The 72,089-nt window shown below is 32.4% G+C and overlaps 2 protein-coding genes across 3 annotated transcripts in view; both read left to right on the plus strand.

Moving 5' to 3' along the window:
• Positions 1–5,971: 5,971 nt before the first annotated feature.
• On the plus strand, positions 5,972–47,230 carry LOC129229645 (heparan-alpha-glucosaminide N-acetyltransferase-like). 2 transcript variants are annotated; one of them, XM_054863998.1, is made up of 16 exons: positions 5,972–6,088; positions 13,350–13,468; positions 14,713–14,813; positions 19,062–19,131; positions 19,377–19,428; positions 20,515–20,603; positions 25,605–25,712; positions 29,608–29,756; positions 32,341–32,459; positions 34,155–34,270; positions 34,890–35,016; positions 36,285–36,371; positions 40,343–40,417; positions 41,320–41,390; positions 45,635–45,747; positions 47,040–47,230. In XM_054863998.1, exons 1-16 carry the CDS (start codon positions 5,987–5,989, stop codon positions 47,213–47,215), a joined length of 1,674 nt encoding a protein of 557 aa, XP_054719973.1. In that variant the 5' UTR covers positions 5,972–5,986; the 3' UTR covers positions 47,216–47,230. The 2 variants fall into 2 exon arrangements, with proteins under 2 accessions (XP_054719973.1, XP_054719974.1); XM_054863999.1 differs by having other exon boundaries at positions 19,377–19,419.
• A 20,710-nt stretch (positions 47,231–67,940) lies between these two features.
• LOC129229917 (ileal sodium/bile acid cotransporter-like) overlaps positions 67,941–72,089 on the plus strand; it is an 8,748-nt gene continuing 4,599 nt past the window's right edge. The window contains exons 1-2 of the mRNA XM_054864297.1: positions 67,941–69,074; positions 70,859–71,030. Of these exons, the coding sequence (XP_054720272.1) occupies positions 68,547–69,074; positions 70,859–71,030 (700 nt within the window). The 5' untranslated portion in view covers positions 67,941–68,546. The remainder of the gene's footprint in view (positions 69,075–70,858; positions 71,031–72,089) is intronic.

Here is a 72,089-nt window from a genome sequence, read left to right on the forward strand (position 1 = left end):
AAATTTCTAAATATTATCTTGCCAAGTATAAAGCCAAATCGCGAGACAGGACAACAAACTAATACCGGTGACAACAAATTACTATTTGCTATGCTTACAAGAAAAGTTTTGCTCATAATTTAGAACAGTTGAGACAAATATTTTAAAAATTACAAAATATTACTGCAATTGATGGTTAGAATAAGTTGTTCATAGGGCAAATGCATTCAAAATTACGTTCTAAATTAGCTTTCACAAAAGGGAAAGTGAGCGATCAGGGAAATGGAAAAAATAAATACGTGGTGCACAAAAGCGCACGCAAAGTATCATTTTGCAGTCTTTCTGCTACTTTAGTTAAGTGATATTCTATTAGTTCGTGCCTTTGAAGTCATATTTTTACATCAATTTGGTTCTGTATCATGGAAAAAGAAACGTACATTTAAAATATAAGTAGATATTTCATGCGTAAAATTGAAAATTCTTTAATTGAAACTATTATTTTCAATTAATAGAGAAAATACCCAAAATATTGGCATTGCAATCACTACTGATGATATTGATGAAATCCAAGAGTGAAATATGATGATTAAAATTCTCATTGAACCAACTTTTGATCTAAGTTGACCATCAAAAATTTGTAATTTATTTAAATGAAGTTAATTTCTTCAAAAGACATAGGTGTGCTAAACATTAAAAAAATATGGTTATTAATTATGGTATTTACTTCTAATTTTTTTAACTATGACCACTTTACCCCACCCCAGGTAATTTACACATATGCAAAAGAAAATGCCATAAGATATTTAAATAATTTTTTTCTTCCAAAAATTAAGTGTAATTTGTTCTTTGTTAATGTGACGTAAAATAACAATGAAAAGATTTAAAGAAATTTTTGTATTTATTATTTACTTAAGAAAAAAAATGTGGATTTTATGCCCACTTGACACTATGTACTGGAAAAAAACAACAACAACAACAACAAAGCATTACACTGTTTCTCATACTGGGTTGGTTTATAGTTATAGAGCAATATTTAGAGAATAATGAACGTCCATCAAAAGATGTTTTAGAGTCCATTCCAAAAAAAAAACTATTAACAGATCGATTTGATGAATCTATGAATAACTCCAAGAACATTTCACTCTTGCTGAATGCATAGCTAACAGATACATTACTTATCAGTAGCATGGGCACCCATATGCAAAATTGTAAGGGGGGGGGGGCTCAGAAATTTTAACCATGGTTTAGCAGGATATTTTCCCCATTGAGGCAGAATTCAGGACGGATTAGAGTCATTAAATTTTGACATTTTTAATTATTTATTCATTAATGGCTGGCGAAGAAATATTTTTATATTTTTGCAAAGAAAAAAGTACTAAAAGCAAGGAAGTTCTAATTTCCAAGGGGGGGGGGGCTCGAGCACCCCCTTGCTTCTCTATATGGACGCCCTTGATCGGTAGGCTTGCTAGACTTTCGGTTTGACCGGCACAGTCCCGGTTTTCAAGCAAAATCCCCAGTGTCCTGGGCGGTTTAATTTGCGTGCCGGAAAAGGATAATTTGGATTATAGATGACCAAAAAAATATAAAAAGAATTAATTGTGAAGGATTATTTAAGATAATTACTTTGTCATTTGAAACATAGACTTGTAAAATTAACATCGGATCAGCTTGCGTAGATTTTTAAGCAAGATTAAAACCAAAAAAGAGTTTCTAAAAAAAGTCCTAGCGAAAGAAAGATGCATGCAAATATTGTTCAAGTTTAAATTTCTCATTCATAGTATTTCTTCTTACTAAAATAACTATTAAATATTAACATGTAAGAAATAAAATTTTTAAATTTATCTGCTTGTGTCATTTATTACTACCCCAGGTTTAGGCTCACATTTAATAGCCATTTGTTCATAGCACGCCCAATCCAAAGTTGCGGGTGTGACATTTACACTAACTAAATTAGTGATCAGCAAAAATATTTTAGAGTATAGGTTTCAATTTTTATATTTTTCAATAAAGATTACTTGCAGGTACATTGATGCCAATTTGCAAGTTGATTGATATTTTATTTATTTTTTAAAAAATTAATTTCTACCCGTTGCGGGTGTGACATAAAAAGGACATGCATTTTCACCTTGCGATCAAAACATTCAAAACTCTGTGAATTATATCAACTGATCGAACTGGTTTTTTTTTTATGTTAGGACAGTAATACTTAACTAATTATTCTATACAAAAATTTAGATACTCACTCAATTAGTTTCACTGTAAAAAATATTCAAAGTTGACGTTGCGGGTGTGACACCCCGTTGCGGGTGTGACTTGTGTGGCCAATAAAATAACAACATACACAAATAGTTATCAATCAGACATTTTATGATTAGCACAGTAATAAATAAGAGAAATTGCAAATAACTAAGGAAATTTTTTTTACATAAATCTCATTTCCAATCTAGAATTGATGATTTCAGGGGGTGTTAGTTTTCTTATTACAATGTTCTGTTTCTCCCATGATATGTCTGACTGATTGGGCCAGATGTATACATGTTCTGAAGGTTTTTTTTTTTTTTCAAGTATTCTACTTGTATGTCTTCTCCATCTATTTGCTTGAATTGACCAATTTTTTTTTTTTTTTTTTTTTGAGGTAGAAAACAAAACTAATTCTACAAAATCTCCAATAGCATTTATACTACCAAGGGAGATCGTTTCCGACTGAGGCAGCAATGAAACTATCTTCAGTGCACTTTCTGCAGTTAGTGCCTGCCACTTGAATTGTACCCATATCGATCGGTACAACATGGTGTACCGATTGTAAGTTTGGTATAGCTTTGTACAAGGCAGCAGCGTGTGTGAAGCATTTTTGCAACATCTTTTTTGATGTCGCTCTCCGCAGAATAAAGTACTCTGATTTTTTTAAGAGCCTTTTCTGCTCAAATGGCAAAATCCGATGCAGAATTGACTGTTGCTCTAAGCTGTAGAACGGCAAGTGACACCATTTTTTTTTTGTTACCGCACCAACACCATCCACAGCTCCTTATCTATGAGTCCTTGCAAAGTATGACCATGCAATTTTAATGTTGTAGTCTTTATGGTTGTATGACATTAACAGAAGATTGTACCTGTCTATGGATTGCATTACCAAAGGTTTGAGCTCTTCAAAAAATTGCCATCGACTCCGTTTCTACAGCTGGAGATGGTGTGGCCCCTTTTGTCGAAGATTTCTTTCTCTCTCTACACTTTCTCTGCCTCTCATTCTGGTTTTGCCTCTACATTTTCTATTTTTTCATGGCCACAGATATAATTTTTTAAAGTAGTTTCTTCGTAATTTCTATTCTTGCTTTGTTTCTTTCCCTTTCTTTTCAAAAATATTCCGAGTATTTAGCCGAGTTTTCTTTCATCTTTTTATGATGATTTCGGAATCTTTCAGTGCTGTTCATTCTTCTGCAAAAAACAAAAAAAAGTGTAAAGTGAATAAATATAGCACTACAAGTCCCAGAATATATTGTTGAACATGTTTTTTTTTGAAGTTCTTTGAATTTTTTAACCCCAAATGAAATTAAAAACATTAAGTTTTGATTCATTTAAAACTTTAACTGACAGAATTTTATACAAAGTTTTTTTTAATAAATATTTTAATAAAAGTTTCATTACTATTTTTATTATTTCTCTATATTTATTTTGAATTTGAAGTAAAAAATAATCTGTCCCTAATATTACATTATTTGTTTTAAAAAGTAAAGGGGGAAAAAGTCAAATGCTGAAAGCAAAATTATACACTTTTATGCATATTAAAAAAGATAAAATATTGTTTTGGTTTTTTAAAAATTTATTTAAAAAAAAAAAAACAAATCTTACCTTATTGAATAGTTGCCTTAATTATAAATCAAGAAATACAAAAATGTTTCTTAGGAGAACCAATAATATAGAATACCAAACTAAATAAATCAACTGCACATGCTCTAAAGATACTAATTTTGAATTAACTGGGGTCTAGACAAATAAGTCAAAGGCCAAAGGTTAGGCCAAAGGTTAAAACATTAGTGCTGTCATCTACATGCATTCCAGAATTACATTTCTGTTCAATTTAAAAAGATGTTGCGGGTGTGACTTTAACTAAATGTCACACCCGCAACAGGAACACGTCACACCCGCAACGCTAAATAACTCCAATTAAAACATTAATTAATCTTTTTTCTGTTTGTTATTCAAAGTACTTTAGTAAACTATTTTAGAATACAAAGTTTCAAAACTTTTAGGCAAATAAATTTTTCTGTGGAAATATAAATGCATTTTTTTGTTGCGGGTGTGACACAATAATTAAGAATAATTAAATATGCTTACCTTTTGTAGTGAAGATTAGTAGACATTTCTCTTCAGGAAAAAACTGTTGCTAATGAATGTCAGATTATGTGTGAAACTTTATAGATTTCTAGAATTATTTGTTCAGCTGTAATAGACCATGCAACATAAGCAGTTTTGGTGCAGTCTAGTTCGTACTGATATAGTTCCACTTTAGTAATTAAAATAAGAATGTTAATGACATAAATGAAATTTTTTTCAATAAAATATGAAATAGTATACTTTTAACAGTGTGTATGCAAAATTTCAACCATATTGAATGAAATTTGAATTTTCATCCCCATGTCCACTTTTTTTTGGATTGGGCGAGCATTGCAATGAATAACGATTTTGCTGAGGATCTAGATTCCAAAAAACATCTTGATAACGAAGACTTTTTGTTACAAGCTTAGGAGAAATCATTTGAAAGCAAAAAACAGTTCAGCGTTATTTTTCTGGCCATTTAATCAAATGTGCACCATCAGAGGGGGTGGGGGGGGAGGGGAATATTTTAGTACATAATTTCGTTTTGGGACGTGAGCTACTGTTCTTATGGGGTGGACAGTCCTGATTTATGCATTTTAGATTTGCATGAAATAATACTTCTACTTGAAATAAAAGTTGGGGGGGGGGGGAGGATTTATTTTATTTGGCAGAGGGGGGGGGGGTTGTAGTTTTGAGAGGAGGTGCACCATCGCTCTTGGAAAATGGACACACTTGATTTCTAACAATTTTCTTAGCATAAAATAATGTTTCCATATGAAATGTATAGAAGGGGGGTTCGGGGGTACTGCTTCGCTTTACGGGGATAGGGGGGCTCTGTAGCATTTGTGGGTTTTTTCATCCCTCTTGGGGGTCAAACACCTTTAATTTTATGCTTTTAAATTTAGTATAACATAATATTCTCACTTTAAATTTATTCTAAAAATTCTGAAAAAATACCCAAAACTGCAATTTTTAGATGTCCCCCATTTCAAAACCCGACGCACAATGGGGTGGGACTTTTTACCTGTTCTTATTGGGAGGGTAATAAACAATTTGCACCAGGTTTAGCTTTTTTTTTTGGATGTTTGGGTCCGATCCCTATTTTTACTGTACTAGAGGGGAAGGAAAACGCTACAGCTTTCTCTCTCTCTCTTCCGAAAGCTAGAAATTTTCTGTCTGATGAGTCCTCTTAAGAGGACCATTGATCTTCACTGGGGATTGTAAATTGACTAGGACCAGCCTAGCTAGGCCCAGAGCCTGTTGCTGGTCGTCACTTTTGTATTTGTATTTGTTTTCAAATTTTGTTATGTGTTCTGACCCGCGAATTTCATCTGATTATGAAGTCGACAAAAAAGGCCGGTATTTTAAAAATAGCAATAATAATAATTTTACATTTGTTCTTCTTTTAAGTTGAAAAAAATGTATATTAGTACTTTCTCGTAAGCATATTTATGTAGAATTTCATTCTGAATCAAAACTTTTAAAATGAATTTTATAATTTCTAATAAGCAATTGGTTGTGCTGTTTATATTAAAGCAAGCATGTTCTGTACTTGTGTTTACATAAAAAAATGTTTCTTTCAGTCACCACAACTGCTTTGGGATCTTCAGATTATCTTCAACCTTTGAACGTGTTTTATGTTGAACCACATAGTTCATCTGAAGTTTACTATAAACTGCAAGGGGAACTCAACATGACTTGTGGCAAATTGGACGTTGACGAATCCTGCCTTATTATAAAATCAGAAATAAACAAAGATATAAATTTTTGGTATCAGAGCTTGGAATGCGAAAAGGTAAATGAATTCTGTTGTATTCCACTAAGTTTTTTTTTTCTGTCCCTGTTTTTTACTAGCATTTCTGAAAGCCTGGTTTTATTAATAAACCTAAAGACTTATGAGTTGCATGCATGGTAAAAACAAGAAATATAAACTTGCTGAAAATGTAAAATTGACTTAAGTAAGAACCTTAGTGACTAAGAACAAAAGCCTGACGACAAGAAAATTGCTGTCAAAGTCTTAACTAAGGGGAAACCTTATGAATGAGATAGAAAATGTTGATCTCCAAGGAGAAACTACCAATTATACTGAGACAAAAGTCATGTAATGAGTAAGTGAATAATTCTAACAGCTAAAGGAAAATGTAAAAATATAAGTAAAAAGTTTTAAGACGTTCAATGTTAAAAGTTAAATGTTAAACCCTTTTGAGAATTAAGAGAAAAGACCGAGGAGTAACGAAAATTTTGATGACTAACTTTTGATGATGACTACATTTTACGAAAATTTTGTGAAAATTCTTAAGTGAAAATAGAGAAGGTAAAAATCCTTTGTGAAAGAAAAATCTTATTAACAATCGAAAAATTCATGGCAATAGAAAAATTAATTAGGTGTGGAAGGAAATTGTGTGGTGTCCAAATCAAATATTAAAAAAAAAAATATTCTCAATGACTACCACGCTTTTAAAAATTAGAACTAAAAGTTAATCACAATAGTTATGATCTAGGAATCATCTATATGCTAACTTTTGTTTGAATCACAGCTCTCTACTGGGTTAGAGATGTTACCCAGCGTTAGCTGTTACCAATGTCTCAACCACATATGTGGTAGGTACGGGGGACCCTGGGGTGTAATGTGAAATGTAATGTTATATTACCAATGTCTGTTGCGATAAAATCGTTTTACACAAGACCGTCAAGAAGGAAGAGGAAACAGAATGACATTGGCAGATACAAGGGAGGGGTGGTGAGGGCGATCGCCCCTCCCCTGAGGTGCTCTACCTGCAGTTTTTCGGTAGTTTAGTTGCTAGAGTATTTTTTAGACTATCTGCGATAAATTTAAGGGGGAACTCAATCGGAAATGTTTCGGAATTTTTCAAACTTGAAGTCATAAAAATGTGGTTTTAAACTATCTTTGGTAACGTTAGAGAAAGGAATGAGGTTCGTTCAAGCTCTTTCCTCTGCAAATTTTTCGAAAATGCAATTTCAGAAATACAATTTTGAACGATATTCGATGATATTAGGGTGAGAGGGTACGGAAACTCTCTTGATAGAGGGGCTATGGTAGAAAATATAGCCGGAAACTATTTTGTGATAAAATCATGAAACTTGGCATGCATGTAGACAATGTCCTTACGAACATTTTTAGAAGGAGAGACATGTCAAAATCCTCCCCCCAAACCCCTCCCCCCCTGACTGCCATTTTTGGTAAAAAATCCAAAACTTCTTTTATTTTTTAATTTTTAGAAAAACGCCCACCGTATCTTCTTTTGTGAGTTCTATTATGCTTACTAAAGCTTAAAACGCTGTCAAAATATCTCTAAACCTTCTAATTTTAATAATTTCAAAAAATTTGATTTTTTTTTAAAACAAAACTTTAACATTTCTAAAAGCGTTGTTTGAGAAATGTTTTTTTTTTTTTTTAATGTGTTTTAAAGCACTATGTAATAGGAAATCAATTCATTTGCTATAGAACGCAATAATCCGAACCCCAGAAATCTGAAACATTAGAAAATCCGAACATATGTTTTAAAATTTACTGATAAAAATTGATTACGAAACTAAGAATAAAACTAGAAATAAAAAATCGTAAACAAAGCTAGTTATTTTTTCAAAACCTGAAACAAACTTTAATTGTTATTTAAGAATGAATACAATACCTTTATTAGTTAAAACGAAATCAATTTTCATTATTGGCAAAAAAAAAAAAATTTTTTTTTTGCAACTTTTTGGAAGTTTTACTCACATTCTGCAGTTTTATAAGTCATATTTTCACTAGAAAATTGAAAGGAAGGGGGGGATATTTTGTTCATAAAAATCCAAAATTTATTATTAAAAGCTTTAAAATAAATTTTAAGTTTTTTCTCATTAGGCGATTTGAAGCGTTTGTTCTATGTTTTAAACGATGTAAGAGGAATAAATTATTAATTCCTGCAATAAGAAGTTTAGTGATATGTTGATAGAGCTAAAAATATTATTACTATTAATAAAATTGTTATTTATTGAAATTTAACTCACTGTTACAAAAACTACAACTAAAATTACAACTAAAACTACAACAAATCTGAGTAAGTGATATGCACAATGATTATATAGAAGATAATTTAAAATGTTTGAATTTACGAGTAATTTACACAGATACATAACATTTTCCATTGCAGTATTTACACATCAATGTGCAGATAAGTCCTTTTTTGAAGCACCCATAAGTTGTTTGGGATCAGTTGTTTTTTGCACTTGCATGACGTAAATTCGCTTTAAGCACTTGAAACTGCGGGCAAACTCAAATGAATAAGAATGTGCTTCTCATCAATTACTGTAAACCCCAATCATAAATTTAAGTTCAAGCTAAATTTTTAGGCATGCTGCCCCATTGATAAGCACTAAATAAGTTGATTAACGACTTCAGCTATGGGTGATAAGTAAATCATTGATCTTTGTTTGCTGGTGGAAAAACGTTTTCCAGCTTTATTTACGGGTGGAAGTTATATAGAGACAAAAAGATTCGCTAAGATATTTGAAATCTTTAATCAGGTATGCTTTTTTTTTTTTTTTTTGGTGGGATAAGTATAAAAATGCATCAATAACATTAGGATAGTCATTCCATCTTTTCCACATCGTCACTTTTACCCGACCTGCAAAAAAAAGAGGTTGTGTCACATCCTGAGAATGTGTGGAACCTTCTTTGAGCAACTGCTTTTTGCTGACCGAATTTGTGAGCAAATTCTTGGACAAGTATAAGTCGAAGGTGTTTTTCAGCTACAAATTCAAGCCCCATCTTCTTTATACCTTTTTTGAACAGCTCATGGAAGTATGATATGCCTAAAATGACACCAGGGGCCATCAGTTCTAATGCATGTGCTTCGGTATCCTCCTTCTCCAGCATCCAAAACATGTACCAAGATCCTGAAATCAACTTCCTCGTGATTTGATGGAGCTAGAGTTGTCATATTCAATGAAAATCACTGTTGAATCATTAAGAGCAAAACAAGATGGTACAGGCAATGCAATCATGAAAAACAATTCTATCTTCTTATCTGCATTCCGGAGGAAACTGACCCAGTTCTCAGGAAGCAAACCATTTTCTTCAAAACGATAGCTTTCTCCTATTCCTCTTATATGTCTTGCATCTGTATCCTGAATAGACTTCAGATGCTCTACCAAAACATTTTCGGTCCTAGGTCGTTTTGTGTGAACGATGAAAGAACCATCATAGACAATGGCATCACGATGTATCTCTGCATTTAAAAGTTTTTTTTTTCCTCTACTTGTGAATATGAAGTGACTTTTGAGTCACAATTCTTTTCTCTATGAATTTGTTATAACTGTTTTTTTTTTCTCAACTTGCCCAATCTTCATGAATTGCCCCACTTATTCTTTGTCTACTGCTATATTCGTCTCAAATGAGAACAACTCTAAAAATGGATTTCCATGTTCTGCTATTTCTCTTCAAGACCTGACTCTTCAAGACCTTTCTTGTAAACAGGCTTTGGAAACTTAACATTACTTCATTGCGCATATATAGCGTTTCTTTAAATGATTTGAAATAACTTTTTCAAATTGTGTAAATAAATCGATAACTTCAAGACCAGCCAACATCCATCTTCTTAACGTAGTTGGATCTGTGATAGACCAATTATACCACTGTCTTCTTTCACCACCGCATTGTTTTGCTTATAAGCATGATCCAATCCAATTACAGAAAAAAGATGTTCATTGTCTTTTTTACAACAAACATTCCTTCTTCGAAGGCTTTGTGTACGTTTGAAAGGTTTCTGGATTAAAGAAGAAGTATGTTTTATGAATACTGGTAACCACCAAGCGTAGTTACTAAAACGTATATGTACATCGTTTAGTATAGCGATAAAATGGGACAAAAATACAGAATCAGCTCCTTCAAAAGTTCAGTAAAGATATTAAAGTTGGTTGAAAGCTATGATCTATTAAACATTAACATTAAAAGCCTCAGCTTTAATACGGTGCTCCAAAATTTGAACATTGATGGTGCTTTCTTTCTTGGATTTTTAAGTTATAAAAACTTCTCTGACAAAAGTGTCTTCATTGCATCAATGTAAATCTTTTTGTAAGAAGTAGTTAGAGACATTTTTTTTATTATACACTTTAGGTATATATATACCTTAATATATAAAAATCTTCTGTGCGGACGTTTGTCACCATAAGGCTTTTAAACGGCTGGACCGATTTTGATCAAATTTTCTGTGTGTAATTAAGTTGTGGCGAGCATGGTTTTGAAGCGCTATGGATCGAATCGGAAACGTTTTTGTTAATTAATTAATTAATTTAAACATTGAATGTTTATATCTCTCAAATGATTAATATTTATTTTAACCTATTGTTGAGCCAGAACTGAAATAAATATTTAACCCGTTGCCATAGGACAATAAGAAAGCCAGCTCTGCTTTTTGTAATGAAATTTCCTGCTGTGATATATGTCAATTTGTGTAGATAAAACGTAGAGAGAGAGAGTGAAGCCTTCATTTCTTGAAAGCAACGATTTTAGGTCTCATGATATATTTTAAACTAAAGTACTGGAAGAAATCGGGTAAACATGTCTTCTTTCGTCGTAGTTGAATCATGTGACCGGATCGGTGTTTTAGGTTTTCCTAACCAAATGATCAGAAAGTACCGTACCTGGCAAAATTTGTTTTCAAATCCATCTGAGTTTTGACACCAATGTCAAGAATACTTTAAAGATTATTAAACCAATCAGTACATTATTAAAGGAAAAGATGATGGAATTTAAAGACGAAACAAATTTTATTTTCGTCCAGATAAATTACTACAGTGTAGTTCTGTACACAAAAGCTCAGGGCAGTGGAAGATCTTTATCTTTGGTGGAAAGAACAAAATAGGCAATATATGAAGTTTTAAAAGTTTTCGCTCAAAAGATCGGACCGCTAATCGGTCGGAGTTGACTTTGCTCACTGATCGGCTGGATTACAGTAACGTGGTGGCTTGGCGACTTTGGCTATAAACAAGAGTTGCGTGATCATTTGTTTACATTTTAAAGCTACTCTTAATGTAATTTATTATATTTTTTGTTTATTTGGCGAAATATTTCAAATTGCAAACAATTGTTTTTCGTTTTTAAAGAGTTTTTAGTCATTTTAGTTGAAGAATGTGTTTATTTTACATCGGGAGGGGAGGGATGAGTGATTTTCGCTTATTCAGAGAACTGTTTCTACCTTTATCATTTTTCTAAACGATATCCTTTCGATTGTTTTATTCTTTTTCATATGGGGGATGTTGCAGCCGGATTTCCCGTTTTTTCCAGATGGGTAGTTAGATTTTTACACTAAATATCTGAGGACGCTTTTTATCCTTTAAGTATGGCTGAAGGAGCAAACCATTAAGTACGGGAGAAAAAATATTTAATAAAACAACTGCTCAGTGGGCATTAGATAAATCAAGTTGTAATCAATATACACATTCTGACACCATAGCAACTTAAAACATTTTTTTTTACTTTTTTTTTAACAGAATGGTTCAAACACTTGATAGTTTATTGAAATTTTTTAACTTTTCAATTCACAAAGTTTGAACAGAACAACGTCTGTCGGGCCCTCTAGTATATATATATATATATTCATAAAATGAGTAAAAGCTTACTAATGATCAATCGATTAACGGAGAATTAACAACAGTAACAAAATAGTAATAATAGTAATAAGAAGAATAAATTTAAATATTAATTTTTAAATTTATTTCTATTAGAATTATGATGTCTTGACATTAATTTCACCCATTTTCCTTCAAGTCCATATTCTCTTATAACCTTTGAAAATATTTCCAATTATGCGTGCTCTCATAAAAAAACAAGGTGCATCATGACCGGATAATTGGACCGGGCAGTTAGAATTCAGATAAGTGGAACCCTACTTTGATATCACCCTAATTTAATGTATCTTTAAATTCAGAAACCAGTAATTATGTTATTGGGGGGGGGGATTCGCGTCAGAGAATTTACAATTTGAAGACATCTTTTTTTTAAAACCACTTTTTGTGAAGTTATTTCTGAAATTAGACGCTTAATGAGCTTTAAACGGTAAAAAATATAATTAACATCTATGGAGTGATGCAACCAATGATTTAAAAATTTATAATACAATTTTTTAATCGCCATTTTTGGTTTTGGACCAAATATGGCTGCCCTGGGGGGGGGGAGGATTTTGGAATGTGTCCCCTTCCTAAAATATTTGTATATGCAATGTCTGCAAACATGCCAAGTTTCATAATTTTATCACAAAATGCAGTTTCTTCCCCCTTAGCCCTCTGACTATCTGTAATTTTTCCAAAATTGAAGTTCTAAAAGCTTAGTTTCGCCCTTCCTTTGAAGAGTTCCTGGATCCACCCTTGCAGGATAATGCACCAAAGCTCTGGGTGAGGAAAAAATGTTTTAATATGCCAGAGAATTTATTATTTCATCCCTGAAATGGGGGCCCAGTAGGAATGAGAAATTTTTGAATGAAGGAGCACTTCTTTGCGCTGACGCCAAGGTCGACCATTTTACATTGAATATTATCTGTAAGAATATTTTGATGAGAAGACTACAATTACAAAGGAAACTTTGAGGAATAATACTAAACACCTTTATGTATTTTACTTCTGTCATAGTCTGAACTTATGAAAATAAAATGAAACTCATGCTTCAATAATTGGAATAAAGAAAAAACCTAACCGACAAAATCCAGTTAATTGCTGCTGATACTGTTGTTAAGCATTTGGCTTGAAAGCTTGAAACCAACAGATTTGTTTTTCTCTTTGAAATGTACTTACACATACAAAAAAAAAGCCTCTTTATTTTTATTTCTGTGAAGCATAACCTGTGTACGCTTATTAAAGATTTTAGTGCTGAAAATAGCAATCTTTGATCTTAGGAGTGGGGTGATAGATTGAAAAGATATTTGTTAAAGGAGCAACCTAAGCCGTCGTCATATTCATTTACCAAGCTATTAATTTAATTAAGTCTCTAAAATTGATGATTATCAACTTTACTTATAATTGCTAGATTAATTTTTGATCTTTTAATTTCTTTGTTCTAGTGCCCGCTACAACTAAAGGAATCAGTAAGTCCATATAAATGGAAAAAATTTGTAGTGAAATTTGCTGCTCTCGGCTCCACTTGGGAAGTTCTGGACAGTCACAACTCATCAATTTGCAAGTAAATAAATAAAAAAAAAAAACCTAGTAATTATCTTTTCTTTCTTTTTGTTAAGAATCAAGAAAATTACTCAGTATTGTATACATTATTGTATACTCAGTATTGTATACATGTTATACTCAGTATTGTACCCAGTATGCAGAAATCAGTATTATTGCCTTGGATATCCATAGCACAGGGGTACACTATTGCGCCTTTGCGCCAATTTTGCTGAATGGTGCCAAACAGAAAATTCTGCTACAAGCTTTAACAAAAGTATTATTTTGGCCTTTTCTGCGCCCAAACGAAAAATTATACTTTTAAAAACAATATTCTATTGTTTTAAAGATAACATACTGTCTACTTTTGCACATTACACCTAAAATTGTTGCAATTTGGCCATTATTACACTGTCACGCCCCAGGCATGATTTTTTGTGCATTTTGAAACCTGATTACATCCGTTTCTGCAACACCTGATATTTTTGTTCTCTATGCAATTCTATTGATTTTACATTAATGGTTTTGTATTGATGGATATTTTCAACCCTAATTATGTTGTATCTTCCGTTGAGGACAGGCATCTTCTTTTGCCACGCTCAGTCGAAAATTTCAATCCAATTGCATCCGAAATTGTTATTTGATATTTACCTTCAAAGCAATAAATTGCACATAGAACATTTATCAGTGCCTATCATATCCCACATTTTATTAATTCAGCCTACATTTTTTTTAGTTTAAAATTTTAAAACTTTAAATATGAACTCAAAATAAGATAGGCATGGGCAGCAGTTTCAACTCCTTTCCAAAGAATACTGAAGTAAAGATTTTGTTTAATGATTTGTTCTTTTCCCTCAGAAAAAATTCCAGGCGCTTAATAAATATTTAAAAAAAAAAAGTTGTACCTACATTTAAATTTTTGATATTATGATGTATGTGTTCAAAAAAATTTGCATTGTTTTTTATATGTGTATGATTTCTACATTTCGAATGTTGGACCTTTAAATTCATTAAATGCTTCAAAAAAAAAAAAAAAGTTCTTTATTCTATAATTCTGATTCTGTAGCTGACGTTGTGATCTTGACCATTTTCTTATTCAAGAATTTCCTAACTTTTCCAGAATACAACTCTTTCATATTGTAATCTAATTATGATGCTATTTAACTTTCGAATATCCTTACTATTTATTCAATTTTAGTAGATTATTCATGATTATTTATTATTGCTAATAAACCAAAATACAAGATTCATAAATATTTTTTTTAGGGACTCAATGTATGTAGGGGAAAATGCTATAAATTATCTTAAAGTGAATGAGAGTGGCTGTTTTGTAGAGAATGTCCAAAAGGCTGAAGAAGCCTATGTCCGTAAGTTACAACAAATTAAGTGAACAATGTTTTTCCCCCTCCTTTCAATGCTCTGGAAATTCTACATAAATGTAACTTTATTTTATGTGACTAAAAAATTACTTTACTGACTATTGAAATTAACTCCAACACTTTTATATCTATCCAACGCTTTTATATCGTTGAATTAAAAAAACCACTCCCTCCCCCCTGTTTTTAGGCCAAGTGTGCCGCCTATGGTGGCTGTTTAAATAAATTTGGCACCGGTATTAATTAATCAATATCTATCTTTTTGGTATTTTCTATGCCTATTTACAGTTGTGTAACACGGTGCATCTAGGACAAAATGGAAATCCTGCACCCCATATGAAAAATATAACTATAGAAAAGCTAACGTTTGAGGAAAGAAAAAAAAACTCTAGAATTAAAAAAAAATACCTCCCCCCCCTTCTGATGTCTAATAATCAGTAATCATATTTTTTAACTAAAATGCGTGAACACCCTTTAAAAACCTAAATGCCAAAATAAACAAATAATCCGCAACTCTATTGTTTATCGCCAAATTCGCCAAGCAACTTTAAAATTAAAAAGAATATCAATTAACATTCACACAGTGAATTTAACAAAAATGACAACAGCGCAACCACCGGTTCTACTATTCGAACGCAACCGTATACCAAAGATGACGTCACTGCAAGCACATTTAATCCGTTTACCAAAGATGACGTCACTGCAGAAACAAAAATCAAGTTTAGCCTTGAAAAGTGGCTCAATAGGGATCGTAATTAAAATCGCTTATATCTCCTGTTTTATTTAATTGAGAGAAATGGAACAAACGTCATCTTGTTTGGAGAGGAAAACTCTTTCCAATGACATATAATGTCAGGGGGAGGGAGGATTTTTTACTCTCTTATTAGGCAAAAAACGTGAAATTTCAGCTTAATTAGTTAATTATGAAAAAACTAATTAGAAATTTAAAATTCGAGCTTCAAGGTGCAGACCCCCGGGGTACGTTCGAATTTTGTGCCAAGTTTCAGGGCTGTAGGTGCTATGGTGTCTTCTGGCCATCGGGTACAAACAAAGCAAGAAACAAACAAAGAAACACTGTCACCTTTATATATATAGATATATATATAAAAGAGAAATGTTTAAAACTAATACAGAATTCTATTTATAAAGTTTTAAATTTCTGAGAATTTCCTTTTCAAAACCATTAATCAGTAAAAGCTGTTCTCAGCTCGTCAACATTGCCAGAAAATATTGTCAAAGTGTATCATTGCAATTGCAATAATAAACCTCACATGTAACATACAACTGATTTAATTTACTACTTTTTGCTAAAAATAGAAATGAATTTGAACCACATAAGATCAACAAGCATAAAGATAAATTTTTAAATCATACCGGCATCAGGCGCAATCTTTCCACATTGACAGCAGCATGTATTAATGAATTAAATTTTGAAAATTTCAGAAAAGTATTTAAAACCGCTGACTGAAAGTCATTTTAGAATAAACATACATCACCGAAAATTTTTTTTGCCAATCTATTGTGTTTCACAAAAGCTAATCAAACTGGTAATAAAGGTATCTGGTTGTCAAGGGGTGAACTGGATTAATGCTTTTCGAATTTTGATGTTAATTGTCCCTCTGCACTATTAATAGAAACATAATATATATTCTGCCTTGGGAAGGTAGAGCACAGAATACAGTAAACTCATAATTATCTGTAACCTTTCACCCTTTGAAAAAAAAAATTGAAAAAAAAAAAAAATAATAATAATAATATTTTTCGTGATGATAAACTGAATGGAGATAAATGCACATATCTTTACTTAACAAGTGCATAGTCTTATCTAAAACATTTGTATTCCTTCCCTTTCAATGACATGGAATCCTGACTAGTAGATCTACACTGTTGTGCTAATCACAGATGTGGTATCTGCACATTTTATCAAAATTGACTTATTGTCACCAGGTGGTTGTTAGTAATTTAATTTACCTAAATTAAGTTTTTTGGCGATTTGTGAACGTGATATACTAAAAAAAGCTTTAAGGAAAAAGTAGTAGCTACACATTTTGCGTAGTTTGCTAAGGCAACGTAAGTGACAAATACTAAGCCTTTAAAGTGGTATCTGCGCATTTACCACTTTTCTCCTTAGTAATTTGTAGATACGACTTTTATACCTTAGCATAGCAGCATATTTAATAATGTAGTAGTTTATTGTAACAGAGTACTAAAATTTGTTAACCGTTGAATAGTTGGTGTAGGTTGATAATAAAAACTAATACAACTTTGCATAAATGTTCAAGTAAATATTCCGATTTTTCTATTCAAATTTTTATTTAAAATGCAAATTCTTAAAAATGAAATGCATATAAAACATTCATATCCAATTCTTTCATGTAAAAAAACGCATTTCATTCTACGGCCAATTATATTTTTATTTAAGTATCGTCTACTGTCAAAATTATCTTCATGCTGGGTAAAAATGAATCTAGAAAATAAAACATCATAAATGATAGCATCAACACATCCTTTGAATATAGAGAACAGAAAATGATTATGGTTTATATACAGTTTTAAATGCCCGAAATTTTAAAAATGATATTTTTCAGAAGGTAGATTCTATTTGATTTGTATTTACAAAATAAAGCAGCAGCTAAGTCCAAATGAAGCAGAGTATTAATTAATGATACATTAAGCACGTTTCACCTGAGCTATTTTTGTTGTACTTGTGCAGATACCCCTAAAAATGCGTAGTATCAATCACTTACAGTGAAATTAACCCTGTATATGAAAAGGTTTTAAAGAGAAAATTTATTGTAACTACATTCATTAATTTTTAATTAAAATTTTTACAAAAATACACTCTTATGTAGGTTAGATAAAATATTTATGAAACAACTATCTCAAGTTGAACATTTAAATAAGTCACAAATCAAAGGAAAAAGTTGTAAAACCTTAATCATGAATTTTTCCTTTTGAGCTCCACTGCAGATACCACTTTTGAGCTTAGCACGGCAGTACACTACTCTGCTGAATTTTAGATCTGCTCTATTTACTGATATTTAGATCTACACTACTTACGAGCGTAAACCAGTGACCGGAACAGTCTTGAAAAATTCCTCTCTCCTTTCCTATATGTTTTTGGTGTAACCTAGCGTGATCTGTTGCAGTCCGCTTGCAGGATTTGCTCACATCTGTGTGCAATCCATTTTCAATAATGAACAATCCTTTTCTTAACTTTTGCATGTTTTTCTATTTACCTTGTCATCGTTTTAGCTATATTTTAAATGTATGTGAGTGTTATTGAACTTTTTAAGCTATTGTGTACACTAGCATTGATTTTACCTGATTGCGGATCATCCGCTGTTAGTGTTCCACCCTCTATTCTGCGGATAATCGGGAGTTTACTGTATGAGCAGAAATTAATTTTTAGATACTTGAAGAAAAGAGTTTCGGAAATCCAGTCTAATAATAGAGAAATGTTAGAGTGTGATGGTTTTTTGAGCAATCGCATTGCTTATTGTTCTCACTTGACTGTTTTTGGCGTCCTATGATTTCCCCCCGTGCACTCTGCAGCACCACCATCAACCGGCCTCACGATGCTGCTCCTCTAGCGAAAACCATCTCCAGGTTGCGTCTATATCCAACATACACACACCTGCACACGTGCACACACACACTCAAACCTGCACACAGACATACATCACACACTCATGCCTGCACACAAACACACGCATACATACATACACCTACACACACTCATGCCTGCACACAGACATACATCATACACTCATGCCTGCACACAAATACACGCATACATACATACATACACTTACACACACACACTCATGCCTGCACACAGACTCAAATACACATGCATACATAGACATACCTATATAAACATACATACCCACACACTCATGCCTGGACACAAATGCAGGCTTACATAAACACTCACACACATACTCGTGATCGCGAGAAACATAATTTGAAATCAAAAAGCCAAAATTCAAATTATTTTTTTTATTTATCTATTTATTTATTTATTTATTTATTTATTGTGCTTTATTTTCTGCATTAACCAAATAAGCGAGTTTGTACAATAAATCTAAAATACAAGAAATGAAAAAGTGAGAAAAAAAAGGAAAAATTTGCTGGTTGCTGCTCTTTACCTTCCCAGGGCAGTGTTAGATTTGTTATTATATTATAAAGGAAGTAAAAGAATAGGAATGCATTGTTAAAATTTGAATTTTTGTGTAGCCATTCTTGTTGCTGTTGCAATTTACATCTTGCTTGCTGCATTCTGGATAGCTGGAAAATACTTGAAAAGGTAACTTAATTTGTGTTTTTTTCTTTTTCTGCTGAATTATTTATAAAATCAAGTAAATTTGCAAATTAGCTTTGTTACAATTTTCTTAATTTCTTCTTTTTTTTCTATGTTAAATTATTTCATATAAAATTTTCCCATTATGATCCTTTTCATCAATATAAAGCTATTTGCTTTGTAGAATCTTATTCTCTGTCAAAGTATTACATTTGTCAAAGTTCTGAATTTTCTTATTTTTTCTATTTCAGAAAAGGAATTTTAAACAGTCTTTTTCACCGAAATTCTCTTGATGTAAGTTTTGTAAGTGTTTTTCATGTTGTATAATCTGTGATTCTAAACATTAAGACCATGTTTATCAATCATGATAAAAACGAGTTATTTTAGTTTTTCAAAGCAGTAAAAATTGTGATTGATTTCAGATTAGTATGACTAGAAGCTGGCTAAAGAAGTTATTTAAAAGGAACAATTTGCTGAAAATTGTGCATTAAACTTTAACGAACAGTGTATGGCATGAGTTTTTGCAATTACTATTTTAGTTTGATAGATAAAAGGCCCAAGTGTGGAATTTTCCTCCACATCATAGTTTCAGTTCAAGAGTTAGTTGATGCATTGTAATTTCTTGGTGTCAAAAGTTTAAGTATTCAGTTATAATTTTGGGAAAAAGGGAAAAAATAGTGAAGGTTCTTGAAAATTATGATTCAATTTGAAACATTCATTCTACAGAAGCAATTTTCCATTTGTTATTTATTGCTCCATTGAAGTAATTTTCAAGTCCTCCTGGACATGCTGGATCAGGGGTTGCTCGACAGCTTTTAATTTGAACTTTAATTCCAAACTTTTGATTCATTTTTTTTTTTACTCCAGTGGCCCTGTACTTACCACTGTTTGTTGTTTGAATAGTTGGATGGGAGCTCTGATTTTTTGATCCAGACCAAGAGCTGGGCAATCCCTGGTCCATCACCCCCAAAGCTATTGTTTCACTTGGAGGACTTTGTGACCATGAGCATATTTAACGTCCCCCAGTTGTCATTAATGAAGACGGTGAGTCTTTGACTGGCTAGGATCGAAAACAAGACCCACCGGTCAAAAGTCCAATGCCTTACCGATTTGGCCACCTCAGCCTCTTTTGATTCATATTGCAAGACAAGTTTTACATCAGTAAAGTCGTTAAATATTTTTTGTTTATGCTTAGCTCAGGCCTTCTTTTGAAGGAAAATTAGAGACGTATCTAAAAACATTATATTAAACGTATCTTCAGTGAAAAACTTTTTTTGATTGTGTTTGTGTGTGCACATTAACATAAATGGCATTTTGCTGCTATTGTAAAAATTGTCATAATCATGTCTGTTTCATGTTTTATTATTATTATTATTATTATTATTGTAGGACTTAACTGCAGCTTATTCATCCAGTTCTGTTGCTGAAGAAAAAAAAGCTTCCCCAAAGCGACTTCGCTCTTTAGACACTGTTAGAGGGTATAGCATTTTTTTTAATGCATTCAATAAATGTATTGCATGTTCAAAATAGGAAAAAAAATTCATTTAATAAATAATTTTTATGGATTTTAATACTTTTAATATAAATAAAGTGTAAATAATTTAATTAATAAATTTTGAAAATAGGAAAAATATAAATTTTGGAAAAATGCCATTTTGCAAATCAAGGTGAACCAAAATTAAAAAGTTTATGTTTAGGCATTTCATTTATTTAACATAATTTCACACAGAAATAATTTTTAGTTAGTGTGACATTTGCTGCTGCAAGTGTTTTTATAACTTTACTATCTATTGCAGCAGATTTGTTTCTGAGGCATCGTTCTGTTTTAAATCAAACAATTTATTGCATTTGCATTCGTGATATTGCAGAAAAGTTGATGTATATGCAGAGGATGGAGAGAACATCCCGATTTAGAAAATCCTTACAACGAAAACAGAAATAGATGTTGTTTATCAAGCAAAATTGAAAAATGTTCTAACTGTTTTGAATGTAATAGCAATAAATTTTTTGTCTATTACTCTCTTTTTTAAAAATGTAATAGCAGTTGTGATTCACTGAAATAATTGTTGAATAAAGAATATGTAGAATATTAAATTACTACAAATTGGGATGCATAGTTAGCTGTTCTGTTTTGATGTTTAGATGTTGTTTATGTTGTATTTGGGTTTATAATACTGAAAAGAAGTTGAGAGGTTTAAAAAACTTTAGGAACTATATCCAAATTTAATTTTTTTTTCATGAATCCACCGTGAAATCCCTCAGATCAGCAGTTGGGAAACCCTTGCTTAAACTGTAATCATAAAACCAACTGCTAAGTGCTTGTTAATGCAGGGACTCTTTAGCTTTTTTAGCTGTGGCATTAAAATTATGGCTAACTAACAAACATATATGTTTCTTTAAAAATCATAAATGCTTGTCAATTTTTTTTTTATCTTGTATTAAAACTAATTAGTTGTATCTTTTTTGTGAGCTGTGTTAATGAAAAACATTTTAATGGATTTTGTTTTGTTTTAAAATTTTGTATACATCACATGCTTTCAAAAAACAAATTGCTCCGTTCAACATTTTGTGTTACTTTGTATATGAAACCAAATACTTGTATATGTTTAAGTTTATTCTCTATCTGTAACCCTTTAGTCTATCTTTTCTTTCTAGTATTTCTCTTGTGCTTATGATTTTTGTAAATTACGGTGGTGGAAAATACTGGTTTTTTCATCATGCTCGTTGGAATGGCTTAACTGTAGCAGATCTCCTTTTCCCATGGTTTGTTAGTTTCTGACATTTTAAAAAATATCAGTACAAAAATTTCTTTTAACAAATTTACACAAATCTTTATGAAATTCGTGCATCTGTAATGCTGATAAAACAGCATACATGCTATTATTTGAAAGTTATGAAAAAATTACTGCTTCAATAAAATATTTTACCTTTTGGTAGATTTGCTCAAAATTGTGCATTGTTCTAAAATTAAATATTCAATAAGTATTTTGTTGTTAATTGTATCAAATATAAAAACAAAAATTTGTTATGTGTTAGTTCTTGTCAAGAATTATATAGAATATAACTTGAAGAGGGGGGACCCCTAATTATGAAATTAATATATTTAATTTAATGTATTCAATATTTTTCAATTTTAAGTTTATTTTTCTTTAATCTCATTCAAATTAGGAACAGTGAAAGTGATGCTTATATTCTTACTATATTATTAATAACTGGAGATTTCCAATAGGAAAAAACAGAATAATGTTCTTTTTTTTCTTTGCATTAAAAACAAACAAACAAATGAAAATCAGTTTAGAATTTAAATAATTACTTGTAAAACTTATTGTATATTTGCAATTTGATTTTAATGTTCTATTTGAAATAAATGCCAACAACAAATTTCAATATTTTTTCTAAACCTGCTACTAAATATTTTTTTTTCCTTCCTTTAGTGAGGAATTTTTATTGTTTTTAGAAAGAAAGAAAAGTAAGGAAACAAACCAAATGTAAAACTGTGAAATAGACTCACTCAGTGGCGAGCCCAGAAATTAATTTGGTGGGTGGGGGGTGCATTTTCTCACTGTGATGAGAAATGCTTAGTCTAGAATTGCCATTCCATTGTGCAAAAACCAAAAAAATAATGTCTTTCCGTTTTCTTTCTTCTATTCGAAACTGTTCCTGGATTGATTTTTTTTTAATGAAGATAAAAAAATTCCGAAGATTAAGTAACATTTAAGAATAATAAAGATACTATAATAACAAAAAATTATACTTACCAAAATTGATAAAATCTTCATTGTAAGACTTATAAAATTCATTCGGCAATTGAAAAAAAGTATCAACGTAAAAATGGTTTAAAAAGTGCGAGCATATCAAAATGAAAAAATCTACTTCAATTTTCTCCAAGTTATATTTGTTCTCGTTTTTTGTTTTTAAAAAATGACTAAGATACTTTTTCTTTACTAATAATAAAGCTGGAAGTCTGTCTGTCAGGATCTCTCTCTTTCCGGATCTCTGTCTGTCAGGATCTCTGTGACGCGCATAGCGCCTAGACCGTTCGGCCTATTTGGCACAAAGTTAGTTTGTAGCATGGGGGTGTGCACCTCGAAGCGATTTTTTGAAAATTCAATGTGATTCTTTTTCTATTCCAATTTTAAGAACAAAATTATTGTAAGATGGATGAAAAAATTAGGAAATTACCATAACGTGGAACCGTAACATGGGCACAAGCCAATTGGCGAGATACAAAATTATCATAACGTGGAACCGTAACATGGATACAAGCCAATTGGCGAGAAAATTCACCATACATTATTTGTAAATATACAGGCGAACCAAAAGACCTTTTAATTTTTCTATTACGAGCAAAGCCGTGCAGGTACCACTAGTACTTTAATATAGCTTCATCCATATTAAAAAACAGCCCTTCAAAAGCAGTTCACAGCTTCATGTACTGTTTCTGTAATAACATTTTCTCGTTTCTGAAAACAATCTTTCAACAGTACTTATTCAGGCAAGTTGACATTTTTTTTTAAAGAGCTAATGGTATTCTAAGAAATATCTATGACACACTCAGATAAAAATTTTATAGTAATTTATTTAGTCTGTTGTGCAAATAATTTACTTTTCAAAGCTGATATTCCGAAATAAATATGCACGTTTTGTTTCAAACTTATGGCCTACTTGCAATGCTTTTGTAGTTTTGTCAAGTTCCAATGTGCACAATATTCTTTCTTTTCTTGCCTTCATCTGTATCTGTGTAATGCTTGTCTTTCATAATGTTTCTGGTTCTGTCCTTTTGATATCATAAGCTTTATTATTATTATTATTATCTGAATTTATTTAGTTGATTACTATTTCTTTTATCAATTATTGTTGGTCCCTGTGCTTATAAAGTATATAGGGTTCATTTATAGTAATTGCAATACTGGAGAAGCATTTAATTTTAAACATGATTTTAGGACCCTATAGTTCCTCAGAGGGAATTAAAGTCTCGCTTCATCTATACAGTAGGCGCCGCTTAATGTGATCACAGTTAATGTTTTCACTCGCTTAATATTATATATCAGAATCACGAAGTCCCGTAACCCTTGTATATTACCATGTGTTAAAAAAATTGGTTATTGTAACCAGTGCTTTCATTTATTGTTATCACTTTTTCATAAAATTTCAATTTTTTCTCTTCAATCAACAGAATTACAAAGGCAAATCCTGACAAGTATTTTCCGGGAAAACAAGTTCAGTAAAGCAAAGGATTTTTTCTCCCTGCTTACACTAAAAACTTCACTCTAAACGGTCAATCATTTTAGAGATGGAGAAAAAGCGCAATGATGTAACTGTTAAGGGAAATAAAAATGACATTTTAAAACGCTTTGCCAATTTAACCATGATGAGTCACGGAAATGCTGCATAGAAACTAAACATTTCCTAGACATTTCTTTGTAAGTTACTAAAGATAAGGGCGAGATTGAAAACAAAGTGAAGCTAAATAAAAAATTTAAACAATAAGCGAAATCATGCTGGAAAAGATGGTGAAGTTGAATCTGCTTTGAAACTGTGGTTTGCGAATGTCAGTGACAAGGATGCGCTAGAAGGAAGTTCGTTAATGAGACAAAAAGCAAAAGATCTTGCTTTTTAAATGGGAAAAAAAGACCAACTCTGTAGCAACGAACAGATGGTTTAATCAATGAAAAAAAGAGCTATTCCATTCTGCTAATTTAGTAAGTTGTAATTTAAAACTGCATTTAGTTGAGTCATTGTAATTTTAACTTGCAAGTGTAAAAAATCAATGCTTCATAATTGAAAAAAAAATCGTCATTTTGTGTGTCCAGGATTATATTCCGTTATTGTTATCAAACTGTATTTGTCCCAAAGTGATCACATTAAGCTGCACCTACTGTAGTTAAGTTTAAAAATTTCCCTTACAATTATTATTTATTAACTTATGAGAAAAGTGAGAGAGCAAAAAAACTTTCGGGATCCAATTTGATTAAAAGTTCAAAAAACAGGAAAGTAAAAGTTTTCAGTAACATTTTCGATTTAGCTTGAAATTGTTTTACATTCTCTTAATTTTTTGTACTTTTTTTTTTGCTGAAATCTTTTGTTACTTAGAGCTAGAAATAATTTGGTTTTTGGACCAAATGTAAAATTGTTGCAAGCAAAAATTGCACACATTAATTTTGGAGTTTAAAGAAACACTATTTTTAATCCAAAAAAGATGCAAGTGCAAATTGTAGTCTGTATTTTTTTTTTATTTATTTGTTTTGCATCATGACTTGCTAATGAAAGGTTACATTTTTTTGGTGACTTTTATAAGTCTGGTAAATTGCTTGAAAAAAAAAGAAAAGAAAAAGAAAACCTTTACATTTTCCAAAAAGCTCTCCCAGTAGGTCTTTTGTTACTGACTTTGCAACACAATTTTTACTTAAACATTCCCATGTTCAAAATTTTAAATATCACGATCTTTCAATTTTGTCACTTTTTTATTTTATCCACAGAATATCTATAGTAGTAATGATATTTGTGAACTATGGCGGTGGGGGATATGAATTTTTCGATCATTCAATTTGGAATGGCTTATCTGTTGCTGATTTAGTGTTTCCATGGTTCGTATTAAAAATTTCTTAAATATTCTTTATTTTTTAGAATTTTTTGAGTAACTTTCTGTATTATATACACAATGATTTTTATTGAATATTAATCTTGTCTCCTGCCAAGCCGTTTAAAGTGACCAACTTACTAATTTTGACGCATCATTGAAACTGTCTGAATATAGTTTAAGTTAGCATTTTAAATTTTCTAGTAGAAAGAAACCATCTCTCAGAAAGGCCTAAAGTTAGACCTGTAAATAAGTGAAACTTTGGAATTTTGTTTGCATAAGTATTTTAAAAATATTAATACTTTTAAACTACTTCTTATAATTAAGCTATCCTGTAATCAATCTTTTCATCATTGTGTCTAGATATGCTAATTAAAAGACATAACATGCACTGAAGACATTAAAGTTATTATTAGAATGGGGTTGTTTCCAAAATTTTAAAAGTTTTTTTTTTCTGAAAGAGCATGCTTAAAAACATAGGATCTGACCATTTTTAAAATAATTTGTTTACGTGTAATATTAAAAAAAAATTACTTAAATCAGTGCGCTTTCATTGTTTACGCTTCTGTCGTGTGACATCACAAATGATGAAATGCCATTCAATGTTGCCATTCACAGAACAAAATATTTAATTCGCATCTTTACTCACGTGTATTGGCAACAGGGTTGGCAAGTTTCTGCCGAGGTGGTTAAAACCACTGGCAGAAACCAGTTAAAACCGGCATGGCAAAAACCACTTTCTGCCACATTTACGGCAGAAACTGGTAAAAACTTACAATATGACAAAAAAATTAACTAATGACATACATTAGAAAATGCATAGAGAAAATAATTAGTTGTTAACCAAAGCAATTTAATTACAATATTATCAAAATTCAAAATCAAATGCTAAATTTTTTGGACTCCGTAGTTGCCTCTTAGAAAAGGTGGTTTAAAAAATCTAAACAGTTTCTCAATTTAATAGGCACAAATGAGAAACTTTAGAATATTCTTCAAACAGAAGAGCTAGCAGGCAATGCATCAAGGAACAAGCAATGTTTGTGAAACTTTTTTTTTTTAAAAACTGATCCACCATGTAGTAATTGGGGTAATAGTAAAAATTTGATGGGAAAAATAAGTTTTGAGAAATGGGGCCTATTTGTTTTGCAAAGCTGTGATAATAGGTACAAAATCTAGCTTAATATTGGCAAAGTAATATTCTGGCACTTTCTTCTTGAAGCACATGATAATTTCAATCACAAGCAATTTAGATGAAGCATATAAGCGAGCATATTACAATCAGTAATGCCGATGTCACTCCTCTTTCCTATGCACCCATATGAATTTTCGTCCTTTGTTAGATCAATCCAAATGTTAGGAGCATCTGCAGTTGAAAAGTTCCCTTTCCGAACTAAATCAAGGGCACTGGAATAGGATTTTATTTTTTAAAATGATGACAAAGAAGTTTCATTTTTTACTTTATCTAAACAAATATCATTTAGTAATTACTTGAGTTATTAAAGAAGCTTTTAAGTTCTTGCCAGTTTCTGCCGGTTTTTACCGGTTATAACCAGTTTCTGCCACTGGCATGGCAAAAACTAGTTTCTGCCAGCAGAAAGCCAGCCCTGATTGGCAACGATATGGTTGATAGCAAGTGTAGAGCGCAATATTTAATTCGCTTCTTGATTATTATAACGTGGTAAAAAGATGTGCCAAATCGCACCTTTTGTGATTACATAAAGACCACACCTTGTTTACAAAATCGGACATTTAAAAAATTTATTAAAAAATAACTGTTGGGAAAATGAAAGTATTTTCTGGGTCCATGTTATTTTTTTACTCATTCTATCAATTTCAGTGACTAAAAGTAGTACTTTTGACTGAAGGAAACCACCCCCATTCAATGCACTACAATTTCCATAATCCATTGTCTGAGGGCTTGCATGGGTTCATGCATATACAGGTCTAATTTCATATTATTCTAAGCCATAATTTATTGCTTACAGCATTTTGAAATCATAACTCTGTACTTAAAGGTGCTAATGGAAAAATGTGGAAAAATAATTTTTGAAATTCAGAGGGCCCTGAAGCTAATATTTCTGAATTAATTTTTGAACAACTTTGAGAAACTGATAAACACCTTTTTTGTTTTTCAAGTTTCTTAAATAGATTTTCTCTCTCTAATTGTATAGAGAAATTCTGTATTAGTTATCAGAAAACTACTGCTAAAAAGGAGCATTGTAATTTGTAAACATTCATGTTGAAATAAAACTTTTCAAAGTATTTTTTGAGAAGAATGTTATAAAAAGATATTTGAAACACGTTGTTGGCATTTCTTTATATATATATGTGTTTGTCTGTGTGTGAATACTGATTGCAGAATAAATTGAGCTGAAATGTTAGTTTTGCAACAACACAAAACATGTTGTTTATTTTTTTTTTTTCAAGGCTCTATTAAATGCTGTCTTAAATTTGAAATATTATTTGTATTAATTTTTATACTGTAAAATTAAAAGCTTAAAGTGAAATGATCATTTAACATGACAGTAGGTATGTAGTAAGTTAAATTGAACTCTTTAATTGAAAACTGTTTATTATTTGTAGCTGATACCGAAAGTACTGGTATTTTACCTCTTGCAAAATTGTAAAATAGCTCAAAATACTGGCATTCAGTATAGCAGTATTGCAATCAATAGATGAGGCAACAGGAAATATTCCATTTCATTTACTTATTCAATCATTTATTAAATCACTCATATATGCATTGATTAATTAATACGCACATTTACCTTCATTCACTTATTTTTTTATTTGTTCGATATTTTATTTGATCATTTATTTTTTCTCATACTGTAGTTAAATAATTTATTCATTTATTGTTTCATTATCTATTCATCAAAGAATCATTCCTTTATTTACTCGTTCATTTTATCAAAAAAAAATTTAATAATCACGTAGAAAATATTTCATTAGAAAAATATTTTATTTTTCGCTTTGCCCCATGAAAAAAAATGCTTTTTTTTTAAGGTACAAATTACTGCCAAAAATTAAAAATAATGTTTCAATACAAGGGTTATTATAAAATTATTTTTTTTTTTTTTCATTATTAACTTTAACTTTCAAAACAAATATCCAGTTTGTTCTTTAAAAAAAAAAAGTAAGTTACAGTATAAGCCCGATTAACCTCAAGTAAGGGACTTGAAAATTATTGTTAAATTGAGGAGCATAAACATTCAATGCAGTTAAATCCAGACCAGTGAAATGTAAATTGAATGTTAAATTGAGAAAATTGCTTGTTGGCCAAAAATGCCAACTTCAATAGCTCTTAGTCAAAAAAAGTACTTAACACATTCTTCACAAAACACCTTTATTAGCAACACTTAGGCGCTGCAAAACAAACACATGCACTATACCCTCAGAAAACAATTCTTCCACTCACAGAATTAGCTTTCTGTTATAAACTTGGACCGTGTAGCGGCGGTTGCAGTATATATGATAATTTGCATGAACATCACTAAATGGGGTATCGTTAAATCAAAGCTGTACTGTATCGTAACTATTTCACTCTGCCTCACATTCCACTCCCTATATAGTTAAAAAATAATTATTTCACAAAATAATACTTTACTTTCATGTTCAATTGCTTTCAAATTCAATGGCACTTTAAAAAATGGAAATATTTCGTGTTCTAAAAATTTACTGGTTGACTTGAGAAAAAATTGGAAGTGGTAGAAACAGATGGATAGTTTAAACCAGTTTTGGATGACCAAAACTTTGTTATACTTCTTAAAGTTGTGTCTGTCATCATTAAGAAGTTATTGCATTTTTTGTTGCTTTAGTTTTTTGCTCTTGTTGAAACATTAAGCTCATATAATTAATTCTTAACTTATAAATCAAAAATAAATCTAAAAATTTTTTCGCAGGTTTATTTGGATGATGGGAATGTCCATGGCTTTCTCTCTAAGGTCACAATTGAGACAAAAAATATCAAAGAAAAAAATATTTTGGAAAATTTTGAAACGATCTGTCATTTTATTTGCACTGGGCATCATGCTGAACACATACTGCTCAGGTAATCATCGTTCTAGTTGAATGTATTTTGAGTATCCTCTTATGTATAATAGCGAATTCACTGATCGAGTAACGCTCCTGATATCCCCAACAATCAAACTTGCACCACGACATGATAATTTGATGCTATTTTTTGATAATCTTTGACGTGCCAGGAAACTGACAAGGCTGAACTAGATCCGGTAACTTAACTGTTTTACTAGTAAGACTGCTATTTAAAGAGAATGAAGGAACGAAAAAGTAGTCAGCAATGAACGCTATCTACTGGAGTTTAGTGTTCATCCACTGGAGTTTGCATTAAAGTTTCAACTATCGAAATATCACCAAGCAGACAATTGTTTCATTCAAATATAGAAGCAATCTTCACCCATTATGCCTTGATGGGCGATTTTCTAGTTTTTGAGTAAACATAGGAGACATTTTCCAAATCTTGAGTATTAATTTCTGACCTTGAACATTAGCTTATCTTTACTCATCATAACCAAGACTGTAACTAGACTTTTGTTTGGGAGAGGATTTTGCAAAATCAATAAAATTTGATTTCATCTATGCATTCTATTGATTTTTGTTATATAGTGAAATCTTGTTACAATGCCAAGGGACCGATAAAAAATTTCGTTGTAACAAATTATTCATTGTAACAAAATCGTCTTAAAACATTCTGTATTTTTTATAAAACTTTTAAATTTGAAAATCTGCAATCTAATGTAACTCAATCTACAACGTTTACCGTTACTACAGAGCTAAAATATAATTAAACTCATTTATTCTGTAGAAACAAAGAAAAAGTATTGAAAACTGACCTTTTTTCATTGGTAGTCCTCATAAGATTCTAATTTATGAACACAACTTATACTAAGCTCAAGAAAAGTTGAAATCTTTCTGACCCGCTTGCAAATTTGCAGGGTACCTCATGTTTGGCGTTCAAAAATCAACTAAGGATAGCTAAACACTGATTTTTGCTATCTCACATTAGCTAACATTTCAGCATGAACTGATTTCCACCTTGAGTGGCTCTCTTTTTAAAGTACAAATTTCACGTTATGACTTGTGAAAGTTGGTTTTTAGTTTTCGGAAACAGCATTAAGTAGAAAATATTCAAACTGAGGTTGAAAAAAACATTTTGTTGTAACAAACTTTTGAAGAAATTCATTTCGTTAAAACAAGATTTTTTATGCATTATCTTAATGGATTTTAAAATGGGACCAAAAGATTTGTTTTCGTTGTAACATATATTTCATTGTATCGGTATTCCTTGGAAGGGGATTTCACGGTACGTCTATATTTTTTAATGATAGGATGCTGCATTAAGGACATTTAACTAACAAATAAATGCAAAAAACATGGCGTACTTATTAAATGAGTGAAAAAATCTTATGTGTATGTAACATACTTCACTCCTGTCAAATATTTGATTTCTTTTTAACAACTCAAAGGAATAGATGTAAGTACTCATATACTCACATGTGGAGTAACATTTGTTAAATTCTAATTTTTGATTCTTATTAAATATGTTAAATATAGAGTTTGGCACTTTCAAATGTAAAGAATTTTGATGTTTTTGTGAATGTCAGGCATATGAAATGTGAATTAGGAAAAATTGTTTTCCAATAAAAGATGTTACCAATAGCTTTAAAAAATACTGTTACGTAAAGCACTGAGTTTGCACAATTCTTCAATAATTAAAATTTTTGTTTTCCAAAAAGTTGAATGAATAAATAATTTAATTAAAAAGATTTTTTTTTGAGTTAGTATATATAAATTATAACTAGCCACCAAGGCAGATAGATTAGCTGCTTTTTGCAGCAAGCTAGCCGGTATTGATGGACTGTTTATCCAATTCTATTTTATTACTCATGTTCCAACTTGCCAATGCCACATAGTCAAGTGAATTAAAAGTTTTATACACAAAATATTTTTTAAACAAAACAACATACCCTTCTACATTCGCTGATATCTGTTTCCTTCTGACCATTAGCACTTAGATACTGAGATTTTGCTGTGCTCTCTTTTCATCTTTGAAATCCAACATGGTGTCTATTTCAAAAAAATTGCCGTAAACCTTCAATTGCATGTCAATGGATCTACATCATTCAGTCAGTAAGGCCTCATGTTACCTCATTGGCCTTTTGTTTCCATTATTAAAAATAATTGCTTTCCTCTCAAAAACTGTGATTCGTTCATTTTTTTATGATATCTCTTGTTAGATTGATCTTTTTCCTTGCTAGTTTGATTACCATAACAGTGGTCTTTTATGAGGGACACGTAGTTCTCCTTCACAATTGGCGTGAACGCACTGTTGCACCGAAAACTTACCCCTATCTTTGTTTACCCTTTTTCTAACTCTCATTGCATATACAAATTGAAAATTGGTTAAAAGTATTGAAAAATCTAACTATATCTTGCATATTATAAAATCAAAAATGAACAATTTTCATTAAGTTCGTATAATATAACTTGTATCATCTAAAAACACTAGAATGTGTCACCATTGATATGAACTGTAAGACTTTTAAATAACTGATAAATGTTTATGTAACAACTTCATACCTTGAAATATTTTATTTGTGTTATTAATTCTGAAGGTTCTAAAGGTATTGATTTGAGTAAACTACGAATTCCTGGAGTGCTTCAAAGATTTGGCATTTGTTATTTAATTGTTGCAACTGTGCATTTGTTCTATGCTTCAGCAGATGGAATAGAGGTATATGTTTTTAACTATATGTTTTATCAATAAACATCAACACTGTGTTTTGTTTTTCAAAATTCATTTTCTTGAAAGGTTTTTAATTATTGTCTTTTAAATTTTTTTTATTTCAAACACCTTTTTCAGTTATAGTTTTTATAGTATACGAGGACTGTTAGAAAAAGTATCTGACCTTTGCTGAAGAAAAAAGACTGGCAAATCTGGAGCATTGGAAGCCTAATCACTATAAAAGTAATCCCTTTGGAATTCCCCACACTTCTACGGGCAGCGCTGCCATTGTTGGAAGCGTTCCGAGAAGGCCTGTTTCGAAATAGAAAATTGCTCGGCTGTTGCTGCAGCCCTAATGTCCTTCCTTGTCTAAAATATTGTACCTTTCTATTGCTTCTTGAGTTTGAGAACAGCCTGAAGTCGATAGGCACCATATCAAGAGAGTAACGAGCCTGTTCATAATCCTCACCAAAAGCCATCTGCATCTTCCGAACATGTTCCACTTGAGTGTTGACCAGTTTCTGATGAAAATTGATGCAGCAGCACTATTCCGGTTATTCCCTCAATTTCCTTGAAATTAAAAAATCCAATAAGAGCCCTGCACATGGTCTCAGTCAAACTCTTTGCCTGCAGCTTAATCTGTTGACAACCGGGGGAAAATTTGAGCATGCACACAAAGGTTCAAGGTCAGCTCTTGCAAGCAAGCTTGGTTCATATCAACTAGGTTTTTCCAAAAAAAAAAAAAAGTCGTATACTTTTCTAATGGTCCACGTATATGTATGAGAACCTCTCTTTTTTTTAAAAAAACTACTATACATATGAATGTAAACTTGCTTTCAGACTGTTTAACTAATTACTTAATGTTGTTAGTGTTTTCATACAATCTTTGATAACTTACTTTAAACCAAATCTGGAATAGATGATTTGCATACTTTTGGGCATAATTTGTTTTCTTGTACTATTTAAGTATGAATTAATGTTTGCACTGAACAGCTAAGATTGATTTCAAAAACATTGAAAATTTCAAAATTGAAAGAAAGGGGAGGGGAGAAAAGGTCTAGCTCGGAACATCAATAAATTACTTATGATACGTTTGAATTATGTGAAAGTTAGCTAAATTTTAATTGTGTTTTCTACGTGAAATATATTTTTCTTGCATGTGGTGTGTGTGTGTGTGCATATAAGTTATTTAATTTAATCTTGTGATGTTTTTAACCAGCTGATTGCCATCTGGAATTTAGAAACATAAAAGTGAACTCGTGAGAACTAATTTCAAATCTTTATGAATTTGATGCTATTAGTACCTTATTAATTGAAGGGTTCATGGCAGAAATATGACAAGCCACAAAGTGAATTTTCGAACAAAATTTTTGTTTCTCATTACTAAAATTGAAAACAACATGGCAATGGATTACACCAATTGAAGAAAAACTTATCTGGTTTTAGTATTGCAGAATATAGAATGTATAATACCTTTGAAAAATTCTAGAAATATTTTTTATAAGTTGGAAATTGGCCTACTGAAAAATTCACATCATGTGGCGTATCACATTCTTGCCCTGAACCCTTCAATTGTAATATTTTACTACATCAATTATCTCACTGGTGTTCACTTTAAATAGATTCTGGCATCCATGTTGATTTGATCAGATTTTTAACTAAATAGATGTCAATGTTTTTTATTTTTTCTTTTCATTTTTGTAGACTGCTTCTCATTTCCAAGACCTTTCTCCTTATGGTGGCGAATGGCTAATTATGTGCTCTTTTCTAACACTTCATATTTTAATTACATTTTTGGTAGCTGAGCCCCAGTGTCCTCGGTAAGTGTTTATCGTATTTGCATGTTTGTATGCCTTCATACAGTGGAACTTCGGAAATCCGAATTTGCTGGAGCCGAGTCTTGTTTAGTTTCCAGAAAGTTCAGATTTAGGGGATGAAATATTTTAACACTTTTTATTAAATTAATAGTAATCTGAAAGCCTTTGCCTAGGAGTTTATAATAAAGCAATTTTTATCCTTGATAAAGTATAAGTGCTAAATTTGTTATAATAGCAAAATGTAGTAATGTTCATGCATTGCTGGTGTCATCAAACCAACATGTCATGAAACCAATTCAGTTCCTTACATCAACGAAAAAGTATCAAATTCAGTTGCACACAATAAGGCATAGAGCTGTGTTATACATTGTACTTAAATGTTTACTAAGAGTAGCTTTCATTAAAAAACTAACTTAGCTTTTGAATCGTAGGAATTGGTTTTTCCTTCCTTCAAATCTAGTTTTTGGCCTTCACATTGAGGGAGGAGGGTAGAGAAATTTCTGTTAAACCAGTTTTAGTGCAATTATATTTAATTATCTTGAATTTGTTATGTAATCCTTTTCTTTCAAAATAAAGTAGATGCATTCAAATGTAGGATCTCTTTTCTTTTTTTTTCCAACAGAGGATACTTAGGTCCTGGTGGGCTGCATGACGGAGCAAAACATTTCAACTGCACAGGTGGTGCTGCAGGTTTTATAGATCGACTGCTGTTACAAGAATCTCATTTATATCAACATCCTTCTTCTAAAGTAAGTGTGGTAGACGGTAAAATTATGAAATTTAACTTTGACTCAGAAACAGAACTTTAACTTCAACTTCAAGTGTAAACTTTAACTTTCATTCAGTGTGATGCTTTACAAAAATGGTCGCCATTGCTCCGAGAGACGTTTGTTGGGTGTGTCGCATTTGTGCTAGCTGATAGATTGGTTATGTCTCCCACACAAAAATGTTCCGTGACAACAATTTGCTGTTCCTATTTTTACATTGTCTTTATTAAATAAATCTTTTTTGCTTTTTCATAATAATATGTGTTATTTTTAAGAAGTGTTCCCGGCACAGCGGTGATGCATTTGAGAGGTTCACTTAACATAAGCAAGACATGTGTTGAAGTTATTTTAATTCATCAAATTTTAAAAACAGAATCAGCTTGATTTCAAGCTGAGCACATCAGAACCTTGATTAACTGAGCCACCTTCGGTAAATTTCAATTTTCAGATAAAAGGGGGACACTTAAAATGGCTGTTCAGAAACTGTTGAAATTTCAACTCTGCATTTAACCACGTACATATTTGCAAAATAATTACTACTCACACTTCCAGTCCTTGCAGAATGAGATGGCATGGGTACCATGGATAATGAAAATTGCTCATAACACAAAAAAGGCCTAACATGAGGCTGCTTTTGTGTGTCGTTAGGAGTAATTTTTCAACTTAAAATTTTGAATTTCCAAAAAAAAAATTTCCAATACACGCTTCTTGACACTTTCATCTGAAAATCTTAAATTTTTTCTTACTCTGTCTCTCTAGATTTAGCCAATGAAGGGCACAGAAAACTAACCACTTGTTTAACTTATTACTTGCATCAGATTATTTCTCATTACAATCTCTAGTGCTATTATTGTGTTATTTGAAATTATTGTATAAAACTAAGTTTTACATGATTATTACTGTACTAGAATTGGCAGAAAAACTAGAAACCTAAAGTGTTGATCTCCCTTGCTGCCCCCTGATCCCGGGTGAGGTGTCAAATATATACATACTCTCATTAAAAACATCATTTTAGCTATGCAATTCACGGAGAAAACTTTACTTTTTATAATTTTAAGATCTTGTTTTTATTGTGTGGGAAACCATCATTCTGTATGGATTAACATATTTTGATCACAAACCTGTTACAAACATTACAAACATATTTCTTGATTATTAATCATTTCTGACTAAAGAAATGAGCATTTTTTTTTTTTTAAAGTTTTCAACAAATATAACCACTTTACAAAGGTAATTTTATATTTTTTTAGCCTATATACCAATTCACATTACCTCATGACCCCGAAGGTATTCTGGGATTTCTCACATCAATATTTCTTGTTTTCTTAGGACTACAAGTAAGACATTTTTTTAACAATTGTTTCTTTTTTTGAATAGAACATGCACTGTATAAAACCAGTTATTATTATAATCTTGTAATTTGTTTCTGTTTTTAAAATTTTATAATATTACAGCAAATTGTATTATATTGTATTTAGTCAAAGTGTTAGTTCAAATTTTAGATGTATTGAAAAAGATTCAACTGCTTAATTATATTGTTACATAGCTGTATTCTTTAATGCAAACACTAGAAGCCGATTTATAGGAAAAAGTAATGCAGTGGAACCGCGATTTTTTAAGTGAAAATTAAAATAAATGAAACTGTAAGTCATATAATATTTTTCCTCGACCTCTTAAGAAAATTTTTCTAAAGTAGGCCTAACATGAGGCTGGGCCCACTTAAAATTACTTGCCGACCTCGGCCCTGATTCTTTACTAAATGTTTTAAGCAGGAACTGCAGCAGAATGTCCCAGCTGAAATTGGTAAGTGACGATGGCTCTCAAATCTGAATTTTCCATGTTGAATTTGGAAGCATGTTTTGGCCAAACATTTTAAGACTCGAACTGATGTTTTACCCTTGTGACAGCTATTTTATTGTATCTCTGTAAGGTGCCATCAGTTACAGGAAGCTTTTTATTAATTTTTGTTGCTGTGTGAGGGCCTAATTAATATTGAATGACATTTGCACAGAGTCATTACAAATGCTTTGACATTTTGTAATGTGTTCTATCACTCATATATCAGCAGTAGCAAAATTTAATTTTATTACTATTGCATGGGACAGTTGGAATTTAGTTTCTCATTTTATTTATTTATTTATTATCATTATTATTCAATTTATTTATTTATTATTATTATTATTGTTTTTTGTGTCTTAACATTTGCTCACTAATAATCTTATTAAGTTTGAAATGTGTTTCTCATATTTTAGATTTTTAAACTGATGATAAAAGAAAATAATCATACCATATTTATCGTTCTGTACTAAATGTGAAAGTTTTCACACTATTGTGTTATGTATTTGATTTCAAAAAAAGCCCTTCTTTCCCCATTCATTTAAGCAAGCTTTAAGACGTAAAAAGTTTCAATTTCATTGGTAAAATTTAGTAACATTTGTAATAAGTTTATAACGCTCTTGAGGGAGCATCACTCAGATTTCTGATTGATTTATTGTAATTTTTGTTCAAACTGTAGTCAATAGAAAAAAGTTTAATTTAGTATTTTTCACAACAAATTTTCCCTCATAAAAATAGCTCTTTCTATTTTATTTGGATATTCTAGCATTATCTTAACTCCTTCTTAAAAATGTATTGAAAAGCTGTTTGGTGATTTAGATATGGATTTGTTTTTAGATTAGCACTAAAATGTAATTATTTTGCATACCCAGCTGTGTTATTAAAACTTTAATAGAAATATTAGTAGAGGTCTGACTAAAGTATGATTTAATTTCTAACACAATTAAAATAATCTTAATTGTGTAAAAAAGTAAAGAGTCAAGGACTATATTTGTATCACTGATGGGCTGTCCAAGTATTTTTTATACCTTTAAATACAAAACAGAAAAAAAAGTGTGTTTGTTGCACTTAGGCAGAGCTTGAAAGAGGTTTTTTTCGTCAGGGTTGGAAAATAGCGACGTAGATCAGCAGTGGACGGAATTTAAGGATAAACTTGCTAAAACCGTTGGGGACTATGTTCCATTTAGGAGAAAAGGTGTTAGTACCAAAATTTGGCCCATGTGGTTCTCCAGGGAGACTAAAGAAGCTCTTAAATATAAGCAAGCCACTTTTCGTAAGTTTAAAGAAACTGGTCAGAGTGCGGAGAGGCTCCAGTATGGTAAGGCAAGGCGAAATTTTAAGTATTTGGTACGGATTCAGAAAAGGGAATTAGAGCAAAGGCTGGCAGATGACATTGATGGGAACCCTAAGAGGTTTTTTGCTTACGCTAATTCTGGGAAAGCTCGAAACAGTCAAATTGGGCCTTTGGTTGATGAGTATGGAAATTTAATCCAAAACGATAGGGATATTGCAAATGTTCTAAATAACTTTTTTTCCAGTGTGTTTAACGATAACTGTATCTCAACAGTTGACACTAACAAGACACAAGCTATTATACAGCTTGAGGATTTGGTATTTTCCAGGGAGGAGGTTTTATTTCATTTGAAAAAGATTAAAGCAACTAAAGCTCCGGGACCAGATAATATCTATCCAAAAATTTTAGTTGAATGTGCAGAGGAATTAGTGGATGTTATTTTGAATATTTTCAATGCTTCTTATAACTCGGGGACGGTGCCAGAGGACTGGAAGCTGGCTAACATAACGCCACTCTTCAAGAAGGGGTCTAAAGGTATTGCTGGGAATTATAGACCTGTAAGTTTGACTTCGGTGATTTGTAAGATTTTCGAAACTTTGATCAAAATTAAGATCATGATGTTCTTAGAGACTAATAGTCTGTTGACTAGTTTGCAGTATGGTTTCAGGAAAGGTAAATCCTGTACTACTAATTTATTGCATTTCTACGACAAGGTTACCTCAGCTTTAGATAACAAAAAATGTGTGGATGTTGTTTATATTGATTTTCAGAAAGCTTTTGACAAGGTACCGCATGTTGCTCTTCTCAGCAAGTTAGCTGACATTGGAATAGGAGGAAAAACTTTACTTTGGGTTAGAAATTGGCTTACTGGTAGGAAGCAAAGAGTAGTTGTGAGAGGAAATCATTCTAATTGGAGTGATGTTTTAAGTGGGGTTCCTCAGGGATCAGTTTTAGGGCCTCTTTTGTTTATTATATTTATGAATGACATCAATGAAAATATTTCTGGAAGCATGGATTGTTTTGCTGACGATGTAAAAGTTATGGGGATTGTCGAAAATGAAGAACAAGTAAAACAGCTGCAAGAGGATTTAGATCATATTACTAAGTGGGCAGATAAATGGGGTATGGCAGTTAATGTAGGGAAATGTCAAGTGCTACACTTAGGTCATGGAAATAAGCGTATGAGATTCGTTTACAGGGTTCAGTCATAAATCAGGCAGAAAATGTTATGGATCTGGGTGTCTTTATAAATCAGGACTTCAAGTTTAGTCAACAGTGCAGTATTGCTAGTAACAAAGCCAACAAAATGCTTGGGTTCATCAATAGATCTATTTCAAACAAATCTAAGAAAGTTCTTCTGCCTTTATATAGGAGTTTAGTAAGACCTCATTTGGAGTATGCTGTTCAGTTTTGGTCGCCTTATCTGAAGAAAGATATTTTTGTATTGGAAAGGGTTCAAAGAAGGGTAACTAAATTAGTAAGGGGACTCTCAGATTTAGATTATGATACCAGACTTAATAGGCTTAACATGTACAGCCTGGAGCAAAGGAGAGTCAGAGGGGACATGATTCAGTTATTTAAATTTATCAAAATGAAAGATGTAAATGGATTAAATTTTTGCGGGAAAAGCAGAACAAGGGGTCATTGTTTTAAGCTATTTAAATCTCAGGCTAACTTGGAAATCAGGAAAAACTACTACTTTAGCAGGGTCGTGGGCACTTGGAATAGCTTACCGGAAGAGGCGGTAATGAGCAAGGGAGTGGATAGCTTTAAGAGGGCCATTGATCTTCATTGGGGACTAATTAATTGACTAGGACCAGCCTAGCTGGGCCCAGAGCCTGTTGCTGGTCGTCACATTTGTATTTGTATTTGTATTAAAAAGTGAAAAAATAAAAGTGAAAAAATAGAATATTTTCTTTCTTTTTAATGGTAGAACTCTTTAAAGATTTTAATGCTGATTTTCCTTTATTTATCAAGTTATTTGAAGATGCCTATAATAGTGCTCAATGTATAAGGATCCGAATTACATGTACAAATTTCATTTTGCATTTAATTTTGAGTTTCCAATGCTTGACCTTTGTTTAAAAAATGATGAAAGTTTCAAATAAGCTTTCTTTCCCCCACTTTTTATTGGTGCTTCATTTTTTTTTTTTTTTTTTTTTTTTTTATTTCTTACAGGCAGGAAAGATTCTTTTATGTTACAAAGATTGGAAAAATCGTGTAACTCGATGGATGACTTGGGGTCTCACCTTGGTACATGTTTTTACTTTATTTATTGATCGTTCATATTTAATGTAATTTATTGTAACTCTAAATTGAACATCATAATTTTGAAAGTTTAAAAAGGTTTACCTCATGGGGAAAACTGATTTTTTCTTTTTCAAAAAATTGTAATCAATACTTTAACCAACTATTAACTCAGTCTTTGCGTTTTCCAAAAACTATTTCTAACCATTTATTTGTTAAGATGTTTAATAGTTATTTTGCAGAAGTTATAAGTAAAATATTTTTAGAAGAAATCATTATTTTTCCTCTAAGATATTTTAAAGTTTGCTATCAAAATTATTAAGTTTAATCATTTTTAATAAAAATGATGCCAAACTTTTAAGTTTTTGAAATTGTATGGCATAATAACTCCAATAAAATCTTCAAACTACCTAAGAACTGCTTAAACTATTCTTACTTTTGTTTTGAAAAAGAGTGTTTGTAATGTTTAAAATATTCTTTAATTTTTCATACATAGGTAGTACAACTTATCTTTGTAGATTAAATATGAAAGAATAGTGTGATGTTGCATAAACTTGAAAAATATATTGCTTGCATGTTTTTCCTGCTTTGAAATAACCACTCTGTCATTTCAAAAGTTGATTGTTGGGATAGATACTTCTTTCATACTATTTATACACTGAAGTTCATAGTTTTTTGCATTAATAAAGGAGTTCCTTATTGTCCTGAAATATGTATGTGACATTTTTGTAAGTATTAGTTATATAGTGTAAATACTAGTTATATGTTGTATTTTAAAAAAAAGCAAAACTGTTACTTCCTTATAAATTATGGATACTGCATTTTTAGTATAAATAGGTTGATAGCTAAGCAAGCAAAAATAAATACAACTTTTTAAATAGTTACATAAACTAATCTTATTTTCATAGGGAATCTTAGCTGGTATCTTATGTCTTTTTTCCAAGAATGATGGCTATATTCCAGTAAATAAAAATTTATGGTAAGTTGTTTTCTAATCCTGTTTCTTTGTGTTAGTTATAGAATTCCATTCCATAAGTTTATTATGCTTTTATTTTCAAATTCCAACTTCCATAACGCACAGCTTTGCAAGGAAAAATTGTGTGATGTTTAGTAGTTACTAACAGGGCCTTTGAGAGGGCTCAGGAGAAGGTATTTGCCCCCCCCCCCCCACAAAAAAAAGAGAAAATTTTAATCTTAAGGCCCATTATTATTCAAGAGAAGCCCATTGATTCCCAAGGTTTGAGAAATTAATGTACTTACATATAGCATGTGGACGTAGGTTTTGTAATTTTTCAATATGATACACCTTGACTATATACCCTCTAACTCCCTCCTACCCCACCCGTCCCTTAGAAAATTTTACTGGTTACTAGAAATGTTGGGGGACAGTACCAAAAATGTTTCTTTTTCCCGTGTTGATGCCAATAAAAAATCAAAATTTTATTTCTTGATTCTCTCCGTTCAGCTATTTTGTTTTTAGACACTATTGGCTCATTACTTATATTATAATATTGTCATATTTTTTTATTAATGGTGTATTAGATTTTGAGTGGTATTATGATAGTTCTGTTCCATGTTCTTCTTCTTGCAATGCATAAAACCGTTTCTACTATACTGTTTAAAGCATCCAGATAAAACTAAGCAGTTTAGGCTTTGCTTACAAAGAGTATAGCAAATTACCCCCCAACCCCCGCCCTTGTTATTATTATTATCATTATTTTTATATGTTCTGTTGGGCAAATTTACAGCACAAAATCGGAAAGGTTACTTATATTTGTGCAGTATATATGCATTTATAACAGTTGCGCATTCACGGAGGGAGCTAAAGGGTTTAAGCCCCTACTATAGGCAAGAAGGAACTCAGAAAGAGCCGTTACCCCTTGACTAAATCAAAGAGAATGCCAAAAATTGGGTTTTTGCCCCTTAATTTTGGAAATTTTACAAAATGGTTGAAGATTACTTGTTTTGAAACACGGTTGCTGCAAAAATCTTTTCCCAAGAGACTTACTTATCCACCATTGAGGTTTTTCTTTTTTTTTTGAGCAATCACGATTGCTAATTGCTTTTACTTGACCGTCTTTAATGTCTAGTTCCTTTTGTTGTGCGATGAGATCATATCAATGAAGTTATCGTACCAATGACTAATTTCATTAGTGCCTTTTTGAGTTGCAGAGTTTCTTTGGAGTCCTTTGCAGAAAACAATACCTGTGGTTGAAATTATATCTTTTTCTTTCCTCCATGGTGATACGAGGTGTGACTAGAAAAAAACCGAACTGATGCTATAAAAAAATTTTATTTTCCATTATTTACAATTTGATGTTATCTCCTTCAATGTACTCTCCTCCTCGGTCTATACACCGCTCCATACGAATTTTCCACTGTTCATAGCAATGCTGCAGATCATTTTCGGTAAGTCCATACATTACTTCCGTCGCTTTTTCTTTTACTGCTTCAACACTCTCAAATCTACTTCCTTTCAAAGCTGACTTGACTTTAGGGAAAAGAAAAAAATCACAGGGGGCCAAATCAGGGGAGTAGGGTGGATGGTCTAAGGTGGGAATGTTGTGATTGGCTAAAAACGTCTTCACTGACAACGCATTGTGAGCTGGGACATTTCATGTGATTCAAACTTTCATGAAGAATCTGCCTAACACTTTCCTTGTCAATTCCTGTCAACTCAGGCATTGCTCTGAGTGTTAAACGGCGATCTTCTCGAACAAGTTTACCGATTTTTTCAATGTTTGCATCAGTTTTTGCTGACAATGGTCTGCCAGTGCGAGCGTCATCACTTGTGTCTTCGCGGCCATCTTTAAATCGTTTAAACCACTCAAACACTTGTGTTCGCGATAAACAATCATCGCCGTAAACTTGTTGCAACATTACAAACGTTTAACTTGCAGATTTTCCAAGTTTGAAAAGAAATTTGATGTTAACACGCTGTTCTTTCTGTACACTCAACATTTTTCCGACGCACAGACAAAACGTCAACTACTTAGAACAGACGCCACGGGCAGACTGAGTGCAGGAAGCAGATGAAACTCGAGCAATAGGCGGATCAAGAGTCACGTGACAGGCCAGGCGACTTTCAGCGTTATTGCATTCGTTTTATTGTTTCACCTGTGCTAGTTCAGTTTTTTTCTAGCCGCACCTCGTATAATACAATGATATCCTTGGCGAGCTATTTACATATGAAATATGAAATTGGAAAATAAGTTCTCTCGAAGCATAGATAATTTTGTAAACATGCAAAACCATTATTGATAAATTTGTAATATAACTAATAAAGAGCAATTTATGTAATCAAGGTTCCAGTAGTTTAAACTTAAGATTTGCTGACTAAGTTTACAATTTTAAAATGCTTAATTGAGAGCATGACGGCTAATAACTGACTTGGTTGGCCAAGAAATTAAAAATATGGGCCTTAAAAGAGAGAGAGCAACTGAGCTACCGAAACAACATATGTATAGTCAGCCAGAGTCATTTGCATGGATTTCAAGACATGCATTGGAGATGCGCATTGCCCGATGTTAGAACGGCGGCCAATCAAATGAAAAAGGAACTTCATCATTTCATAACGTAAGGCACGCATGTGTCTAAGATCGAGAAATACGTTACAATAATTGAAATTAGCATTTGTGACTTTGCAAGATAAAAGAAAACAGGGATTTGATTAAAGCCAAATATATCAAAATAAATGTAAATAATTGATAATATTATTTGGAATTCCCAACACCTTTTTCAACCCCACCACCCTCTGCAGGCCAGCTGCGACGCGACTCCCTGGTCTTGAGCACTCCCCCAGTAGCCGCTGCTCCTGGTCGGTAGCGTCCATGTCCTAGACACACGCATGCACACTCATACACACTCACACACATACACACATGCCAAGTGCATACACACAGGTCTACGCACACACACAAACTTACACATATACAACTATACACACGTAACCGCTCAAGAGGAGGCACAAGAACCGTTTCTAAAAACAAGCGAGTGGGGGTAGAAACCAAAGAGCAGGCTCCTGTCGCAACTCGTGATTGCAAAAAACATAATTTGAATTCAAAATTTCAGAATTTAAATTAATTTTGAAAATTCAAAAGTTTTTTTTTTTTTCAAATAATAATATTTGCTTCAGCTTTCTTTATTTAAGTTTTTTCCTAATTTGAGCATAATTAAATTGCTGTAATTGAAACTGGTTTTGCAGTTCGATAGATGGAAAGAGAGTGAAAGCACTGAGAGAGCAGGAAAAAACACTATTTTATTCTTCCCTAAAATTTCATGAAGTTGGTATGTGATTAAAATAAAATTGTGTAATAAAACTTTACTAATGTGAAGTTTAAAGAAAAAAAATCCACATAAATCTGGGAGATTGGAGGCTGTTAAAATTTCACCAATTTTGCCTCTCACTTCATGCATCAGAGTTCCTTTCAAAATTTCTAATCCCTTGCAGGAAAAATTCCCGAGATCATCACTGATTTTTAGTCTCCAAATTTAAGAGTGTTGTGCCAAGCTGTTGAACAATCAAATGCAAGTATTTAATCACATTTATATTTAATGACGAATTGGAACACCTAGTTTGTACCCAGATGATAAACAGTTAAGAAACACAGAAAAATTAATTTATATACAAAAGAGCTATGAGCTACATGTCTAATGATACAGGACCAGGATCAGATTAAGGCACAGGCACGTGGGGCACAGGCCCTAGGCACAAAAATTTAGGGGGCACTAAATCTTTTGCTTTTATTTTTAAAAAAATAGAGTGCCTTCATATTGCACAACAGCAAAATAAAAGTATTAAATCTTTTGAAAAAATGTCCTTAAAATTTTAACATTTTTTGCAAATTTCAAGTGAAGCCAAAATATTTTATTACCTCATATACAGGGACTAAAGGAAAGTTGGGTTAGGGGGGCACCAAATGAAGTTCATGACCAGTGAAAAGTCATAGTCAGACTCTGGACTCAACCAACATTCTCTTTGTTCTTGGCCTTGCGCAAAATCGCATGCATGCACCGCAGGAAAAAATCTTTATTGGGAGCTGTTTGTGTCCAGTGTTTGAGAAAGAAACTGTTCAATAAGGAGGCAATGAACCAGCGAAGGCACCACTTATTCCGCTCATATTGAGCCCTTGATTTTTCGCCCTTCTCTACCTTGCCTTGAATTTTGTTTTTTTATATTATCACTTATGTGTTATTGTCATGATTTTGAACATTACTTTTCAGGTCAGTTTCTTTCATTTTTGCAACTGGAAGTTTGGCTTTTATTCTGCTTTCTATATGTTATTTGATGATAGATGTTCAGAACTGGTGGACAGGTGCACCATTTTATTATGCAGGTATGTGCAAATTGCAAAATTTTAAATTTTAGCTCATTTATACATAAATTTTACTTTTCCGCTTTGGTTTATTGGTTTTATTTGTAATGCTACTAATGGGACTAAAAAGCATCTACGAGGAAACGCAGCTAAATCTTGAAACTGACCCCCTTACCCCATTGCACTGCAGAACCTTTGGTTTTAACCAGTGGCGTACCTAACATGGGGGACATCCGCAGCGGTAATTTCGGGTGCCACGCCCCCTATATAAATGCAAAAGAAAATATATATAAATTTTATGTAAACATGAAATTTATGCAATTTTCAGAAACAACTACATTTGAGGCAGTGAGAAGCAAAGGGATGTAAGTGGACATTTTCAAGTTTTGAGTAAAATACTTTTAAAGATCAGATCCTAGGTAGGCTTTCATTGATTTTTTTTTTCTAAATCATGCTGTATAGCAGCAACTACCAGGATTACTAGTACCAACTCTTGCTCCAAGACAGAGGAGAGGTTCACCTACCATGTGTACTGGTTATCTCCAAATTTTTAATTTGATAACTTGCATCCCTTTGCTTCTCACCGCCTCATTTGTGTTATAACTAAATTTTAAGTGGGCTAATGTGCAAAAGACAAACTTAAATGGGGACTTCAGTAAATTTTCAAATTTAGTAGTCTTAACAATGCATTTTAGCTCCATATTTTGCAAAAACTTGCTATTTCACTTTGGACGTCATCCCCTAGACGGGTGACACTTGGGGCAGAACGCATGTCAATCCTAATGGGATAGTTGATATCCATATAAGGACTGTTATGACCAAACCCTCGTATTCCAGAAGGTAAATTCTGGTTACACTAGTGCCTAGTGCCAAGTCTTCTTGGAACTTAAAGAGGTACACACAGGAGCGTCACAATGGGAGGTCACTGATCTCCCAAACAGGTTTCTTACTTCACACATTTTATGTGATGCTTCGGCAAGTTTTTAGTTAATTGCAAAATTTGCATTTTTAAATCCCTGAATGCCCTTTTTCATTGGATATACTTGCAATGCACTCCCGTGTTTTATCACACGGCCAAATTTTGAGTTTTATTCAACAAATTGAGAATTTCTACCCTCCTCAAAATTTAAGTTTGGGATGCACATGTATTAACTGTGTGAAAAAAACTGTTTGAGATAAGGATCAGAAGAAAAAATGATGTTTAAATCTGAAGTAATTTTTTTAAATGAATTTTCCTGATCAGTGCATGCCTTCATAAACATCTTGTACTCCTGTTCACCTAGTGTTTATTATAGTTGCTTTATTTCATTTAGGGATGAATTCCATCCTCCTCTATGTTGGCCACAGCCTCACTCATACCATGTTTCCTTGGAGGTGGCAAATGGAGTCGAACCACACCAATGAGCTGTTTCTGAGTCTTTGGGGAACGTCTCTTTGGGTCTTGATCGCAATATGGATGTATAAGATCAAAGTGTTTGTGACTGTCTGAATTCCTCACCGCCTTGAAATGCTTTCACGACGACATTTCTCTCAAAACCCTTGATATTTTTTTGAGTCTTTATTTATGTTTTATGTGCTGAAGGAATACACAAGTTTTATGACATTGCTGCTTTCAATGAAGTATTTTTACCACTCATCAATGTCTGTTCTTATGGAGTTTTAGCAGCAAATGGCGAAGGAAATCTTCCATCCTTACTTGATTTGCAAGAGAAATCAATTTTCTCATTACCATTGTGGGAAATAAATGATTTTTCCAAAAGCAACATAAAATCCTTTAACAGTAAATAAGATGTACTAATGATGCTCTTATTTTAGGAGCTGAAAATTTCATGAGTTTTACGGGAACAGAACCAAAAGTTAATTATGTATTTTAAGTTGAAATATTTTACGAGGTTTAAATTTGCGCAATTATGACAAGCTCCAAAAATAAATGCTTTTGCAGTCGTAAATTGTTTTAAGATAAGTTTTCAAGTTAATTAATTATGTAAGGATTAGTGATTTATATTAGAGTTAGGGCTTTTGTTTTCTTCATTTTCCTTCTTAAAAAGTACTCAAAAATTTTGAAAATTTTGTTTTGGAATATGCATTGTATAATTTCTTAGCCAAACAAATTCGCCTTTCCATAGCTAACACCTCAAAATTCAAGATACAAAGCAATGACTATGTGTAGAAGAATATTTTAGTATGAAATGAATTGAGCAATTGCTTATTCTATCGGTCTTTTTCTTTAAAAAAAATAATAAGTTTCTCCTAGTTAGATTTCAAAAGAAATGCTTTTTGAATTTAAATGTATTTCTAATTTCTTTTCACCCAGTGGAAAACTGGAATTGCTTTCATCCTTCTTTACTGGTGAAAATTCACAAAATGTTACATTTTTGCTCGAATCAAAACTTCTGATTCAAAAATATCTGTGATAATGATACACAAATATGCTATATATAATTCCAAACAATATGCTTGGGACTAAATTTCCTTACAAAAATTGCAAATGCTTTTTTGAGCTTACATACTAGTTCTTGTTAGGCACATGAAAAGAGAATATAACTGCGCAATGGCCGATTTAATGATTTGAAGGAATGTGGCAGCGTAGTTTTGTGGGTTCCTCTTGCCTTCACGTTACTTTATAAAACATTTTTGTGCCTCAGAGCCAGACTAACTTAAGTCACATAATCACTACTTTACAGGAAGAGGGAAAATGTTTGTCTGGCAAAAGAATGAGAGGCTCGCTCTTTTAATGCTGGTAAATAATTATATAGGATTTTTTTTTTTTAATTACGTTTACATGGCTGGATGCGAAATAGGATTCTACATACAATGCACTAATAAGCTGAAAATCACAGTGTTTCGACTTACTCTAGTCTGGCTCTGAAGTACAGATTTATGAGGTACATTTTTCAATTACCTTCGGGATCCATGTGATCGTTATGGTCCCTCGCAATTGAGACAATTAGCACATGGTAAATTCGCCCGCCACTGACTGTTGAGTTTTTCTTTTTTTATCCGAACTCCTGTTGTATCTATCGACAGAAGAAGCTTCCATCCCTTCATCCAAACTTGTGTCACGCATTTTCATTAGGAATTTCTGCCTCATTAAGTTGTTCTTCACGTAGTCTGTATTATTGCAAAAGAAATCTTTTACAGTACAAAATCCTTTAGTTCAATTATTGTTATGATTTTTTTTTTTTTTTTGTTCATGCTTTTATTGAACTCTTGCTATTAAGGCATCATTGGACAGTTAAATAGAACAGATTTGATAATTTTACCATGAATTAAGTAACTCATTTAAAAATGCAACTTTCCTATAAAAAATCATTATGCAGTGTTTATTCTTAAATCTATGTATAAAAAGTTGTTGAATGTTTGTCTTGTAAGAAATGTATAAACTTATTTTCACTTCAAATATATATATTAAAGGTGTATATGAATGTAGCTTTATTTATTGTACAAAATGTATCAATGCTTTCTTGTGTGTGCCAACAAATAAAAAAAGGACTCTCAAAATTTTATTAAACCATATGATGTTTTATTAAATATGAATAAATTAATCATATTAATATTGTTGATTTTGTTTCAATATTTATTCTTCCCTTGAATTGTGTGAAGTGTTGGTGGATAATATCTACCAAATGGTGCTGTAGTTCAGGGGTAATGCCATTCCCTGAAATATTTGAGTTGTTATTGTAAAAATGATGTAAATTGTTTTCACCTTTGAAATAAATAAATAAATGTTTGCTTTTCAAATAATCTATAGCAGTGATTTTCAACCGTGGGAGGGAGGGGGGGGGGGGGGAATCGCCCTTAAGGAGGCGATAAATTCTGGAGGAGCGATGAGTTTACAAGATAAATTAATAATTCTAAAAAGCAGGCGAATATTAAAATTGAACATACGAAACCAATTGTTCAGAGTTCAGACAAGCAATCGCAAGTTAAAAAAAAAAATACAATTCATGAGCTTCCTTTTATGTCCTCATACTTCAGTTTGCACCTTAAGGAATCATTTCATTACTAGCTGCATTGCCCGGCTTGCACGGTCTACCTCGAAAATGAAAGTTTTGTCAAGTGACGCATGTTCAACAATCGGGCTCCAATTAGAGAAAAAAAAATACTACAAAATTTCCCATCAAAATAATCTTTCTCAAGGAAAAAATAACGGCAGATCAAAAGTTCCCGAAAAAATTAAACACAACCTCCATTAATACAACTAAAATCCTAAAAAAAAGAAAGAAGATAAATCGCCAAATAATAATCAAAAAGGGAAATTTTACCTCAAAACAAAAACAAAATTTTATTTAGTGACAGCGGAGGAAATAAAAGTGGCAACCTTCTGAACGCTAATTTAAAATGAGATCGCGCAAACGATAGTTTTCCGATATAAAATTTCTGTTCCATTAGGCTTAGCAGTGCTTTTTAGTTTTTTCCTTATGATTTTACAGCTTTTTTACTTCCTTTTACAAAAAAAGGAAGTATTGTATTCGCAAAAAAATTTTCACTCAAAAATCGACATTAATTTCCATTTTGCTCACCCCCGAATGAATGTTAAGTTTTCTTTCCGACTCAACCACAGGTGAAAAAGTGCCTAAGAACGAATAGACATGGGAAATATACATTTTGACGATTCCCAAGTTAGTTACAACGAGTTTTCTCCTGACATCTGTATGTAAGTATGTATGTATGTCGCATAACTCAAGAACAGTATGTCCTAGAAAGTTGAAATTTGGTACACAGACTCCCAGTGGGGTCTAGTTGTGCACCTCCCCTTTTGGTTGCATTCAGGTGTTCCTAAGGGGTTTTTTTGCCCTTTTTTGGGGAGAAATCATTGTTAATTTCGATGTAAACTCAAGTGGTGTTTCAATTTGGCGAACAGTTGGCGATATATCGCCAGTCTTTTTGTCGCCAACTTGGCGAAAAAGTTGGCGGATTTTTTTTTTTTTTTAATCTGGTTTCAATTTGGCCACTGTTGGTGATATTTAGAGAATAAACTATTGAATCACATTAAAATTGCCAATAATGGGAAAATGACATTAAATTGGAGTAAAAGGAAGTCATGTGAGACACTCATCAGCTCGTTTTTTTTTTTTTTTTGTTTGGAATTTGAAGGAAATAAATGCACTCTATGGGTGTCTTTCGCGCGCTTTCAAATGCCGCCAAAATCAAACTGATCGGGTAATTATTTCAGGTAGAAAGAGCCCTTTAATACCATTTTCGGGTCCTAAAATTAAAATTCAAACGGTTTGGTTCTTTGGGTGTTCGAAAACACCCCTACGTTTCTTCTCGGGTACCTAAGTACCTCCCTGCGAAATTTGGTCTAGATCCGATGAAAACTGAATTTGTATAGGAAGCATACATACATATATAGGGGATAAGTGATATAGGGGAAAGTGGGGTAAAATGGGGAAGTCAGGAGCAAACCAGGTACCCCCTTCTAGCCTCTCTAAGCACTGCAATCATGTGGACAGGAGAGGAACTACCTTCCACCTTGATGAAGAAGCAGCGGCCATCAAATTAGAACGTAATAGACTCGCTTCTTTCGTTCCTGTGAAGAAAATTCTGTTTGAGTGGTTTTTGCTTAAAATTTTTGAACCAAACTAGACCGATTGTACTACTTTCCTGTTTCTGCAACAGTAAAGGTATGTAGCTCTCTTTGTATAGCATTTAATTACCTTCATTATCATTCTAAGTAATTGTCTGTAGCGTTCTGTATAGTCATATGATGGCAAGATAAACGAGTCAAAGAAATGACGACATTATAAAGATGCCAAAAAAGGGACAGAAAATAGGCGTCCAAAAAAAAAAAAAAACCGAAGGAGTAAATGAGGGATGAGTTCAGTGAAGAGGATGACAATACTGCCTGCATTTACTGCATTGAGCTTTACTCGGACTCCAAGAGGGGTGAGGGATGGATCCAATGTCGTCGTTGGGCCCTGGGGCCGAAGAGGAAGATAACTATTTTATTTGCGACTTGTGTCAATAGGCCTTGTATTACAGCAAAAAATTAAAGGTTAGGTAAAGACAATTAAATTTACTGACAACTCATTAATATGTGTCCTTTTATACTTATTCTAGTATGTTATGGCAATAGTTAACATATAGTGACTCCCAAAAGTGTTCGTACACCTACGGCTTTCAGCGAAATTGGCCCCTATCCATTGGTTAGAATTAATATTTCGGAATAGGTATTTAATTATAAGACCTATGATCATTTTTTAACAAAACTACATGAAAAGTTTTTAAAAAATATTGAAACTCAATTTTTTAAAAATAAAAAACCTAAAAGCGCCGGAAATTTTATCTCACAAAAGTCTTCGTACACTTTAAAAAATGTCTATATATTATTGAATAATCTAACTTTTTATTAAGTTATTAATTAGTAGAATATCATGCAGTATCAACAACACCTTTTAAACGCCTGGGAATAAATTTCATTCTTTTTTCTTTCTTTCTTTTTTTTTTTTTTTTTGCGTAATTTCTTAGTAAGTGTTCAATCACACTTTGAGCCTTACTGTTTCTAGTTCTATTTTCGTTTCAAAACCGTATTTTCGTAATCTAGCCACCAGATATCTCTAAATATGCAGTGACTCCCAAAAGTGTTCGTACACCTACGGCTTTCAGCGAAATTGGCCCCTATCCATTGGTTAGAATTAATATTTCGGAATAGGTATTTAATTATAAGACCTATGATCATTTTTTAACAAAACTAAATGAAAAGTTTTTAAAAAATATTGAAACTTAATTTTTTTTAAATAAAAAACCAAAAAGCGCCGGAAATTTTATCTCACAAAAGTCTTCGTACACTTTAAAAAATGTCTATATATTATTGAATAATCTAACTTTTTATTAAGTTATTATTTAGTAGAATATCATGCAGTATCAACAACACCTTTTAAACGCCTGGGAATAAATTTCATTCTTTTTTCTTTCTTTTTTTTTGCGTAATTTCTTAGTAAGTGTTCAATCACACTTTGAGTCTTACTGTTTCTAGTTCTATTTTCGTTTCCAAACCGTATTTTCGTAATCTAGCCACCAGATATCTCTAAATATGTTGCATTAAGTTCAAATCTGGATATTGAGGGGGTATTTTCTAAACTTTAGGACAATTTTCGCGCCACTAGACGCAAAGTTGAAAACCGTGTGCTCCTTATCGTTATCTTGATAAAAAACAAATTTGTTTCCACTAATCAAATTTTTGGCTAAGAGATCAAAATTGGGTTTTAAAATATTTAAAGGAACGGTATGATTCATTATTTCATCAAAAAATTCCAAACTATCAAATCCTGATGCCGATATGCACCCTCACACTATAACACCTCTACCGTCCTGATTAACTGATCCAACTAAGTTCTTAAAATTAAGTTCCAAATTTTTTCTTGTACTTACAGTTATACAACAATTTAACAAAAAATGTTGAATTCATTTTTATCTGTAAGTAAGACGTAATTGTAAAACGTTTTGAGCTTATTTATCATTGATTTTGCGACGAAAATGTAAGCTTTTTGTTTTTCGCACGACCAAGAAAATTTCTGCAGGAAGAGGTCCCATTTAATCCAGCTAATCATAGAACTTTGTGAGCAATTTTGAGTGAAAATTAAATGTAAAATGTTTCATTTAACTCTGCAGAAACTTTTACAGTACTGAAATGTGTATTTTTCATACATTTTTTTTAACTTGAAATCTCCGATCAGGCTTTGTCTACTTTGCCGGTTGACCTTTTCTTGCCTTGTTTTCGGTCCGAGTGTTTTCTTTAAAGCATTTTATCTAGTACTTTACTATGGAATGGTATAAATTATCTAATTTTGAGACATTTTAAACCAATATACCGCTACTGCGAGGAAAAAAATCAAATTTCGAAAGGTGTTTATGTTTTTTTGCGAGTACCAGCCATTTTAAAGTAATAAGCACAATATTAAGAAATAAATAAACAAAAAATTGAAGCCAAATGACTTTTAAGGGTCAACACAATGCAAAAATAATAATAAAAAAAAACAACATATAATTTTAATCACGAATTTATTCGAAAACATTTGAGTGTACGATGACTTTTGTGGCGTGTTATTTCTCCGTCTCTTCGTTTTTTGACCCATTTCAAAAGAAGATGGGTTGTATTTAGAATGACATAGGAATGATGTGAAAAAAATATTCGACTTTATATTCGAATTCAGTTTCGCGTTATTTTGGTTTTACTGAAAAATTTCAAAGTACGAACACTTTTGGGAGCCACTGTATATCACTAAATAAAACTTGAATTTTGTGGAAATTTTTTTTTTCTCATAGCAATAACTTGTCTACCCGGTTTTACTCCAATAGTTGGGCAAAACCGGGTAAAATGACATTTTTTTTACAAAAAAAAAAGTCATTTTACCCGGTTTTTAAAGTCATTTTACCCCAAATTAAAAGTTTTTGTAAAAAGAAAAAAACCAAAATAAAATGAAATAATAATAATTAAAAAAAAAAAAAAACACTTATGGTTTTGAAACGGTGATTGCATTAATAGATAAGTAGTGCATACTTTTGCAAAATTTTGTTCCTTTATGCTAAAAACTGATTTCTGGAAGCCTGCAAACCTTAGGGTCCCGGTTTTATCCCTCTTTCCCCTATATTCTTTGTTTTATTTATATAGATTCATCGGGAAAATTTATGAATTTTTCAATTTAATCTGTTGGTAATTAATTTAATTTCTAAATTTACTGTGTTAGTGTTTTTAATTTTTCCCAGATTTCAATTTAAAAAGGAAAATATTTTCATAAAAATTTAGTTCCCTTTTTGAAACGTAGGACAATAATCTTAGTGATGTATTGCCCTTCAAATAGTTATCAGTTCATTTTGTAAAAAGAAAGAAGAGAAAAGCATAAAAAAAAAGTATTTCATTTATCTTTTAAGCTTAAGAGCGATTGAATAAAATTGCTTTATTATACACACTTTATTTCAAATTAAAATTAGGCATGCATATATTTAGTACTGCATTTTAGTATTTCACTTTCGCCAGCTTATGCTTTTTTCAAGTTAGAAAAGAGGGAGGGGAGGGGGCAAAAATAGGTACAGGTAACCTCTAGGTAGAGTAAAGGGCCCAAAAAGGTTGGGAACTGATATTAAACTGACCTTTTTTGACAGAAAAAAAAAGACTGTCAAACAATGACATCTACTCTGTAAAAAGCTGGGCTCTGCCCAATGTTTTTCTTTTCCACAGCACTGCTAAAATTTTATAAAACTGAAACAAATTTATATCTGGAAATAGAAAGGTGTACATCGTCTGAAAAGAGAAACTCCTTACTCCTTGAGACAAGAGAGGGGTAAATCCTCTGATGAACTTGTTACTGTTGAGTTGAAGATCGTAATAAAGTGATTTTAACAGGTTTCTGTGATGTCTCTTAAGTCTTTGAACAAAAAAAAGAAAAAAAAATTGTTCATATATAGAAAAGAAAGGTAAGTTAGAGATTCCTGTAAGTCCTGCCATTAACAAGTTGTCGGACTGGTTGGTTGATTCCCATCCGCTGGTTTTTATGTAAAAATAAAATAATAGTTTAAAAAGCTAAAAATCCCATGTAGTGCTTGTCTATTTCCATTTTTGCAAGAACAGCAAATGGAAGAAATTTAATACAACTGATACGAAGCCCTCCCCCCCCCCCCACGCTTATTTTACATTGAAGTTAACTGTAAACGTTCATTATTTTACTATACTTTCCATCAAAACTTTATTTTTAACGTTTTAGTTCACATTGCTACAAAAGCGTGTTTTTTTTTTTTTTTGTTAACATCCAGAGATTACTTTTTTAGTTCACATTGCTACAAAAGCATGTTTTTTTTAGTTTTTTAACTATTATTTTATTTTCTTTTTTTAGTTTTACTTGTTTTGCGGGAAAAAAAACATTTATTTTAACATAATTCTAGATTTTCTATATGCATGAAATCCCCCCCCCTCCCAAACCGACTAAAGGGCTCGGGCAACATTTGAAAGAGGGATCTCTCAAACTCAAAAAAGATGAACGATACTCCTTAAAGTGTAACAGTCGAGCTCTAAAAGCGTTCAACTGCTCCGATGAATTATCTGTCGAATAATTGTCTAATCCATAATCCATACCAGTCATCGATATAATGTGTGTGGAAATCATATTTATATTATTTTAAAAATTTGAGGTACATTTTAATAAAATCATTGTTCAACAATAAATTTTCATTTGAAGGCTTAGGTACATTTTGGCATGAAATTAGTTTAAAACAATTATGATTCACATTCTAATTAAATTGGGACAGATTTTATCTGATGCAGAAAAATCAGGGGCTTCTATCGGTATTTAATTTAAATTTTTGTGAGCATTTTTTGTACTTATATTAATGGATTTTTGCAAAAATATTGGTTAAAATTGAAATTAATAATTAATTAATTTGATCGTAGAACATTGCATTGTCATCTGGTCTGAGTTCGCATGCCAAATTTCAAAAGAATCCAATCGCAGAAAGTAGACGAAATTTGAGTTGCAATATTCCGTTGCTATATACATACAGGAGAAGCTAATAAAAGCGTGTGAATTAATAATAATAAAAACATCTAAAAGCAAGGGGGAAATGCAGAAATGTACATCTTTTAGGGAAATTTGGTCTTTTCGATGCATTCATTTGCATGAATATAAACAATCTAAATGCACTTGTATTAAACCCAGGGTCTATTAATAACAGTCGACGGGAGCAAAACAAACTTTTAAAAAACCGCAATTAAATACGGAAAATAAGAATGATCGTGTATTTCTTCTTCTTCTTCCGGTCCCGGAAGAAAATAATGTTGAGGACTGCGTACAGAGCGCTTTGCCTCCCTTTCATATCTTATTTTGAATTAAAAACAGTTGTGTTAAGGCAGATCTTTTTATAGCCGTCTTAAATATATCAAGAATTGCTTAGAATTATATATATATATATATATATATATATATATATATATATATTTTATTTATTTATTTATTTATTTATTTATTTATTTATTTATTTTATTTTATTTTTTTTTATTTATTTATTTTTTTTTTTTGATGGATGAAGCAATTGATTTAATATGAGTATAATATGCAAATGACTGAAGTAATCTGACAGTATTAAAGTAGAGCAAAGAGAGGACAGGATCAGAAGAGGGCGAGGATAGCCCTTCCGTATCTTGGATCCTTAAGCAAATCCAGACTAAAAATGTCATTTGAACATAAGTTATTAGCCTTTATAGTTTTTATAATAAAGTTTCTTTGTTCAATGTTTTTACTACAATTCCATATTACGTGCTGAGTATTTTCAATTTTTTGGCAGGTCTCGCAGATGGGGGTATTTGATTTCCTTAGTTTAAATAGTTTTTCTTTAGTTAAGAAGGAATCGGTTAGGATTCTATTCAATTTTGTTTCTTCGCTTCTGTTCTTGATCCACTTATAATTTTCATTGATCGAGTTTACAATGTTTTTGTATTTGGAGAAATATTTTGATCTCTCCCATATGATTTGCAACTCTTTATTCCTCTCTTTTTTTATATAATTTCGCGTGTCATTCCATGTACAGATAGGAGACATAAGTGTTTGAGAGCATGACTCTGGTTCTTTGGCTAGTTTGTCCGCTTCTTCGTTGTCTGGAATTCCCTTATGGCCAGGGACCCATACTATTTTGATTTTGTTCTTTTTTGAGAGTTCCGATAAGTGGTGTCTTGTGTTGTATACCAGTAGGTCTTCGTTTTCGTTTTCTTCTTTTAGTGCTGTAATGGCACTTAGGGAATCGGATAAAATCATATTTGTTGAGTCATTTTTAATAAGGAATTTAGCAGCGTACCAGATAGCCCCTAGTTCCGCCGTGTAAACTGAACAGATGGGTGGGATTTTTATTTTCCTTTTTAATCCTTCCTTTTTGTTATAGATAGAGAATGCTGTATTATTTGATTTTGAACCATCAGTGGCCCAGATGTTATAATTGGGGTGTTGTGTGTTTTGAATTCTTCGAAGGTCTGCCTGATGACGTAGTCTGGGTTTGGTTTTTGAAATTCTTTGTTATTCAGGATGTACTCGATGTTGATGTTGTTTGTTTCCGATTTTATGTATTCTTTGCATATGTAGTTTTCGTTCGCCGTGGTTTCTCTTTCTGTTTTTTCAAGGTTAGTGACTATTTCTAACGTGTGGTTGTTTTTTTTTTTTTTGGAAATTTTTGATTGAACTGATATATTTTTTATTCTTTTTAAATTTTTGTTTGCTGATGTATTTTATGTAATTCCATTTGATGCGGGTTTCTATGTTTTCTGTGTCTGTAATGATCCTGATTAATTTGTTTGGAGCGAAGGTATTAACCCCTAGTGCTTTCCGTACAGCTTTATTTTCTGTTGTCTCGATTTGTTTTTGACTCGATTTTTGTATCTTTGACTCTGATCGTAATTCCGTAGTTGGCTTAGCTATAATTGTTTGCTTTGTGACGTTGAGAATATTAGCGTAACTAGCGCCAGATTGAATGCTCCCAAGCCAATTTATTACATGTAGCATTTTCTTCATTTTTCCATTTAGGTAATTCGTATGAACATTGCCACTTTAGGTGTTTTGAAAATATGCTCATAGGATTTTGTGATTTGTTGTCCACTTGATGCTTGTTCCCTGTAAGTTAATTTTGTGGAGTTTTTCTCGTTTTTAGGGGAGAAGTCAATTAAGACGGTTTTTTCTGTTGAGATAGTTATTTTGTTTTCCTTACTCCATTGTTCCAGGGATAATAAGTTTTGGTTTAGCTTTTCCTCTGCTTCTTTTTTGTTCTTCCCGGATACAATGATTGTCATGTCATCTGCATAGCAGAATATTCTACCTTTCTTTATATAATTTCCAATGTCGGAAATAAAACAGTTAAATAGAAATGGAGATAAAATTGACCCTTGTACTATTCCTTGGTTAATTATGGCCTTTTCTGAATTTCTGTTGTTCCAGCTTATTATTATCTTTCTATTGTGGAGGAAATTTTGAATCCATTTTATAATTTTGTAGTCTATTTTGAATTGTATGAATTTTTGTATCAGCTTTGGAATCCAAACGTTGTCATGAGCTCCTTTAATGTCTATGGCGATGGCGTACACAAATCTTTTTTTTCCCCTTAAGTAATAAATTAAGTTGTAAAGGTCATAAAGATAGTCTTCCGTGCCTCTTTCTTTGACGAAGCCATACTATGTAGTTTGGAAACACTTTAGTTTTTCTTCTGTTGATTCTGTATAATATTATTTTCTCTATTAGTTTACTGATATTTTGGGTTAGTGCAATAGGTCTATAATTGTTGATCTGTTTGGGGTTTTTCCCAGGTTTCTTATTGGGACTATTTTTGAAATTTTACAGCCTTCGGGAATTTTGGCAGTTTGTATGCTTTGATTAAAGACGTTTCTTAACACTTCCAATCCCTCATCTGGTAGAATTTTAAGAACTTTGTTTGAGATTTGGTCTGGGCTTGGGGCTTTATTTCTCGTTGTTTTTAAGTCTTTTTTTATTTCGTCAATGGTAATTTCCTCAGACATTTTAAGTTCTCCTTCTTGTTGAGAAATGTTGACTGTGTCAACCGTTTTTCCTGTATTGTCACTGTTAGAGAAATGTCTCGCAAATAGATTTGCCTGTTCTTGAATATCTGTTACCTTGGTTCCATTGATTTCTATTGTTAGGTTGTTGTTTGTGTATTCCTTTTCTAGATTTTTTTAAATTCTGTTAACTGTATTGTAAAGCTCTTGGGAGCTGTTTATTTTATAATTTTGTTTTCTCCAGTATTCTCTTCTTGCTTTTTTGATATAGTGTTTGAGTACGGCGTTAGCTTTCTTGTAGCTAATCCAGTCCTCCAAAGAGAAGGATCTTTTTGCTTTGTTTCTCTTCCTATCTCTGTCTGTTTTTAATTTTGCGCATTTTGGGTTCCACCAAAAGTTGTTGTTCATTATTCTGTAACTTATGCTGACAGAATGTTGTCTGATCGTTTCTTTTATATTTTTGGTTATGTGGTTGTATTGGTGTCTATGGAATTTAGTGGAGAGTTCGCGGGAAGTTTGTTTTCAGATCCTCTGTGATGTTTTTCCAGTTTTTGTACGATTTAATGATGTAGGTTTCACCTTTCTTTTCTATGTTTGTTTTTATTAAGAATGGGTAATGGTCGCTGCTTCCATGTTCATCTAGGCGTATCCATGAAAAAATTTTATTATTACTGTTTTCTATTATTGCTAGATCTAGGATGCCATCTTCTTTGCCTTTATTTATTCTGGTTGGTATATTTTCGTTCAATATGTGTAGCTTATTCCCACTAGGGGTGGTAAATCTGTCTCCCAAGCTTTGTGTTCTGCTATTAAAATCTCCGACGAAGATTGAGAATTTGTCGGTTATATTGTTGAGCTCCCGATCGTCGTGTCATTGAATGCTCCTGGAGGTCTATAGCAATTAATTATTTTAAAGGTCCTTTTGTGGAGAACTACGTGGACCATCAAGGATTCCATGCCATGGATATTGCAAGGAATACTATAAGAGGGTAGATTGTCTTTGACATATGTACACACTCCTCCACTTTTATGGGGAAAGTCCTTTTCCTTACTGTAAACTGTGTATCCTTTAAGTCCGGGTATTTTGCTGTCGGGTAACCATGTATCTTGAATGCAGATGATGGGGGGGTTGGACCAAGCGACAATGTATTTGAGAAAATCAATGTTGGCGAGAAGTCCTCGTAAGTTCTAACAAGGAAGAAAATTAGACCACGACGACATAATAACGACAACAAAAACAACAGAACACAAAACAGCGAGACTAAATATCTTCCGTATCCAATTCAATGTCTTCTGTGTGAAATTCGTTTTGTTCGAATGGGCTCGAGTAAGGTAGTTCGGTGAGTGATCCCTCGCTTGTCACTGAGTTATTCAGTTTGAAGATTTCTATTTTTAATTTCTCTATTTCCGCGCTTTTTAGGTTGCAGCTTTCGCATTGATGTGATTTAATTTGAATGGTTAATGTTATCAAGACTTTTAATTTTTCGATTTCAGCTCTCAATTCTTTGATTCCTTATCTCTGCTATCTAATTTGTCGCTAAGTTCCGTTATAGTAATGTTTGCATTATTTTTTCTTTTTACCTTGTGCCCCTTCGCAGGTTCTTCTGCCTTGGCAACGCTGGCCCAAGATTTATCAGGGGTGTCGGTTTTTAATTGTGTTTGGTGGCTTTTTTGATTTTTTCTTTGTATACTGGGCAGTTTTTGTCTGTTGATAGGTCTGCCTTCGCATCTTATACATTTGGGGTCATTTTCGCAGTTAGCATGATCCCCTCCGCATGTCATGCATTTTGTTTTTCCCTTACAGTCTTTCTTTTGATGTCCCAATTTTAGACAGTTATAGCAAACTTTCGGTTGCTCAATGTATTTTTGCGTTTTGTATATGATCCTCCCGATTTTTACTTCCTTTCTGTCAGTTTTCCCCAGCTCTTTGACTAGAATAACTGGTATCGGCTCTTTGGATCCTTTCCTGTTGAACCTTATTATTTGTGCTATTTGAACTTTGTCCCTGTGTCAAGTATTTCGCTATTTCTTCCAATTTTATTTCTATGTCGACATTTTTGATTATGTACTTTGAGGTTACAGTCTCGTCAATTATTCTGGTAATGATTTCCGTGTTGCAAATTTCTTTGGTTTTAGAAATATTGATCACTGTATTTAAGTTCTTTGTTGTGATTACTAGGTTTTGTTTGCCTGTGAGATTGATGGTATCATCCGCGGCAATTATCTTGTCTAGTTGCTCATTGAGGGTTTTAGTGTTATTTGTGGGGATTTTGTTGACAACGCCTGCTATTATCAGTTTTATTGTTTCACAACCATTTTTGAATGCTATTTTGGTTTTTTTTTACTATATTGATTGCCGGTTCATAAACGTTATTGTCAGTTTTTATTTCTTTTCTCTGCTACTTGCAGATTCAACATTCTCTACTTTCCTTTTGGTCGAACTTTTCATATTGAACTCTCATAATAAAAAGAATAACGGGACTTACCGAATGTGGTTCTAATAAGAAATAAATCAGTAGAGTTACCTCCGCATGTGTCGAACGTGCAGACAAAAATATAACACCTCCGTACGCAACCTTATACAGGTTCCTCCTTTCCAATGCAACACTTCGCCACGCACAACCGTCAACCCATTTCAGATTTCCGATCGTGTATTTCCGAGCAAAAAACGACTTATTTTGCCTTCTCCAACCAAAAGTAGACATGGAAATGATCGCCGCATACAGTAATTCCAAAATGACGTGAAAAATAATTTCATTAATGTAAAAATGTTCGGTTTAACCAGTAGCGTAACTAGGAATTGGCAAGAGTGGTTCTCGCCGGGGCGCAGCAGCCAGGAGGGCAGAAATTCGACTGATTTAAAAAAAAAAAAAAAAAGATTTTTTCCCCCTTTGATCACATGTATATAGAATTTGAAAAATGTGAGATGCCTTGTCAGATGCAGGTCTTGAATTCGCGCCGTACCTTCCATTTCTGAACGAAACTCGCTATATTTGTCGAATTCACATAACATTTCGGCAAACTTTTAAGGCCTTATATTTCGATAACAAGGTCACGAGGACACTAAATATTTTTTGCCGTGAACATGTTTTTTGATGCTCTTTCAAATGCTACCAATTTGGATTTTTTTTTCGAATTTCCTTGATCATGTGGTTTCCTGGTTAGTACTGAACAATCGATAATAGTAAATGATGATTTAACATCCAAGTGTTTTATCTCTTATATAATTAAAAACTGAGCGTATCTATGTATGTCCAAGCTTCTTCTCCCGAACGACAGTGAACTGACCATCGAACCAGATATCGATGGATTCATAATCTTCCCGTCTTCATGTTTGGCTATTTAACATAATCCTCCGCAAAATAATTAGCGGAGATATCAATTAAAAACTATTAGTTATGAAGCTTGGATTTCGACATACAATCCCTATTTTTCGAAGGCTTTCCTCCATTCAAATTATTATTCAGTGCTTCATCGCAACTTTCCGCAACAACGCTTTTATTAAAATGTATAGCGGTGAAGAAAATCATTGAGATGAAAGATCTGTTGCCATTTTTTTTTTCTCGAATATGAACAGGTAAAATTCTTGTTTTGGTTTTGAGGCTTTTCCTGTAATCAGGGGAGTTAAAATGTTTACTTTTTGGGGTTTTCTGCAATCTGCCGCAAAATTTCACTGACTTTTTTTTTGGTTCAAGCCTGAGTGTTGAACTCGCGTCACTTGACATAACTTTTATTTTCGAGGTGAACCGTGCAAAGCCGGGTGACGCAGCTAGTCTAAAATTAAAATTAGAATTTTGAATGTGAGATATTAGTAAGTAACAATTTAAAATCATTTTGTACTATGGCACTACACTATAACTTTCATTCATTGAAAAAAAATGCGTTTGTTTACTAATTGTCAAATATGCGAATTTGTTTACTATTCGGTTGCCGAATATTAAAGTATTCGGCCAAACCAAATATTAGGTTTTCCTGCCTAATATACAGTATACCGAATACCAACCGAATGTTCGGTGAATCTCTATATATTTATATTCATTAACAAAATGCAAATGTTATTGGTTTTATTGAATTTATGTGAAATGGTAGGGAGAGAACTAAAACTTATGGGAAGTAGAAAATTCTAAATTTGCAGAATGAAATCCCATTTTACCGAATGATAAAATTCGAGAATGAACAAGTGTACATACATACATAACATCTCTGAGAAGAAACATTGGGCATCCCAAAAACAATTCTAGAACAGAAAATAAGAAAAAAAATTATAACGCTGTCTCCTATTTGTCGAATCAATTGATAAAAATGTTCCAAAAAAAAAAAAAAAATTTTTCTTTTTTTGGGAGGGGGGAGGTTACAATGACCTCCGGTGACTTCCCGTGTGGTTAAGAAATTGGCGGGGGGGGGGGGCAATTTCTTAAGTTCGCCAGGGGTGTTGGGCTTCTTAGGTACGCTTCTGGTTTTAACAAAAATTTTTGCAAAAAATGTAATACAAATCGGTCGATATTTGTAATTGATATTAATTTTGGCGAGACAAGTCTCGCTTTTTCTCATAAACATATCACTATAAAAAGTGTATGATACCTCCTTTCTTGTTACTCCTTCCACCCTTCACTTGTCGCAAATTTCAATTTCACGACCCCCCCAACACCCGTGACATCATTTGTAGACGATCTCAAAGGCTAAAATAGATCGAATGCAATTTTCAGTTAATGAAAAAAAAAAATTGCAGTGAAATAAATTTGTTTTGTAATATATAACTGCCTTTATTTAAAAAATGTTTTTAAAATAAAAGTAGGCTTCCAATGGTGGGAGATGATGCTTGACATAATGGTAAAGCGTTGTCGTTCTACACCTTTGACCAAGGTTTTTGTCGGTGGATTTTCGAAATGCAGAAAATCGTCAATACCTATGTCGTATGATTATGTGGCGTTTAAAATATTCCTTGATTATTCGTTTGGCTTTGAATGTCCTCGGTAAAATTAAACCCGTTGTGCAATTTCGCATCGAAGAGAGTTCAGATGCCTCGTTCTGGTGGAAACTGGGCGTCAAAATTATCTGCCTGTGGCATACGTCCTTTCTTGCGGCACACGTAAGACTAGATGTCATTTTGGGGGGTTATACTACGTCTGCGAATGGTTAGTAGCAGTGGCGCACACAAGGTGAGGGTCCAGGGGTCCGGACCCCTCTCATCGCCCTTGATTGATGATAATCCCATGTATGTAGTGCATAAAATATTTCCAAACAAAGGTAACAATGATTTCAGATTAATATGAAAAACTAAAATTTGTTTTCTCACTTTCTTCCTCTGCAAAATCGAAATGTATGCAAACATAAATTGTTCTGTAATGATGATTTTGTGAAACATTCATATATATACATTAGTAAATACACATTCTTCTGGCATTTTAATAGAGTTCTTGTTGTTATAATTTATTTTGTTAATTAATGTTAAGTAATCATTCAATGATTTATTTTTCACTGTTTTTTGTTGCCGACAATCTGTAAAATCAAAAGAATATGTTTGGCGGCGTGTTGAAGTATAATATCACAATGGTGGACCTTTGATCCTGGACTACCCACCCCCTTGAAGAATTCTTGTGTACGCCACTCGTTAGTAGCCAATTCGCGATATTAGAAAGAAATAAAGATTACACATTGAATTAAAGCTTGGCTTTGGTTTTAATTGTTTTTTTTTTCCTTCTGAATTTCAATTGATTCGATTTCTAAGTTTTAACAGGTTTGACGTTATTGGAACACTGAGAACATAGCGAAATATATCAACCAATCTCTATGCATTTCGGTTTGTATCATTAATGCATATATTTTTTAATTTCTTACACAAAGAAAGAAAAAAATATATTCCGAATACATAGAACTTGGAGTAAAAAATAATTTTTTGTGTTATTAGTTTTTTTAGATCAGGGACTTTCAGTTGCTGGTTCGACGAACCGCAACCGATCTGCGAAAAGCTTGACCAAATTCAGAAATAAATGAACAAATAATAAAAATATTTCATACGATATTTTTTACGTTAATTTTGGGTTAACTTTTAAAAAAAATCTGTGATTTTTATCACACATGTTTTTAGGAATGGAAACTCAAATGTAACAGGTTTGAAGCGATTGAAGTAACTGAGAACAAAGTCAACTGAATATATATTTTTCTTTTATTAACACAACGTTAAAAACAAATCTTGAATGTTTTCTTGTCTTTAATACATTATTCATGTTTTTATCTTGATCACTCTTGTATCTTATTATACCGATTGATGTCATTAAACCAGATGATGATTATCAGGCGTTCTCTAAATAAGGACAACTAGTTTTTAGCTTTCAAGCAAAAGCAAAACTAAATCCGAAAATGAAACGCGATAAAATGTGATCTAAAACTTTTAACATTCAATTCATGAGTTAAAATCGTTTGCTTTAAAAAGCAAGACAATTTCATAAAATATCGTTTTTATTCCAAATAAATGCCTGATTTTTTTAAAAAGAATCTTTTATTCACTGTATGGGCTTCCATTTTTTATTGTTTATGCATGGTGAAAAGAAATACACAAAGAGAACGTCTAAAACACTCATTTGTTTTCTTGATCTTTAGTTATTATCTAGTTCATTTTGGTGAAGGTTCTGGTTCTGGTGAGTATTTTAATTAAATGCTTTGAAAAATGTCTGCTATTGAAAATGCTTTCAGTTTTGATTCTACTCAATATTCCACATTTTCCACTGAAAAAAAAAAAATCTTATGAAGAAACCATTAAAAATTCCGAAAAGAATAGTGTGATTTTTAGTGTAATTTGCTATGAATTTTTGAATTAGAATGACTTAGGACTGAAGTCCATGATTTTTTTTTTTTTGATCTTCTCGACAGATTTATTTTTTCTGCATCAGAGAGAGAGAGTTGTGATAATTATTCTACATTGTGTTGAATTAATTACGTTCTATAGAAAGTTTAACATAATATATTTCAAAACTCTGGGGAGAGTAAAAATAATTTCCAAAAAGTGTTTTTGCACTGCATTTTTGTATGCGAAGTCGTGTGACTGTCCTTGAGAACCGAAATGAATTTCCACTGTTGTAATAAAGTTGTGCTTTAAAATTATTTCTAACGTGAAATTTTTACGGCACTGTAAAATTATCCCTTTGCAAGTTTCGACCAATATGTTATTTTGAAAAAAGATAAAGTACTGCAAACAGCTTTTCAATTACAATAGTCAGGGATGCCCAAAGAGGGGGGGGGGGGGCGCCGTTGTACTTTGAAGGAGGGAAACAACATCTTTGGAATGGGAGGGGGGATGAATGCAAGCTATTTCTGTGGGGTTTTTGATCAATCACGATTGCTTATTGCTTTCATTTGACTGTTTTTGGCGTCCTGTCATTTTATTTTCCCGCCAGCACCCTCTGCAGCACCACAGTCGATCGGCTCCTCACGATGCTACTCCTCTAGCGAAAACCGTCTCCAAGTTGTCTCAATATCCTACACTTACACGCATACATACACGAACGTACACACACACCAAACACATACATGCGTCTAAACACATACACAAACACATACACACACAAACATATACACACAACTCAAACACACACACGCATACATACAGACACCTACACACAACTACCCACACACTCATACCTGCACACAGACATAAACACACATGCCTACTCACACATACACATATCCCCTACACACAAACACACATACCCCCCCCCCCCACATACATAAACATACACGCCTACATACACAAACAGACGCGTGATTGCGAAAAACATAATTTGAATTCAAGAGGTCAAAATTCAAATTAATTTTTTTTTCGTTGTCACTCAATGTAAAAATGAGGATGGGTAAGGGTTGCAGCTTCAAGTTCAAGTTTTACCCCGGCTCGGAAAAATCGTAGATCCGTTACTGGGGATGGGCAACCCTTCAATAATACATGGTGGCCAAAATTTTCTGTGAATTATACTGTTCTTAAAATTTAAAGGCATGAGGAAGGTCTTTATAGAAACTTCTACAACTTCATAAAGTTTTAACAGTTTTCAACTCTAATCCGTAATGATAAGTTTGTAAAAAAGAAAGAAAAAAGTGTTCAACTTTTCTAAATTTCTATCTTTTAAGCCAGTCCCGCTATTTACATTTATTCCGGAGTTGGTAGATAAAGGGTATATAGTAATAAATGCATTTTATAAGAAAACCATATCGAAATACATGCAAAATTGCATAAACATGTTATATTTTTGAAATTTGGACGGATATCCCAAATGACGGGCCTGTCTTTCGCATCAGGATTCATTTGTTTTCGTTTGGGGTTCCGCCCGTCTCTTCTCAGAAATTTTTTGCCATGCCTTTGAACGGAATGTTTTTTTTTTCTTTTTTTCTGATGAAAATGTCGAAGGATGCATAGCATGTTATTCTTCTTAAAAAAAAATAAATAAATAAATGTTCGAATTCTATGAGTCTTTTCGAAATTCTTGAAAAGAACGTGGCAGTAATCAGTTGAGAGTTATTATTAAAAAATAAGAAGTAAGCTATTTTTACCAAATTACCATCTTTGATGACGAAACCTTTAATAAGAGTTTGCAAGGTTAACGAGATGACGGACCGGTTTGTTCTTTTTAATACTCAAAGAACTGTCAGAGGTAAGCTAACACAGAAGATAAACAAGTCAGGAAAAAGAATGACTTTCTACTCCAACTGAAACAATATTTTCTTATCGCTGCGGGATAAAAAGTTGATAAAATTAGGTTGTTCCCTGGAAAACAAAGAGGCTGCAATGTCAAATCGGAATGATACCGTAATCAGTAGGCCGCATTTCCACGAAAAGAGAGCTTCCTGAATTTATTACCGAGCTTTTGTGCGAATATTCTGCTTTTCCGGTGTTCGTTGAACAAATATCGATGTCAACATATCCACGGGAAAACGAGAATAATAAGGGTTACCTCCGTTCAGTTATGGCCGATCCACTGCTTGCGAAACCCGGTGTTCGCATTCTTTCATAAATCAATTTGAAATGCTATTTTGCGGTATGTCTCTTACCTTTTTTTTTTCAAGAACATGCAAGCATTTTGTTCGAAATTAAAATAATTTCTTACGCTCAATTATGTAACTTAATGCTATAACTCAGAATGTATTTTTTACTATGTGTAAAATATTTTCTAACCAATGGACTAAATTTCATTTTGATAAAATTGGATTATCAAACTTCACTTATGTCTTCGCTCTAAGGGTCAATGGCATTTTGCTTTGTTCATCGACTGTGTGACCTGTCTTGTGATTTGTTGAATATCACAAATAGCTGTTCTAAGTTTGATATTTTAATTAATAACCGTTGGCTGAAATGGATATCGGAATTTTTGTCCTGGTTTTTGCTTATTTCATTAAAGCAACAAATGGCTTGCATGTTTCATTTGAACCACCGTTCGTAGAAGACCTGCACATGGGTAGTTCTATCAACGTCAGTGTGGTAATGACAGAGTTTGACTTTCACGAATATAAGAATCTAACAACAGCTGCTGAACCTCAAGATATTCTACAAGCTCGTCTATTTGAAGATTCTTTCACGTGCGATGACGTCTTTTGCAATGGTACAATTGAAGTGCGAGGCCGCTTTTTGGGATTTGGCAGCGTGTTTTTGTTGCTGAAAAACTCAACTTCATGGAACCGATTGTCTCCATCATTGCCTGTTACGGTTCTCAGGGAAGACAAAATTCTCAATAAAATCTTCATAGCATTCGTAGCAGTGGTGGTGTCGATTAATTACATCAATATGGGATGTGCTTTAGATATCACCGTAGTTAAGAATGTTCTAAAGAGACCTGTAGGACCTGCTGTAGGACTGGTATGCCAGTTCGTCGTAATGCCTCTGGTGAGTACGATTTTTTTTTTTTTTTTGAAGCAAATAGTTTAGTGTGCGATTTCACGTTGAAATATAGTAGAGGCAATCGCAAACCTAGCCTGGTAGAGTCGTAATGCTGTGATTAGAATCTGCGTAGCCTTCACAATGCTGCCAGGTTAGTTTTACCCAAACTATAGTTTATTTCACAAAATTATAACTTTTCTGGTTATAACCATATACTTTCAAATCTGCTTCTATTTTAATACCATGAAATTGATTGCATGTAATTATTAATGTTATATTATTGGGTTACATTTACTATATTACTTAATCTTTCTACTGTTGAGTATAAGCTTCTTACAGTGGCTTGGTTTATTTTTATTTAAGTTAGGAAAACTATTTTAAGAGTTTAAACTAGAAAATTTTTAATTTGGAGAAACTAATATAAGCTAGCAATTGGAGTTCAACGAATTCCAATTTCTTAATTGTAAAAAAAAAAAAAAAAAGAAACATAATTAGTGAAAGTCAGCTTAAAAAGGTAAATTATACATTTTTATGTGAAAGATATAATTTTCGAAGTCGAGAAAAAACGTCATTGCTGTTTGTATGTGGGTGCCACTTTTTCTAGTCATATATGTCACAATCAAAGTCACATTTCAATCAAATGTAAACCATTTCGTAAAATTATATACCATGTTCTCAGCTCTAACAGTTGATTTTTCAACGCAACTGTTATGGGACTACTAATTTGGTTTACCACTGTAATTGAGAAATGACAAACACAATATGGGTGAATTAAGAACTGGATTGGATGAAAATTGAACCAGCTGGTAAGAAACATATATAAAGCGACAACTATATAGACACAGAGCAAACAAAATCCCATGTTTTTAGCTACTATGTCATTTTGGCTTCTCTGCATGACATCGGAGTAAATAAAGCTTTATGAATTCAACACAGATCTTAAAGGAACTATCATTGGCGTCTATGACAAAATTTAACAACTCATAAAATCATGAGCACGAGGCACGACATCATCATCATCATCCTCCGTGGAGTGTTCAACTTCTGAATATTTAAGTCTTGGATCACACACACACTCACTATAACTCTCTATGTCTTACTGCTATTTACTGGAGTTCCATTTAGATATAAATGCTTTATGTGATGACTTGAATTGAAAATGCGATTAATATGTCTTCTTTTGAAAGCTTTTAATTACAACAAACCTTTCTTGTTCTTTTTGCAGTGGAATTTTTTAATGCATGTTAGCCATTTTATGTTGGGAATTTTCAGAACCATTCCGTGAACTTCCAATACTTGTAGTCCATTTTATGATAATACATTTTAGGGTCTGTTTTCCTTGCTTAGGAACTAAATATCATTTTATTCTAATGGAAATTGTTAAGGTTTTAAGAACAGTTGTATTTTTATAATGGAATATTATAGGAATTGTGGTCCTTATTTTGAACGGTTGTCTTAATTTTGGGAGTTTTAGGATCTGCTTCCTTATTATGTGATGGAGATTTTTAGTGAATGTTTTAATTTTCATAAAAAATTGGGCGACACTGATGACGTTATTTTGAAGACCAATTAATTTGATACGAAATTTTATTCAAACAAACTCAACGTTCGGTGTTTTAAATATAAACATCGTTACTGTTGCCATACAGTAACAAAGAAATACTGAAAGTTATAATACAGCCTTAACATGTTAGATTCGCAATCAAAAGGAGTAAAATTAAGAATTGAAAATACAAGCATGGTATTCTTAATTGTTTTATCTAACCTTATTTTTATATCTTTCTGATTAGGTGTCTTATGGCGTCGGCCTTCTTTTATTCGATGACCCTGTCCTTCGCCTAGGCCTTTTCACCTTCGGTAGCAGTCCAGGAGGAGGGGCCAGTAATATGTGGACTCTCTTGCTGGGCGGGAATTTGAACTTGAGCATTGCAATGACATTTCTTAGTACTCTTGCAGCCTTTGGTGAGTCACTTTTAGTGAGATAAAACTCGAAATACATGGCCCAGAACTGAAAAGTGTTTTATGTCACGTTCGGGTCACCAAATGCTAGTTACGTTTTGAAATGTACCCTAAATCGTTTTCTGTACAAGATTTATTTACAAGATATTTACAGCAGTTCTTAGAAATATCACCACATCATTTTCAACCTAACACCTGGCGCTGAGCTTTAACCATTTATTTTCCTTATTTAAATATTACCTGTTGGGAAATCAAAATTGATCAGCGTAAATATATGAGTGAATTGAGTCATTTGTACGTAACTCTGAAGCACATGTATGTATGCAATTTAATTTGAAAATTTGCGCGATAAAAACTTGTTTATTTACATTTAATTTCCACACAAAGGTGAAAGTTATTTTCTTAATATTTTAGTGCAGCTAGATCATTAAAACTGTTTTGGTTGATGAAGGACCTTCCCCCGTCATATTTAAGAAAGTTACCTTTACATCATACGCAGTGTGCTGAACTGAACAAGTAGTCCTTGATTACTGAAAAAGACAAATTATGTTGATTGTTTAAAGAACAAAATCTAATGAAAGTTTAAACAAATAAATAAACTAGATGAACTGACTCCATAAAAGAGCCCATCAACTCAAATGTTTTTCACTTATCTTGAAAAAATATTTTTGGGCTTGAAATTCAGCTCAGTTTTTTTTTTTCTTCAAATCTCACTTCTCCTAAAGCTGAGTTGTCTCAGCGAAACAAAAAAGTAACTAACTGGCCATTGTTATGAGCAAATACACGCGGTTAGATTAGTTTGTTATTGCTTGAAAATCTTAGCTCCTGTAAAGCTTCATTTTCAAACAAAACTTCAGCGAAACAAAAAAGTAACTAACTGGCCATTGTTTTAAGCAAATACACGCGGTTTGATTAGTTTGTTATTACTTGCTCCTGTAAAGCTTCATTTTCAAACAAAACTTAGCGTTCGGTAAAACTAGTACATTAAAAGCACAATGTTACCAAGAAGTGGCTTTAAAGGTTATTTTATTAATCCTGTAATGACTTTTTAAGAAAAATTTG

Source organism: Uloborus diversus, chromosome 9, assembly GCF_026930045.1.
Source record: "Uloborus diversus isolate 005 chromosome 9, Udiv.v.3.1, whole genome shotgun sequence".
Taxonomy (NCBI): Eukaryota; Metazoa; Arthropoda; class Arachnida; order Araneae; family Uloboridae; genus Uloborus; species Uloborus diversus.

What these genes read in the sequence shown, in the direction of transcription:
- LOC129229645 (XM_054863998.1), top strand. Translation starts at nt 5,987, where the DNA reads ATGACTTGTGGCAAATTGGACGTTGACGAATCCTGCCTTATTATAAAA. An exon ending in GCTGAACACATACTGCTCAG is followed by an intron (nt 29,757 to 32,340) that starts GTAATCATCGTT and finishes TTAATTCTGAAG; the next exon opens with GTTCTAAAGGTATTGATTTG. An exon ending in GCTGAGCCCCAGTGTCCTCG is followed by an intron (nt 34,271 to 34,889) that starts GTAAGTGTTTAT and finishes TTTTTCCAACAG; the next exon opens with AGGATACTTAGGTCCTGGTG.